This window comes from Phoenix dactylifera, chromosome 14 (genome assembly GCF_051530095.1).
Source record: "Phoenix dactylifera cultivar Ajwa chromosome 14, Ajwa_hap1_PhDact_Kaust_v1.1, whole genome shotgun sequence".
In the NCBI taxonomy this organism is placed as follows: Eukaryota; Viridiplantae; Streptophyta; class Magnoliopsida; order Arecales; family Arecaceae; genus Phoenix; species Phoenix dactylifera.
Genome location: NC_143203.1, coordinates 3,395,398 through 3,467,486, shown reverse-complemented (window position 1 = coordinate 3,467,486; position 72,089 = coordinate 3,395,398). Strand labels below are relative to the sequence as shown.

The 72,089-nt window shown below is 41.2% G+C and overlaps 2 protein-coding genes across 6 annotated transcripts; one reads left to right on the top strand and one right to left on the bottom strand.

The window, feature by feature from the left end:
- Positions 1-32,683: 32,683 nt before the first annotated feature.
- Positions 32,684-36,704, top strand: LOC149751298 (transcription factor PHYTOCHROME INTERACTING FACTOR-LIKE 15-like). Its single transcript, XM_089927319.1, has 7 exons — positions 32,684-33,659; positions 33,837-34,983; positions 35,070-35,171; positions 35,276-35,341; positions 35,444-35,509; positions 35,606-36,109; positions 36,270-36,704. Exons 1-7 carry the CDS (start codon positions 33,565-33,567, stop codon positions 36,288-36,290), a joined length of 2,001 nt encoding a protein of 666 aa, XP_089783445.1. The 5' UTR covers positions 32,684-33,564; the 3' UTR covers positions 36,291-36,704.
- Positions 36,705-45,766: 9,062 nt separating this feature from the next.
- On the bottom strand, positions 45,767-50,699 carry LOC149751297 (uncharacterized). Of its 5 annotated transcripts, none has more exons than XM_089927231.1 (3): positions 50,466-50,672; positions 46,769-48,443; positions 45,767-46,696 (listed from the first exon to the last, which is right to left on the bottom strand). In XM_089927231.1, the coding sequence occupies exons 2-3, from the start codon at positions 47,607-47,609 to the stop codon at positions 46,215-46,217; spliced, it is 1,323 nt and encodes a 440-aa protein (XP_089783357.1). In that variant the 5' UTR covers positions 47,610-48,443; positions 50,466-50,672; the 3' UTR covers positions 45,767-46,214. The 5 variants fall into 5 exon arrangements, with proteins under 5 accessions (XP_089783357.1, XP_089783358.1, XP_089783355.1 ...); XM_089927232.1 differs by having other exon boundaries at positions 46,769-48,424; positions 50,466-50,659; XM_089927229.1 differs by having other exon boundaries at positions 45,767-48,418; positions 50,466-50,699.
- Positions 50,700-72,089: the final 21,390 nt, after the last annotated feature.

The window sequence follows — 72,089 nt, the reverse complement described above, 5'->3', positions numbered from 1 at the left end:
TTGTTCTGATTCAGAAAATTTTTGAAATCCACCTGATCCTGTTCCGGCGTATGCGATGCACCGGGCCTGGCATGCGGATTCCGCTGCGATCGTCGCGCCGCTGCAGGGGAACACCAACAGTGGTATCAGAGCCATGGTTTTGGGGATCCAATTAAGATAATAGTTAATTGATTATGAATTAGTTCTGATTTTTTAATTATTATGCATGCTGAAAAATTCTGCATGCTAAAATTTTGTGATGCTGAAATTTTCAGCAAGCTGATTTTGTTAGATCGATCATGCGATGTTAGTTTTAAAATTATGATGTGATTATGATGTTTAAAATTAAGGTATTGCATGATCTGGATCTCAGATGGTTGCATAATAAAATTAAAATCAGATTAGATAAAATCATGCATAAGATGCATGTGGTGATGATCATAGGATTCAAATCCTTTTGGTATCAAATGTAAAGACCTGCGATGTGATCTGTAATGTCATGTAATATTTTCAGATGCTTGCATGCATCTTATTTGATGTTTTGAGGGGCCTGTGTGCCTCCTAAAAGGGACGTAATTTATTTCTATATCTGGTTGTATTTCTGTGATGTAATGTACGTCAACGATCAGTCGAAGATAGTACATGAGATGAACGGCGATCTGAGCGGTTGATGGCGATTGGATCAAGAGTTGATCAAGGATCGAATCAAGGAGGCTTAGGACCAATTCAAGAGTTGAAGACCAGCTGATCGACTGACGTGCATGTGCTTGTAATATGACCTAATTAGAATCCATGATCATCACCTATTTAAAATTCAGCTTTTATTTATTGCTGCGATTTTAATTGCCTGCGATGTACCGTTTGCATGTGATGCGAATGTATGCGGGGTAGATAGATTTACATATGATGCAAACTAGTAGAGCAATCCCAATGAGACCTAAACTAAAACCTCCTCAATCAGTCAAGAGTGAACCAACATGAGCGAGTCATATTAGATTAATTGATCTAATTGGTGTCTAGGAAAGCATGAAAGGTGGTTACTTAACTAAGACCTTACTCTCTGAGTAAGGGGAGCCTCCTACCTGCTTATCTGGCCAATTGTTCGATTACCTCTTATGAAGAGCTCAAGGTTGCAAATACTAAGACATGATTAACCAATATTAAGTCCATAGGTCTTCCACCGTAGTAGAGCTGCTAAGGTCTTTTTGGTGTTGACTTGTCTCGGCTGGACACAGTGGGCAAGTTGCATCAAGGGGCTGGACCTCTCTATAGACATGAGATGTTGTAGGGTTAAAGATGGGGTTGGGCACCAATAACTGTTAGGTGAGGGCCCATTGACAACTTTATTTCTATGGTTATACGGTGGGTCTGACTTAACTAAGGAATGGGACCAATAACTATTAGGTGAGGTCTTCATAACTTAGAGACCAAGTAGCACTGCAACATGCTTGAGAAGCATTGTACAAGAGTTGTACACTCATCCATTTATGTGTCACCAATAACTGTTAGGTGAGATGGCATGCAAATCAGTGGGACCACAGTACCCACTAGAAACCCTAGTCGCGTAGAATTTCCGTTTTTCTACCAGGGAAGTGTGAGGAATTCGAGAAAATAGTGGGAGGTACATTTGTTCTAAAAGATCCTAGAACAAGTTAGGATCAAGTACAAAAATCTAACTAGAATCTTTACTCTCTGCAGATCACAATGTCAGCCTCAAACCCTTTGACCCGTATTCTTGAGACCAACCGACTAACCAGTACCAATTACAAAGACTGGCTTAGAAATCTCAAAATTGTTCTGAGTTGCGAGAAAATAGGCTATGTGCTCGACAATGATATCCCCACATTACCATCATGTCCGACCGCTGATCAGCGTGCGATGCATGAAAAGTGGACAGACGATGACATAAGGGTCAAGTGCTACATCATGGCATCCATGTCCAATGAACTCCAATGTTAGCATGAGAATATGAAGACTGCTAGGGACATACTGGCACACCTGCAAGAGTTGTATGGTGAGCAGAGTCGCACAGCTCATATTGAAGTGTCCAAGAGGCTCTTCAAGGCAAAGATGCACGAGGGGCAGTCTGTCCATGATCATGGTCTGACTATGATCAAGGACCTAGAGGAGCTTGAGAAGCTCGGTATGAACATGCACAAAGAATTGCAAGTAGATCTGATCCTGCAATCCCTTCCTGATTCATTTGGACAATTTATAGTAAACTACCACATGAATAAGATTGAATGCACTAAGACTGAACTATTAAACATGTTGGTAACTACTGAGGGAGCCTTGAAAGGTTGAAGGGGCAATGCCCTTGCTGCTGAGTTGATTTCTGGTTCCAAGAGAAAGTCTACTTGGAAGAAAAAGAAGCCTGCGAAGAAGCAGAAGAAAGACAAGAAGCTAAAGAAGGAAGTTCAAAAGAAAAAGACTAATGATAAAGGAAAATATTTCCACTGCAATGTCGATGGCCACTGGAAGAGAAATTATCCTTTATACCTCGAGAGTCTGAAGAACAAGAAGGCAGACACACTTTCAGAAGGTATGTTAGACTTGCTCGTGATTGAAACTAACCTTACGGTTTCCTCTACTTCTAGTTGGGTTATACATTCTGGTTCTAGTGCTCACTTGTGCACTACTATGCAGGATCTAAAGGAAAGTAGAAGACTGGCGGAAGGTGTGGTAACCCTTCGGGTTGGCAACAGGGCAAAAATTGCTGCTGTGACTGTGGGCACCTACCCTCTGCGACTACCGTCTAATTTTAGTTTATTACTTAGAGACTGTTATTATATACCTGCTGCTAGCAGAAATTTGATTTCTGTTTCATGTCTAGCACAGGAAGATCATGTTCTTATATTTGACAAAGACTGTTGTTCTATTTATTTTAGAAATAAAATAGTCGCACGTGGTTTCATGATTGACAGTTTCTATCATTTGCATATGGATGTATCTGTAAATGTGTCTGAGCAAGAAGTGAGTACCAAAGGATCCAAGAGATCCAAGGATGAGATAAACCAAAAGTATTTGTGGCACCTCAGGCTTGGCCATATTGGAGAGGACAGAATGAACAAAATGGATAAAGATGGGCTTCTCGGCTCATTGACTTTCAAGTCATATCTAGTTTGCGAGTCCTGTCTTCAAGGAAAAATGGCTATATTGCCCTTTGTAGGATATGGAGAGAGGACCACTGAAATACTTATTCTGGTACATACAGATGTGTGTGGCTCATTCGATGTGCTAGCTAGGGGTCGTTATTCGTACTTCATTACCTTTACCGATGATTATTCACGGTATGGGTATGTGTATCTTATGAGACACAAATCTGAATCTTTTGAAAAGTTCAAAGAGTTCAGAAATGAAGTAGAAAAATAAACTGAAAACCCCTTAAGGCTCTTCGATCAGATCGAGGAGGAGAATACCTTAGTGAGAAATTCCGGAACTATCTCAAGGAGAATGGCATAGTCTCACAATGGACTCCTCCGGGTACACCTCAACTCAACGGGGTGTCAGAGAGGAGAAATCAGACTCTATTGGATATGGTCCGGTCCATGATGAGTTTCACTGATTTACCCATGTTTCTTTGGGGAAATGCCTTACTTACCGCAATTTATCCACTGTATAGAGTTCCCAGTAAATCCGTTGCTACCACACCGTATGAGATATGGCATGGTAAGAAACCAAATTTTGGTCATCTCAAGATTTGGAGATGTTCGGCCCACATCAAGCGACTATAGGCGGACAAGCTAGAGGCTAGGACCATAAGTGCTCATTTTATAGGATATCCTAAAGAGTCATTAGGATATAATTTTTACATCTCAGAGGATCACAATGTGTTTGTGAGCCGACATGACATCTTCTTGGAAAAACAGTTTATCCTTGATAGAGGCAATGGGAGGAAAATTTAGCTTGAAGAGAAAGTCTCTGAAAAGCAACGAGTCATGGATCCAATAGAACCCAATCATACAGAGCCGGTACACGTTGTTCCTCCTCCACCTCGCAGATCTAGTAGGGTCTCCCATCCTTCCGATAGATACTTAGGTATGCTTGAAGAGGATACTAAGGAAATGTTCCTCATGAGAGATAGGGAACACATACAGGATCCCAAAACCTACGATGAGGCAATATCAGATATCGATTCCGAGAAATGGTTGGAAGCTATGAAGTCAGAGTTAGACTCCATGCATTCCAACCAAGTCTGGACCTTAGTGGATCCACCAGAAGGTATTGTGCCTATTGGATGCAAATGGATCTACAAAAGGAAGATAGGTTCGGATGGAAAGGTAGAGACATATAAGGCAAGGCTAGTAGCGAAAGGGTATAGTCAGCGCGAAGGCATTGACTAGCAGGAGACCTTTTCACCTGTAGCCATGCTGAAATCCATCCGAACATTGCTTGCCATTGCAGCATTTCATGATTATGAAATTTCGCAGATGGATGTGAAAACTGCTTTTCTGAATGGATATCTTGATGAAGATATTTATATGGAGCAGCCTTTGGGTTTCACTTCCAATGATGGAGATCACAAAGTCTGCAAACTGCAAAGGTCCATTTATGGACTAAAGCAAGCATCTCGGAGTTGGAACACTCGTTTCAATGATACGATCAAAACTTTTGATTTCATCAAAAATGAAGAGGAACCGAGTGTTTACAAGAAGGTTAGTGGAAGTGCTGTCGTATTTCTCGTACTGTACGTGGACGACATCCTCCTAATAGGAAATGATATTCCCATGCTAACCTTGATCAAGGTCTGGTTGTCACCTTGGGGAAGCATCCTATATTTTGGGGATAAAGGTCTATAGAGATAGATCTAAAAGGATGCTTGGCCTATCACAGAAGATGTACATAGAGAAAGTGCTGAAAAGGTTCAGCATGGAAAACTCTAAAAGGGGTCTCTTACTCCTTAGGCATGGAATTCATCTCTCCAAGAAGATGTGCCCCAACACATCTGAAGAGATTCAACGCATGAGCAAGATCCCTTATGCATCGGCAATAGGGAGCCTTATGTATGCCATACTGTGTACACGACCTGATATAGCCCTTGCTGTGAGTGTCACTAGTAGATATCAGTCGAATCCAGGTGAAAAGCACTGGACAGCTACGAAGAATATTCTTAAGTACTTAAGAAGAACTAAAGATTTATTCTTGGTCTTTGGAGGAACATCAGAGTTAAAGGTAGAAGGGTACACAGATTCAGACTTAATGACTGATATCGATGATAGAAAGTCTACATCTGGATATGTATTCTTGTACAATGGTGGTACGGTGAATTGAAAAAGTTCTAAACAACCGATCATTGCTGATTCTACTATGGAAGCTGAATATATCGCCGCCTTTGAAGTTGCTAAGGAAGACTTCTAGTTCAAAAAATTCATTGCGGAATTGGATGTAATGTCATCAGATGCCATAACACTCTACTGCGATAATAATGGCGCCATAGCTCTTGCTAAGAAGCCAAGGTCTCATAAGAAGTCAAAGCATATAGAGCGGCGCTTTCACCTCATACGCGACTATGTTGAGAAGAAATATGACGAGGTGCAGAGAGTAGACTCCGCGGATAACGTGGTGGACCTGTTCACTAAGCAGCTGAGTCAGCAAAACACTGAAGCCCACCTTGAGAAGATGGGACTTAGATATATGACTGATTGGCTTTAGTGCAAGTGGGAGATTGTTAGATGTATGCCCTGGAAGCCAATCTGGCTGACACATTATTCATTCTGGGATATAATTTAGTACTTAACTTTATTATTATTGAATAAATAAAAGGCATCTTTTTTATTCACATTGTTTATGTGTCTCTGAATCGTCCAAAAAATTAATAAGATGATGATGCATATTCTCAAGAGTTGAGTATTTGAGCCATGTATCATTGGTGATTAATTTCTAAATGCTCCTGATCAATGGATCATCACGAGGACGGTGATCGATCCAATGAGATCAGTGCACACATTACTTTCCTTGAGGATGGACGAGACTTGAGTCCACGGTTTGGAGACACTGAAGTAATAGTGCAGGTGCTTGTTAGAGAACAAGAGTACTGAGCGTGACCAAGACAAGAAGTCATTTGGATGTCTATCCACTCGTCAGTGACTTGCTTGATGTTGCAGTAGTGTGACTGGTCCTTTGACCTGCGGTGCTTCGGCTACTCACAATGAGGTTACTGTGGTTTGACTGCACGTATACATGGTCTCTAGACATATGGATCTATGCAGTGAAGATTGGCTGTAATAGGTTCACTGTAGGAGTAGGGTATGCACCTATATGGTATCTATCGACCTTGATAGATAAGGAGAGATCCTATGTGATTTATAAGACTGAGTTCGTAAGACCTCGGCCGGGGCAGTATACACAGTGGAGAAAGAGTTTTTCACTCTCGAACTTAAGTCGAATAAATATTGATATATGACAGACGATGGGATTTGACGAGTTGTCCACGACCTCTGTCCTGTAGGGATCCACGATAGAAGGACTGTATCATACGATAACTGCACCTAGAGGTTCATTATTCTATTCTACTGGGTTGCCACTACATACTGCTAGGTGTCACTTGTGGATGTTGGGACTCACGGGCATTTACCTGATGATCGGTAAACCCTGACGAGTAGAACTGAAAGTGTTTCAGTCCACTGAAAGGTGTTTCAGTCCACTGAAAGGTGTTTTAGTCTCTTATGGGAAAAAAAGTATACTTATCTCTTTTGAGGGATCAAAATCAACAGTACTCCTCCGTGATATTGAGATGGAGATCTCAATATGTCTTATTACTAGTTAGATTAGAACCTACAAGGTCACACACATTAGGGGTTCTGATTATTAGGATTGTCGAATTATGATTTGGAATCACAATGTCAATAAGATTGATGTTTGAAATAACCCACTAAGAGTTAGTGAGTTAAATAGAAGAATTAAATAATTATAATTAAGTCTTTTATTGCTGATTAATTGAGTCAAATTATGTTGGGTCTGATCCAAAGAAATTTGACTCAAATCCTAGTCAAGAGTTGGCTAGATCGAGTCCCTGAAAACCCTGCCTAATTCAGCCTTTTTTCCTTGTATAGAGTCTCCCTCTTGATGCCTTATTTTGAGGAGTCAAAATAAGCAAGAGGGGGCAGCCAAGAGGGCAAGGAGGGGCGTGGCCCCCTCTCCTTCTTTGCTCGGAGCCGGCGCCCCTTGATTCTTTCCAAGAATCAAGGGGCCCACCAATAAAGGAATGAAGCCAAGAAACCTATTAGGAATAGGACTCCTGGTGCCTAGGCTTTTAAACCCTATAAAAAAGGGAGCCCCACGCCCCAAGCTTTTCATGAGTTCTTCTCCCAGGCGTGGGGCAGCAAGGATAATTTTTTTGGGTTTTTTTAATCAGCAAAGAAAAGGGAGAGAAGGGAATCCAAAATAGCAAAATAGTTTCTTCTTCCCTTGAAGGCTGCACAAGGTGGGATCCTTGTGATTTCTTCTTCCTTCTTCTTCGACATCCAAGAGAGGCTTTTGCAAGGAGCTAGAACCCCAGTGAAGCCCCATCTCTGATCTTCAGTAACCTCGTGTGGATACTTGTAGAGGCCGGACGTTTGTGCGGCTACAAGGAACCAAACCACGATCATCGGTTGAGGTGTTCTTCTACCCGCACAAAGGTGAAAATGAGATCTTCATTTGAACTTTTATATTTCTGATTTGCTGGTATTTTAACAATTCATAATTAATTATTAGATCTTAGTTTAGTCTCCATATGAATTCAAAAGGATTCTGATTCGTTCTGATTCAGAAAATTTTTGAAATCCACCCGATCTTGTTCCGGCGTATGCGATGCACCGGGCCCGGCATGCGGATTCCGCCGCGATCGTCGTGCCGCTGCGGGGGAACACCAACACATGAAAGGATGGGATTGTCCCATCCTTCATGCGGGCCACTCAAGGGAGAAAAGGAGGGGCGTCCGCCCCTCCTCCTTGTCACATGCCCAGAGAAAGAAGGGGGCATCCCCTTTCTTTCCTACTTTGGTCCCACACGCCATATGGAGGGGCATCCGCCCCTCCTCCCTCTTTCACGTGGATTGCCACATGGCGCAAGGTGAGTCCTTAGATTCTCTCCAATCCTTTTTAAGTAAGGGGTGTGATAGAATTAAGTAAGGGGTATGGTAGAATTTGGAGGGATGAATCAAGAAGTGATTTCTCATTGAAATTATTCCTTGTTTAGCTAGGCATGGGATGCCTATAAAAGGAGGGGTGGCATGGTGCATTAAGAACCATTGGAGCTCTCTTGAATCAGCCGCCCACCTCCTTCCTCCTTCTCCTTACAGGCGTGAGCCAGAAATAAGAGCTGCGCCCTCTTCTTCTTCTTCCTCCTTCTTCTTCCTCTCAAAGTAGTCAAAAGGTTGATTGAAGAGAGAGAAAATCAGCCATCAAAGGTGATCTCTACAGGGGAGCTAGCACCCCGATGAGATCTTGGAGCGATCTGTACCTCGTGTGGATACCTATAAAGGCTGAACGTTTGTGCGGCTTCAAGCGAAACAAATCCAACGATCATCAGATAGCGGTGAAGATCTACCCACTCAAAGATAAAAATATGATCTTTATAATTCTGAATAGTAGATCTGAAATTAATCAAGTTAGTAATTTTAATCTTTTTTTTAGATTTCATAATCTTCTGAGTTAGAGAACTCAAGAAAATTTTTGAAATCTATGTTTTCTAGGACATTCATGAGATGAACGACCCTGCGCGTATTTTTCCGCTGCGATTGTCATAATGCGTGCGGGGGTAACCTGACACATACATGGCTTGTTGGTGGGATAATTGAAACTACTTCCTAATCAGCCGCATGGGAAAAAATTCAAATTCAAATTCAAACTTCTCCCATGCGAGGCACATGTTGAAAATCAAATAGAAAAGGTGAGCATGAAATAAGTTCCTAATCAGCCGCATGGAAAAAATATCAAATTCAAAATCAAACTTCTTCCATGCCAAAACCGCATTTGAGTCCGCCACATCCTAAAGTTTTGACCATTAAACTTTTCAGTTTAGCACTAAGATTTTTAGATGTGCGGAAAGCTGTTGATTTGTAGCTTAATTAATACAGTTTTGATACCTGTGAAAATAAAAAGGTTTATGTCAAATTATTGCACTGATATCTAATTTGAACTTTGTGGAGTGATTGATTAAAACCCCATTTGATTTTGATGAGCTCAAAGCAATTGAGTATATCTTGTGATTACTAATGAATTCAATTGAGTGTTTCAGTGAAAATCCTGTCCAAGTGTTTCTAGACTTGGTTCATAGTATTTTGGATAAGTTAAGAAGTCTGCATGAACCAATGTCTGAGACTCGAGTCGACTCCCGAGTATCACGAGTCGACTCCAAGCGTATCAAGGTCACTGGCACGAGCTCGAGTCGACTCCTGATCAGTACGAGTCGACTCCGACTGAAAACAGACAGAAGGACAGAAGAGCAGTTTTTCAGGTCTGAGATTCGAGTCGACTCCAGTGGAATGCGAGTCGACTCCCAGCGGTACACACAGAAAAAGTCAGAAAGCGTTTTATGGACTCTGAGATTCGAGTCGACTCCAGTGGAACGCGAGTCGACTCCCAGCGGTACACAAAGAAAAAGTCAGAGAGCGTTTTATGAACTCTGAGATTCGAGTCGACTCCCGCAGTACGCGAGTCGACTCCGAGACTGTGCGACCATCGACAGACAGAAGACCATGTTACTGCCTCTGAGATTCGAGTCGACTCCCAGACAGCTCGAGTCGACTCCAAGACAAGCTTCACGTCAAAAGGCAGAAGACCAACTTTCGGAAACTGAGAGCCGAGTCGACTCCAAGGAAGTTCGAGTCGACTCCAAGACTGGATGAGCCAAAAGACAGAGAATCGGGAGTTCGGGCTCTGAGATTCGAGTCGACTCCCAGGATAGTCGAGTCGACTCGAGTGGACAAAATTCAAATTTGGATCCACGGGCTACAGAGGATGAGCCGACTCCAAAATTGCCAGGTCAGCGCCAGAAGTTGGCGAGTCGACTCCGGGTCAAGACGAGTCGACTCCCAGTCAAGACGGCAACTTTAATTCAAACTGGGAACAGTTGCCGAGTCGACTCCGGAAAAGCTCGAGTCGACTCCTGCTACAGCCGAGTCGACTCCTGATCGCGCGAGTCGACTCCAACCCACCAACGGTCACATTGTCAGGCTGCGCAGAGTGTGCAGAACGGCCAGAAAAAGCAGAGTAACGGCTAGTTTCCGTGGGGGTTGGCTTAAATAGCCACAGAAGACTGTAGCAAGGTAGAGAACACATATTCCACTCCTAGCATTCAAGTCTTCAAGCTCTCTAAGTGCTCTTCAACGAGAAAAAGGGAAGATCTACATTTACTGCTCCACCAACATCTTCCCAGCATTCAAAGCTTCCTCCTCCTGCTTTCAAGTCGATCACTCTTCCAAGAGGAGACCGGAGTTCCAGAAGCCACACCTCTTCACCATCTTAAAAGCGTTTGAGGGCTTCTAACTCCTTTACGATTATATTGTTTTAAATCTGCTTTTTGAGAAGCTATCTTCTGTTTTCTTCTATCTCGTGTATTTACTTGATTCAATCGGGAGATTGAATCAAGGGGATTAAGGTTGGTTGGTGAGCCGGTTTAAAACCAACGAGTGTAAGGGTTTGATTGTGAGCCCGGGAAAACAATCGGGGTTGGTTCTAGTCGGTGAGCCTGGGAAAACCGACCGAGTTCGTTGTGAGCTCGTAAAACAACAAGTTCGGTTGTGAGCTTGCAAAACAACCGGCTGTAATCCAAGGGGGTTATAGTGAAATTCCCAAGTGAGACTTGGGGAGTGGACGTAGGAGCAAGGGTTAGCTCCGAACCACTATAAAACTTTGTGTTTGTAGTGCATTGTCTCTCATCTTCTTCCCCACACATTACTCACAGTACTTAGCTTTAATTAAATAATTGGATATAGTATTTAGTTAATCATCCACAAAGTTTTAATTAGCAAAGTTAATTTAAAAACCCAATTCACCCCCCCTCTTGGGTTGTCTATCTGGGCAACAAGTGGTATCAGAGCCAAAAACTCTTCCACTCAAGAGTTAAAAGATCAAAATGACAACCCCATTTGGATCTTCTCACATTGAGGGTCAGTCCACCCAAAGACCCCCTTTCTTCAATGGATCTGACTACTCATACTGGAAGGCTAGGATGAGAATATTCATCCAAGCCCAAGACTATGAGATGTGGTCCATTGTAGTAAATGGGCCATACATCCCATCCATATACGTAGATGGTGTTAAGGTACCTAAACTTGAAATGGACTGGGATGAACATGACATGAGGAAGGCACAATTAAACTCTAAAGCAATGAATGTCTTCTATTGTGCCTTAGACCGTAATGAATTCAATAGGGTCTCTACTTGCAATTCTGCAAAAGAGATTTGGGACAGACTTGAAGTGACCCATGAGGGCACGAATCAAGTGAAAGAGTCCAAAATAAATATTTTGGTTCATAAATATGAACTATTTAAAATGGACTCTAACGAAACAATTACATGCATGTTCACTAGGTTTACTGATATTGTCAATGGCCTAAAAAGCCTTGGCAAGAACTATACTAACAGTGAACTTGTCAGGAAAATCCTTCGGTGTCTACCAAGGTCGTGGGAAGCTAAAGTGACGGCAATCCAAGAAGCTAAAGACTTGAACAAGCTTCCACTTGAAGAGCTCCTTGGATCCCTTATGACGCATGAGCTTACCATGAAACAACACAACGAGGAAGAGTCCTCCCATAAGAAAAAGGTAATAGCTTTAAAATCTACTTCTTCTAACAAGGACTTGTCTTGCAGCAGCAGCAGTGAAGAAGAAGAAGATGAGGAAGATGGTGGTGAGGCTCTTCTTGTGCGCAAGTTCAAGAAATTCATCAACCACAAGAAGTCCTATCATCAAAGGAGAGGCCCCTCAAATTCCTACCGCAAGGACAAAGGTAAGGAAAGGGAAAGTGAGGGGACCGGCTGCTATGAGTGCAAAAAGCCGGGACACATCCGAGCTGAGTGTCCCTTACTAAAGAAGAGCAGCAAGTACAAGAAGAAGAAGAAAGCCCTTGTCACCACCCTATCGGACTCCGACGCATCATCTTCATCATCGGATGAAGAACAAGAAGAGAAGGCCAATTTTTGTTTCATGGCCAACGAAAATGAGGTAACTTCCGATACGCACTATGATTTTTCATTTGATGAACTTTATGATGCATTTAATGAATTAATGGTAGAATATAAGGCTATAAATCTTAAGAATAAAGAACTGAAAATAACTAATCAATCATACCTACATAAATACGATAAATTAGTTAAGGATAAGGATTTAATCACCAAAGAAAATATAGAACTTAAAACAAGCAACCAACTTTTAACTCAAAAGACCAACACCTTAACTAAAGAAAATGAAAAACTAACTAAGGAATTTTCAGAACTTAAAAAATATAAACAAACCTTAGATAAGGATCTTACTAAAGAACTTAATGATCTAAAAGCCGAAAATCAGACACTAACTAAAGAACTTAACAAATACAAACCCTTAGTTGAAAGATTTACCTATAGTTCTGAAAAATTAAACATGATACTAAATAGTCAACGTGCAGTGTTTAATAAAGCCGGTTTAGGATATAAACCAAGAAATAAGCAAAAACTTCTTAGTAACTTCTTTGTTAAAGCTGGGGAAACAAAAACTAAGAAAATAACCTGCTTTTGTTGTGGTACAGTAGGCCATAAAGCAAATGTATGTAATTTTAGGAAAAGTAAAACTAAAAGAAAAATTAAAAGGGTATGGGTTCCAAAAGGAACCAACTTGACTAACCATGAAGGACCCAAGAAAACTTGGGTACCTAAGATGACATGATTTGCTTGTGTAGGAGTGTCTTGCAGCCAAGGTCAACAAAAATTGCTGGTATTTGGATAGTGGCTGCTCAAGGCACATGACGGGTGATAAAGACCAATTTTTCACCCTTGAAGCTAAGAAGGGAGGTGCTGTGACGTTTGGAGACAACAACCAAGGTCACATCATTGGTATTGGTAAAGTTCAAATCACCCCTTCTACTTTTATAGATAATGTTAGATATGTTGATGATCTTAAGCATAACTTGTTAAGTATTAGTCAATTATGTGACAAAGGATATGATGTTATGTTTAAACCATCACTGTGCATTATAACGAATACTAATGATAATAGTTTAGTTTTTAAAGGGATGAGACGTGGAAATGTATATGTGGTAGATCTAGAAGACCTTACAAAACATAACCAATGTTTAGTTGTTAATGAAACTAAAGAAAATGATGCTAGTTGGTTATGGCACCGTAAGTTAGGTCATGCAAGCATGGACACAATAACTAAACTAGTTAAAAGAGACTCCGTGATAGGTTTGCCAAAATTAAAATTTGAAAAGAACAAAATATGTGAAGCATGTCAATTTGGCAAACAATCTAGAAACTCTTTTAAATCTATAAAATGTGTCTCTACTTCTAGGCCTCTAGAATTACTACACATGGACCTATTTGGTCCAACTAGAACAACAAGCCTAGGTGGAAATAAATATGGTCTAGTTATAGTAGATGATTACTCTAGGTACACATGGGTCATGTTTCTAGCGCATAAGGATCAAGCATTTTCTATGTTTAAGAAGTTCCATAAGGAAGTAACAAATGCTAGAGAGTCCTCAGTTATAGCTATTAGAAGTGACCATGGTACCGAATTCGAAAATCAATTATTTGATGAATTTTGTAGTAAAAAGGGGATAACCCATAATTTCTCAGCACCTAGGACACCACAACAAAATGGAGTTGTGGAAAGGAAAAATAGAACCCTAGAGGAAATGGCTAGAACGATGTTATGTGAAAGTAACCTCCCTAAGTACTTTTGGGGAGAAGCCATTAATACTTCTTGCCATGTATTAAATAGAGTTCTATTAAGACCCATCATAAAGAAAACACCATATGAACTGTGGAAAAATAGAAAACCAAAGGTTAACTATTTTCATGTTTTCGGATGTAGGTGTTTTGTACATAATAATGGGAAAGATAATCTAGGAAAATTTGATCCAAAATCTGATGAAGGAATATTCCTAGGTTATTCTACAACTAGTAAAGCCTATAGAATCTTTAATAAAAGAACCCTAGTTATAGAAGAATCTATACATGTTGTTTTTGATGACTCTAGTGACATCTCATCTAGTAAGAAGGTTAATTTTGATGATGATATTGAAATACTTGAAGAAAAGATAGATGAGATGGGATTACAAGATGATAATCAAAAGTTGATTGAAGGAGAATCATCAAACCAAGAGCCTATAGTGGATCATGGGCTAACTAAAGCTTGGAGGTATGCTCATGGGCATCCTAAGGAACTAATTCTAGATGATCCATCCCAACCCGTTAGGACTAGAGCATCCCTTAGAAATTTGAATAACCATCTAGCTTTTGTTTCACACTTTGAGCCCAAACATATAGAAGAAGCCGAAAATGATGTAAATTGGATAAATGCAATGCAAGAAGAACTAAACCAATTTACTAGAAATAAAGTGTGGGATCTAGTAGAGAGACCTTCTGAATATCCAATTATAGGTACAAAATGGATATATAAAAATAAGCTAGATGAAAATGGAATTGTTATAAGGAATAAGGCTAGACTAGTAGCAAAGGATTATAATCAAGAAGAAGGTATAGACTTTGATGAAACCTTTGCTCCCGTAGCTAGACTTGAGGCTATTAGACTATTATTAGCATATGCATGCTCTAAGGACTTCAAGCTATATCAAATGGATGTAAAAAGTGCTTTTCTAAATGGGTTTATTAATGAGGAGGTATATGTGGAACAACCTCCTGGTTTTGAAAATCATCAATACCCCAATCATGTGTATAAACTGAACAAAGCACTTTATGGTCTAAAACAAGCACCTAGAGCATGGTATGAGAGACTTAGTAAATTTCTATTAGAACATGGATTCTCTAGGGGAAATATAGATACAACATTATTTCTGAAAAAGAAAAATAAGGATGTTATTAGTACAGATTTATGTTGATGATATCATTTTCGGTGCTACTAACAATCGCCTCTGCGAGGAATTTGCTGATTTGATGCAGAGTGAGTTTGAGATGAGCATGATGGGAGAGCTGAACTACTTCCTCGGGCTTCAAATCAAACAATCTGAAGGAGGCATCTTCATCAATCAAGCCAAATATATCAAGGAGATGCTCAAGAAGTTCGATATGGAGGGAAACAAGTCAATCAGCACCCCCATGAGCTCATCATGTAAGTTAGACCAAGATGAATCAGGTAAATCTGTAGATCAAAAACTTTATAGAGGTATGATAGGTTCTTTACTGTATCTTACTGCAAGTAGGCCTGATATTATGTTTAGTGTGTGCATGTGTGCTAGATATCAGGCTAATCCTAAAGAATCACACCTAGCTGCAGTTAAGAGAATCTTTAAATACTTAATAGGAACTAAGAACATAGGGCTGTGGTACTCTAAAGAATCTAGCCTAAATTTAATAGGGTACACAGATTCAGACTTCGCTGGATGTAAGCTTGATAGAAAAAGTACCAGCGGGTCTTGTCAATTTCTAGGAGAAAACCTAATCTCATGGTTTAGCAAGAAACAAAACTCGGTTGCATTATCCACTGCAGAAGCTGAATATGTTGCAGCCGGGAGTTGTTGTGCTCAAATCTTGTGGATTAAACAACAATTAGAAGATTATGGCATTAAACAAGATAAAATCCCCATTAATTGTGATAATACAAGTGCCATAAACCTAACTAAAAATCCAATTCAACACTCAAGAACTAAACACATTAAGATAAGACATCACTTCATAAGAGATCATGTATTGAATGGTGATGTGACTCTCCAATTTGTTTGTACTGATGATCAATTAGCAGATATTTTCACAAAACCCCTAAGTGAAGAGAGGTTCAGTGTACTTAGGAGGGGATTAGGAGTGATTGACCCATCCTAGTGGGAATTTCCACTAGATTAATTGATTTTGATGGTTAAAATGAGGTTAAAATAGAGTTTCTATTCAATGATCATCAAATCAGATCCCAACTAGGTGATTTTCCCTCATTTGGCACGGTTATAGCATGATTTTTAAGTGCGTGCCAAGGTTAGAGACGACTCGAGTAAGTTTCAGAGCCGGCTCCTAACGGGGAGTCGACTCGCGCATTTGGGGGAGTCGACTCGCAAAGTTGGCAGCTGAGGGGGAGTCGACTCGCACATTGTCGGGAGTCGACTCGAAGTCTACAGGCGCATAAGGAGAGTCGACTCGCGCATTTTCTGGAGTCGACTCGAGGTCGAGTCGACTCGCGACTCAGGGGAGTCGACTCGCAGTCGGGATCCGACTTTTTAACCCTAGGTTTGTCGTTTCGCAAACACTTTTTCTCAAGCCGCCACTGTTCACAAAGCCCTAGAGCCGACTCCTAGGTCATCCTCGATCGTCTCCAAGCCCTTTTCCCGTCGATTCTTCGCCGGACATTGAGTTTCCGTCCGTTCCTAGGTCTTTTCAGGTCAGTCCCGAGCTTCCTCTATCGATCCTTCTTCGTTCTCTAGGTTTTCATCTCGTTTAGGTCAAGATGCCTCGCAAGGGAGTTGTTAGAAAGAGGTCCCGTCCCGTGGCCGGTCCCGAGCGGCGCTCCAAGGCACGGCACGATCCCGCGAGGCAACCTCCTCCGGATCGTTTCCCGCCTAGGGTGGTTCATGTTAGGCCGTTGGCCGGGAAGGCCGTCACCTCCGGGAGGTATGTCACTTTCGACTATCTCTCCCAGGAAGGATTCACCATAGGCGATAGGCTTAGAGCCCAGGGTCTAGAGTACTTCCTCACCTTGGACCTTCCCACCTATCCTGGCCTAGTTCAAGAGTTCTACAGTACCGTCCATCGGAGAGATGGAGGTATTGAGGGCACGGTATTAGGTGTCCCATTGCGTGTCACAGAGGACCTCATTGCCCATATCCTCCACCTTCCATTAGTAGGGGTGGCTCCTGCACATCCTGAGGATAGATTTGAGGCCCTTACGATCGTCTTAGGGCATCCACCTCAGTCTCCCCTAGATGAGGTATCTGCTAGCTCACTTCCTATTGAAGTGAGAATCCTTTTGAGCATTTTGTCCAGGTCCATCTTCCCTAAGACAGGGAGATTTGATTTTGTGAATGAGAGGGACCTAGCTATTATGTCTTACATTCTTCAGGACACCCCGGTCAACTTCCCCAAGCTCATTTATAGGTATATGTGTGAGCCCCTGGATAGACCTAGGCTCTCCCTCCCATACGGAATGATATTCACTCTTCTCTTTAGGCAGTACGAAATTTCCATTCCTGAGAAGGAACCCTCTCGTGCCTTGCGATGGACTGATCGCTTGGGTACGGGGACCATGCACAGGATGGGATTTCGGAAGAGAGAAGGGATCTGGGTTAGGAAGTCCACTCTCACCGCTCAGACCACCAGACCATCACCCAGTCCTGAGCCAGATTCTGACTACCCAGAGTTCCCAGACCATCCAGACCTTCCATCCACTCCTCCTGCTCCTACCACCTCTGCCGGACCTTCCTCCTCAGCTCCACCATCTATGGAGGTCCGTATTGATCCAGAGCAGCTCCGGGAGCTGCGGCAGGAGATCGTCCGAGATTTGAGGGACGAGCTGCTCCGGGAGCTCCGAGGTTCCGTGCCAGCTCCCACTCCTGCACCCACTCCATCCTCAGCATTGGTCCCATCTTTGACAGCCGTGACAGACATGACGGCTGAGGTGCGGCAGGAGATCTACAACATTAGGACCCTGGTGCAGGCCCAGTTCCACAGCATGAGCGAGGTCACGAGCACCACGAGGAGGATGCGGGATGACATCCGCCGTGACATGCACACCACCACCGAGGGGGCCGAGCGCTTGTCGAATGTGCTCATCGACAAGCTGGATGCACTTCAGACCTCGGTGACTGGGCTTCAGACGTCGGTGACTGAGCTCTCCACTACACATAGCAGAGCCACCACGTCTATTATCACGCAGCTGGGCCATGTTACAGAGGCAGTCGCCCTCCTCATGGAGCAGAGCCGATTGAGAGGAGGAGTCACATCCTCGAGAGGAGGAGCTACATCCTCCAGAGGAGGAGATGTATCCTCGAGAGGGGGAGCTACATCCTCCAGAGGAGGAGATGTATCCTCGAGAGGGGGAGGCACATCCTCGAGGAGGTCATAGATGATTTTGAGTTGTGTTTTGTCTTTTTTTGTATTGTTCTTGCTTTACCTATTGTATGCTCAAATGTATTCACCTTCATATCAATACAATGAGTAGACATCTTATCTTCATTTCTGTGCCATTTGATGATTGACTGTGCCATTTGTGCCATTGATTGTGTGTGATTACCTCCTTTTTGGTATGATGACAAAAAGGGGGAGAAATGTGTAAGTATAAAATATGTAAAAGGGGAGAAATATTAAAAAATATGTAAAAGAAATCAATGGAAATAAATAAAACGATAAACTCTTAAAAACACACATAAATTTGTTCTAAGTGGATTCGGTACCTCGAGGCTCATTATCTCTCTTTTGGGGCTCCTAATGGAGTAATCTCCAGAATCTATTCAAGGGATATTCGGAGATTAGCTGAATCCTACTCAAGAACAAATTGACAGATTTTCCCTCTAAAGATAAAATTCAGTTCAAAAAAAAAACTTCAAAGCATGAAGAGGAAATTCAGAAAATCAAAATATAGTTGAATGCATATGTTGAGGGGGAGAATCTGAATTTTAATCAAGCTAAAACATTAATGACATATAAGCCAAACAATTGATTGCATAATATGAAGGCTTATATAATTCCAAATGAAAGGGGGAGCTTTAACTCCGAAATTTAATGTTTCACTCCCTTCAAACTTGGATAAATTAAATTATCAGACATTTGAATTCATTTATGGATTTTACTTCATTGTTTTATGAGCAATTCATTTTACATATACTCAAAGTTTTGTCATCATCAAAAAGGGGGAGATTGTGGAGTGATTGATTAAAACCCCATTTGATTTTGATGAGCTCAAAGCAATTGAGTATATCTTGTGATTACTAATGAATTCAATTGAGTGTTTCAGTGAAAATCCTGTCCAAGTGTTTCTAGACTTGGTTCATAGTATTTTGGATAAGTTAAGAAGTCTGCATGAACCAATGTCTGAGACTCGAGTCGACTCCCGAGTATCACGAGTCGACTCCAAGCGTATCAAGGTCACTGGCACGAGCTCGAGTCGACTCCTGATCAGTACGAGTCGACTCCGACTGAAAACAGACAGAAGGACAGAAGAGCAGTTTTTCAAGTCTGAGATTCGAGTCGACTCCAGTGGAATGCGAGTCGACTCCCAGCGGTACACACAGAAAAAGTCAGAGAGCGTTTTATGGACTCTGAGATTCGAGTCGACTCCAGTGGAACGCGAGTCGACTCCCAGCGGTACACAAAGAAAAAGTCAGAGAGCGTTTTATGAACTCTGAGATTCGAGTCGACTCCCGCAGTACGCGAGTCGACTTCGAGACTGTGCGACCATCGACAGACAGAAGACCATGTTACTGCCTCTGAGATTCGAGTCGACTCCCAGACAGCTCGAGTCGACTCCAAGACAAGCTTCACGTCAAAAGGCAGAAGACCAACTTTCGGAAACTGAGAGCCGAGTCGACTCCAAGGAAGTTCGAGTCGACTCCAAGACTGGATGAGCCAAAAGACAGAGAATCGGGAGTTCGGGCTCTGAGATTCGAGTCGACTCCCAGGATAGTCGAGTCGACTCGAGTGGACAAAATTCAAATTTGGATCCACGGGCTACAGAGGATGAGCCGACTCCAAAATTGCCAGGTCAGCGCCAGAAGTTGGCGAGTCGACTCCGGGTCAAGACGAGTTGACTCCCAGTCAAGACGGCAACTTTAATTCAAACTGGGAACAGTTGCCGAGTCGACTCCGGAAAAGCTCGAGTCGACTCCTGCTACAGCCGAGTCGACTCCTGATCGCGCGAGTCGACTCTAACCCACCAACGGTCACATTGTCAGGCTGCGCAGAGTGTGCAGAACGGCCAGAAAAAGCAGAGTAACGGCTAGTTTCCGTGGGGGTTGGCTTAAATAGCCACAGAAGACTGTAGCAAGGTAGAGAACACATATTCCACTCCTAGCATTCAAGTCTTCAAGCTCTCTAAGTGCTCTTCAACGAGAAAAAGGGAAGATCTGCATTTACTGCTCCACCAACATCTTCCCAGCATTCAAAGCTTCCTCCTCCTGCTTTCAAGTCGATCACTCTTCCAAGAGGAGACCGGAGTTCCAGAAGCCACACCTCTTCACCATCTTAAAAGCGTTTGAGGGCTTCTAACTCCTTTACGATTATATTGTTTTAAATCTGCTTTTTGAGAAGCTATCTTCTGTTTTCTTCTATCTCGTGTATTTACTTGATTCAATCGGGGGATTGAATCAAGGGGATTAAGGTTGGTTGGTGAGCCGGTTTAAAACCAACGAGTGTAAGGGTTTGATTGTGAGCCCGGAAAAACAATCGGGGTTGGTTCTAGTCGGTGAGCCTGGGAAAACCGACCGAGTTCGTTGTGAGCTCGTAAAACAACAAGTTCGGTTGTGAGCTTGCAAAACAACCGGCTGTAATCCAAGGGGGTTATAGTGAAATTCCCAAGTGAGACTTGGGGAGTGGACGTAGGAGCAAGGGTTAGCTCCGAACCACTATAAAACTTTGTGTTTGTAGTGCATTGTCTCTCATCTTCTTCCCCACACATTACTCACAGTACTTAGCTTTAATTAAATAACTGGATATAGTATTTAGTTAATCATCCACAAAGTTTTAATTAGCTAAGTTAATTTAAAAACCCAATTCACCCCCCCTCTTGGGTTGTCTATCTGGGCAACAAACTTTAGATGTCAAGTTGAAAAATCCAAACAATAACAACCAGATCAGCTCCAGATTGGTGTTGGAGCACTTGGCTCACTTAAATACTAGCATTTCTTAGGCACGTAGGTCTTTTGGACAAGCTTTTCTTAGACACCGTTATTCAATGGATAATTTTTCTAAATATCGTTCCATTTCATTCTAAGTGTAATATTAAGCTAGCTCCTATGAATTAACCAATTTTTGAATTTTCATTTGAATGGAATCTAGAAATTACTTTGGGAGGAGTCCAAATGGAGGTATTAATAAACCTCTTGGAGGTTAGGTAATCTAATATTTTGTTTCAAAAATTAAGCACTAAAGTGAAGCTAGCATAAATGGGTAATAGCTAAAAATAACAATTTGCAATTATGCAGCAAAATATATAATAAACATTGCAATTTAAAATCTAAATGCACAAATATAATTGATAAATTAATAATTAAATATTTTTAATATTCAAAAATAGTAAATAAGAAAAATAAACTAGCAAATAATTAACTTGACAATAGAATAATAAAATAAAGAAAGAGAGAGAAGATGGCCTGTGGATCGAAGCATGCTAACGCGTTGTCCCAGAAAAATTTATGCCCCCCATGCACGGATCTGCTGGCACAGATCTTTTAGAGATACGACGACCTACTACAGAACAATGTCTTTTTCGTCAGTGCGCCTTCAGGAAAGAAAGAGGAGGACGTTCACGCTTGCAGATAGCTCAAAAGAAACTTAGAAAAATTATGAGGAAAAGAAAAAAAAAATTAGTGATTCCTAGAGCCCTTTTTATATAGGCTCTTAGAATAGGAAGAACAAAAAATTTTCATTGTATTTGAAATGATCCCTAGAGCCCTTTATATAGGCTCAGGCACATCAAAAGAAGCAGACTCTCCTCCCGTGGATTGATGACGTGTCTTCTTGTGCTTCTTTGATCCTGCGACTTGTTGCATCTTGGCCGCCCATGCTTTCTTCCTTCTTTGGGAGGCCTTTCCATGCTTGTTCTTGCATGTGGATGCATGATACTTGTCATGGCCTGCTTTCTTTGGGGATCTTTCTATGTTTGCTCTCTTGCTTGTGCACGGATGCTTGCCACTTGGCCATTGGCCAAGTTAAATATTTGGTTTTAAAATTTTGAAATATTTGATTTAATTCAACACTAATTAGTTGCTAGGAACCTAATTAATTGGATAAGATTTATAGGTAAGGATGTAATCTAATGATGCGAGAGGGCTTATGGGCGAACACCATCACCCCTTTTATAGGGTAGTTCTGAAAAGTAATAGGTCTCCTAATCCATTCTTAGGGTTTATACATGAATGGCAAAAATGAAAGAACAATGGAAGAAAAGAAGAGAGGAAGAAGAAGGGGAACGGAGGAACGATGCAGGCACTTGGTGCTCCTTGGGAGCTCCTTTGTTTTTTGTCAAGTGGATAGTGGAGGATTAGAACTTCTGGATGGTACAGTGGAAGAACAAAAGAGGAGAAAGCTAAAGAACTGAGAGAGGTCAGTTTCCTTAAGGTTTTTCCAATAATAGCTTCATTCAAAGGAATTTCTTCTATTTTCTATGGATTTTCTTCATAGAATTTTGGGAGAGTGAGGAGGTATTTAATTATAGGGAGTGGGTGAGGGGTTTTATAGCTAAGATTTAGGGAGGAGTGAGAGTGCCTTAAATCTGGGGATTAGGAGAGAGGAATTAGGTGGCTTATTCTTACTGGCTAATTAGTTTGAGGGGAGATTCATGATGTAGCATCAATGAAGGGTTGAGATGATAAGAGAGTATACTTTGTTAGAGTGTATTTTTTGGAGGACTTAGACTGCATAGAGGGAGGAGGGATTGATTTGAGGGCTATAATTCAATATAAAAGGATTCAAAGATAATGATGAATTTGAAGTACTAAGGTCTATTTGCTAAGGGGTATGAAGAGAGGAGTGAAGAGATGGCGGATGACGATTTGAGAATCGTGGGCTTGCTTAGATTATGTTTCTTTAAAGGGATAGGATTGTGTAGAGAGAGGTTGATTTGATGTTTATGATTCAATCTATAGGGATCTAAGGGATATGATGAATTTGAAGTGGCAAAGTCCTATTGACTAAAGGGTATGAAGATATTATTGAAAAGGTGGATGGTGGAGATTTAAGAAGAGTCTATTTGTTTGACTATGTTCTTTGGAAGGCTATAATTAGAGAGAAAAAAAAAGGATTAGAATTAGAGGATAGAATTTGATCTGAGGTTGAGCAAAGGATCAAGTTGGAGGAATTTGATTAGATTTTTCATCATCGTAAGGATAGGTATTGTAAAGGGCAACTAGATGGCTATGGTGTTGTAGAAGAGGAAGGGATGCCATTGATATAAATATCATTGTATTTAGGAGAATTATTTATGGTTATTTTAGGCCTTTAGGAATGATATGAGTGCCAAAATTGATTCACTAAGATTAAGCTACTGCTTATCAAGGATTTGGCATCCAAATAGATAAGGTTGATTATGAGAAAATCTTGGGTTTGTATTGGGTTTGTCATTTAATAGTAGAGCTATGATTAGATATGAGGGAGTGAACATATGAGAATTTTGTAAGGATGGATATATGACAAAGATAATAACTTAGTACCCAAAATTGATGGAGTAAGATAATAACTTAAAAGTCGAAGCTTTAATATTCTTGAGCTCCATCTAGAGAATACATCAAGTAGTGGAGGAATGGCCCGATACAAGTGTACATGATACCGACAGGCTGAATGAATCAAACATTAGCTAGGATATGCTAAATAGCTGCTAAAGGCATTCAGGGAGGAGGTACGGGCGGCTCTCTGGTCATTAGGCGAGGACAGAGCCCCGGGCCCGGATGGATTGCCCATATTTTTCTTTAGAAGATACTGGCACATAGTCAGACAAGAGGTGGTTGCGGCGGTCCAGCAGTTTTTTATGTCTACAACGATGCCCGAGGAGTGGAGGAGGACCTTCATCACATTGATTTCGAAGAGACAGGATCTCGTTGAGTCGAACCACTATAAACCGATTAGTTTGTACACCACCTTGTATAAGGTGGTAGCGAGGGTCTTGGTCTAGAGGATGAGGGGTATTCTACCCAGACTCATTTTTCCTGAGCAGAAGGCTTTTCTTGGGGGGTGATCCATCTCTGACAACGTTCTCATTGCTCATGAGTTCATGGCTGACCTCCAGAAAGCACCTAAGTGTAGGTGCTTGATGGGTGTCAAACTCAATATGGAGCGGGCATACCACAGGATGAGATGGGAGTTTGTGCGGCGATGCTTGGAGGGGTTTGGGTTTCACCCATAGTGGATCAGATGGGTGCTCGGGTGTATACTATCCCCGTCCTTTACCTTACTGGTCAACGGCTCACCATCGAGCTTCTTAGAGTCGTCGGTGGGGTTGAGACAGGGCTGCCTTTGTCACCACTGTTGTTCATCCTATGTGCAGATTCTCTATCCCAAGTGCTCAGACAGGCAGTTGAGGAGCAAGAGATGGAGGTCTATGGTCGGCGGTCGGGACGACCAGGATTTCATATCTGTTATTCATTGATGACTGTAAACTTTTGGCTTTCACGATGAGTGGATCAACTCGGGTTATTAGCAGAATCTTGGGGGTATACTGTGGAACGTCAGGTCAGCAGGTCAACCTAACCAAGTCTGCCATTTGTTTCAGCCCGAAGACTGACCACAGGGTGAAGCATTCTATCATGAGTATTCTGGAGATCGGCGAGCAGCAAGGGACCCTTACATATCTCGGGGTTCCTATTACAGGACGTCACCTATGCAGGAGGGAGTGCACATCTATGGAGCTAGGCATCAGACGTAGATTGGAGAGCTAGCAGGTGGGTGCATTGTCAATGATGGGGCGAGTCACTCTGGTATGGTCATTATTGATCTCCATCCCTATTTACTTGCTCTCCAATACCCAAGTTCCTCTTGCAGCGATCCGAGGGTTGGAGAGGATGTTTTGTAGCTTCATTTGGGGATGGTGGAGAGGTAAAGAGAGCGTTCACCTTATGGCATGGGAGACTATTTGCCAGCCGACCAGCAGGGGAGGGCTTAGTATCCATTCTCTGATTGAGCGTAGGGAGTTATTGACGATCAGGATGGCAGCCAGGTTTCTTCTAGAGCATGAGAGCCTTTGGGGCTCGTTGTTGAGGGCGAAGTACGGGGATCTAGCCCCCCACTTCGCCCTTCGTGCTGGCCGAGGAGCATTTTTTATTTGGAGAGAGATCTGCGCCTGCATCCCGGGAGTGATACCGGAGATCAGGTGAGAGATTGGGGATGGTCGAACGATCAGCATTTTGGAGGACAGGTGGCTATCTGAGGTAGCATTACAGGGCTGGCCCACCGTGATTGACCATGGCTGGTTGGAGGGATGCAGAGTGTGTGCCCTGTTTGCCCGGGGGAGCGGAGGTGGGACGAGAGCCTCGTCTGGTAGGTATTCGGGGAGCACCTTACTGAGCGTGTTCTAGCTCTCTCGATCTCAGAATGGGAGGCAGCGGATAGGAGGGTGTGGAGACGGACTGAGAGGACGACTGTAAGTGCTCGGAACCTCTCGCGAGTAGGTAGAGGGCCCTCGGTGCGAAAGATGGATTGCCGCTGGATATGGATGATGCACATTCACCCCTAAGTAGCCTTGTTCCTATGGAAGGTGGCTTGGGGGTGTTTACCTACCAGTAAAATTTTGGTGAGGCAGAGAGTGAGGATCCCTGCCGGATGTGGAGCTTGTCAAGAGACGGAGGAGTCCATTTACCATGTTCTTTTTGGATGCTCGAGAGTCAGTCAGATATGGAGATGTCCCTCAGATCAGCCTAACTAGGGGCAGATGTGGGCGTCCACCGAGGAGTTCCTACGGCATTTGGAGGCCTCAACTCGGGATCCGAACGGGAGGAGAGGGGGACTCATGATGCCTACTTGGCCAATCATTGCTGGCTGGATAGGAGTATACGAATTTTCGACAGCAACAGCCCCTACCCGAGGGTTGTGGCGAACCGAGCTCTACGGCATGCGATGGAGATCCCCGACACCATTGAGGCTTCACCTACTGGGTTGGTCAGGGATATCTAGGGGCTCCATTCTGTTCTTGCAGCGTCCAAAACAATATTGGTATCCTCGGTGCCCCTACCTCCCTAGCTTTCTCAAGGTGAACTTCGATGGGAGCGTACTAGAGGAAGGGAGCTGTGGAAGTGTGGGATTTGTCATCAGAAATCACGATGCTAGACTCTTGGTGGCAGGTGGGTGGAGGATTTTTGACTCATCAGTAGTGACTACTGAGCTTCGGGCGGCCTGGGAGGCTGTCTCCTATGCGATGCGAGTACTAGGTGCGGGTCGCATCTTCCTCGAGGGTGATTCGACCACGGTGATTGAGTAGATCCGGAGATGGGGGTGCTTAGTCGAGGACCGACCGCTGCTCCACGATATTCACAGAGCACTGAAGGAGACTGACTCCTACCAGGCCATGCACGTACATAGGAAGGTGAATAGTATTGTAGACTGGGTTGCTTCCTTCGCGGTTCATCACTTGGAAGATTTTTTTTGGCTAGACCACGGGACTGTGCCTATGCCTTTGCGCAGTATTTTGTTTTTTGAATTTGTTGGCTGTTTTCACACTCGTCAGGTATGAGCTGCCGATGTACCAAAAAAAAAGGCATATACCTGGCAAAATTTATTAAGTCTAAGGTTGAGCAGGTATAATAACCTGTGAAGATTTGCCCATTGGCCTATTAGAGGGATTGTGATATGGTGCGGAGCATAGAAGATATCCGAATGCGGAAAGCGGGGAGCAATTTGAATCTAGCTACTCGAATCATCAAAGAGGTTGAGGTCAGGTGTGGACAAGTCTCGATGCTAGAATTAGACGATTATTTGATTGTTTAAGATGTATGGTCCAAATACTAAAATATAACTCTGATAGAGGATCTTTGGCCAATCAGATATCTATTATTTCATTTATCTTTACTTATCTTTGCATGCACCCTTTATTTACCTTGCTTTCTCCTAATTTAACTTAGATTTGTAACCTTAACTAATATCTTCTTCTCCTCCGAGAAGGCAATGCCTTAGTAGTGTAAGTCCTTAAAGCTCAAGGTTTTAGGACCTTATTACTATCCTTAATCTCTTTCTAGTTTTATAGACCAATGGCATGCCCACACAACCGTACGACCCCACCAAAGATGCTTGTGCTCTTCTGCCCAATGGAAAGAAATGCCAACATGTATTTTCTAGCACATTTGATGGAATAGTAGGAGTAGGTTTTGAGATGCCACCACAAAGGAGAAACAACACTTGGCCATCAAGACTATCAAGAAATCTACTACACCATGTCGTCGAAGAACCTCAAAGTTCTCAAATTGGGCCTAATGGACAAGCTCCTCTGGATATGCAAGGAATTGAAGTTCTCGAGGATCAAACTAGCTCTACTTCTCCTCAAGATCTTGGTTTCAAAAGCAATGTTTCTTAGTCGAAAATGATTCATCTGTCAGCCGATTCTTAGCAAGACATAATCTCATAGTTCAAGTTCTATGTGGACAAGAGCAAGTGAGGCTTACTAGAAGTCATTGTTAGTCAAGTGGCTATTGTGTTAAGTCAATTTGTGGAGCAACAAGAGACATCCTTAGCCTTGATGGTAAAGAAGATCAAGAGGGGCCGATCATACCCCTATGGTGGATAAATCGGCCTACCAATCTCTATAGTGTGGAAATGTCAAGATCCTCAAGAAGCCTAACTTTGAAAAACTCATAGCCTAGCAAGGTCAAATATTTTGTTGGGATGTTCTTAGGATTTATAGACCGAGGCGAAAGGTCAGACAGAACAAGTAGTCACTGGTGCTTCAGTTGATATTAGGTTGCTATTCAAGCCCAACTTGGGCTTAGGCCATCCTAGTCTATGGATGGCCATTAGGAGAAATGTTGAGTAGGTCATCCTCTAGTGATAATGGGTAGCCGGGTAGGGGGTAGCAATACTGTTACCCTATTATGCAACCTACCCTTATCACCAAGGCTGGGAAGCAACCATCCCAAGGGGTGTCACCATTCTCTCTTTGACTATTATGGACGTTAAATTCATATGCCAAGGGGCAACCTGATATTGGTATTCTTCAGAAAGGGTTTTGTTTAGCTTGGAAGTCGGTTATTCGGTCCATCAAGAATCCTCACATTGATAATGGATGAAATTAATTTTTTATTTTAAGGATGTCCGTGGATGACTAGGACAAGGGTCTTATGATCAATATAGTAGTAGAATTACGAATAAAGTACACAAAAATAATAATTGGCTATCAAACAGAAATGATTTTCATTTTTAATCATATCTTGTATTCAGCTAGAAGGCTAATACATCGGTCTAACATAAAATCTAGAGCTTTTACAAGGGAGATTATAGACTTCTAGCCATTCCCTTGATCTGCTTCCATAAGTATTGGAGTTTCTTGGACTTCTCATCAGGCTTGTCTACTCTGGAAAGAAGTTCAGGAAGCTTTGAGGTGCAGTCGTAGAGTCGAGCTCAAGCTTCATCTAGAGCCTTAAATTTCTCTTTGCTATTCCTCTCCTACTCAACTTGTGTTTCTTCCAAAGCTTTCAATTTGTCACAGGATTCGGTCAATCAAGTTTCCAAGGAGGTAATCATGTGCTCCATTGATCAAAAGTCCTCTTGGAGGTCATCATAGGCATTCATAATTCATTCTAGCTCATTTTGAAGGATGGCTACTTCAAATTCAAGCTCCACCTTTCATGAAATCACTCGCTCAATGTCTTCAATCAATGAATCTAGATATTGGTAGGTCTGGGTGAAGCATGAAAGTCTATCTTTCAAATTGGTAGAGTTTGAGGCTTGACCAATTGGAAGATCAACAGTGTGTAGTAGGGCGTCAATCATGCTCTAGATTTCAGGCATCCTCTAACGATCGACAAGGACATTGAGATCAAGATCGATGGCACTTTGAGTTACCCTCAAGCCTTCAAGACTTTAGTTGAAGGGCTAGATGAGACAAGGATGCTAATTAAGGATGATCTAGACAAATGCATAGCTAACCTAGCCTTCATTTGGGCCAGCGAACTAAGGACGGAGCAATCATGATCATTACTGATCTACGAGTAAAGAAGCAAAGTGACTACTTAATTTAACCTCTTGGCTAATGGTTGAGGAGTTCAAAACTGATAGCTTAGAACTAGACTCTTGAATAGGGTTTGCATCAAGATCTAAAACTAGGAGGGGCTCTATAGCATTGATCGGACTAGCTTCAACTGCGACTTCCAGGCCTCGAGGGGATTGTTGTTCTAAATGAGGCTGTTGAGACAACTCAGCTTGCATCAATGGATCAGTTGAATGGATTGGATTTTCAAGGGGCTCTATCGGTTGGTCTCGAAGTTGGGAGAGCTTTTGGTGGGATTTGGTCAGGAGTGAAGCAGTGGTATTGGTCGAGTCATCAACTCTGGGCAAAGAGCCTCTTTCAGACCCCTCAATATCCTCCTGGATTACTAAAGAGTTAGAGGGCACTTTTCCACTAGGGCTACTAGTCCACCTCCATTTTCTTTGAGGGTTTGGTAGAGTAATTCGCCTTGGTTTATGAACCATAGCCTTCGTCCATTTACGGGCCAACTACTCGATCATAAGTTGAGTAAGCCAAATAGGAATGGCCTCTAGATGAGTGAAATGAACAAGAGGGGGCTCGAACAAAGTTGAAGGATCCATGGCTCCTAAAGTGTTCAGTTGTGCATATTTTGTTTTTCTTCAACCCCATGCACATACTGAGCTAGAACCTTGTACACGATTGTGTTCTTTCCTTGGGTATGAAATTGAATGCAAAAGGTACAAATGTAGGGATCCCATTTTATATAGGCTTCATATCTCTCCCCATATTCTTTTCTAGGAACATAAAATGTTCTCCACCATATTAAAGTTTCACACTCCTACATTTCATCTTTGATTTTTTCCTAATCCTTCTGTTGAGTTGTTTCTAGAAGATTTTTGCTGATGATTCTTCTAATGAGTTCATTCATGACACTCCTATGGCTTCTCCTAAGGTGTCAGCTCCATCGGATAATCCTAACATTGATCCTTTCTCCTCTATTGAGTCATCTTCACCATCTTCTTCTCTTTCATTATTTCGATGCTCTACTCGGTTAAGAGAACTATCTGCTCGTCTTTGGGATAATTATTATTTTTTCACCCTTATTTTCTTACATAAGCCTCTGTCCCGTCATGAGGCTAGCACTAATCCTGTCTGGTAGCAAGTAACGGCAGAAGAATTGTAGGCCTTGGATGAAACACATAAATGGAATCTAGTTGATCTACCCCTAGTAAGGTTGATATATGTTGCAAATGGGTTTATGAAATCAAGACATGGTTAGATGGGTCAGTGGAGCAGTATAAAATCCATCTTGTGAAAAAAGGCATTACACAAGAATATGGTATTGACTATGAGGAGACTTTTGCATAAATCGTTTGTTTAGCTTTTCTTCAAAGCTTGCAAGTAGTAATGGGTGTATGAATTATATCAAATGGATGTGAAAAATGCCTTTCTAAATCATAATCTTACTAAAAAGGTACACATGCAGACTCCTAGTCTTGATCATCTTCAAAGAAAGTCTGCCAACTACAGAGAGTTTTATATAGTCTTAAGCAAGTTCCATAAGCATAGTTTGCTAAGTTTAGTTAGTTAGTTTGGTTTCGCTTTCAATATATATAATGTTGCACTTTTTGTTTGCCGAACAACTTTGGGGACTATTTTTTTGCTGCTATATATGGATGATATGATTATTACAAGTGATAATCTTGCTCGTATTTTTAACCTTAAATAGATTTTTAGTTAGCATTTTGAACTAACAAACTTGGCCCTCATAGTTATTTTCTTGGTCTTGAGGTCTCCTTTGACTCTGATGAATATTATCTTTCCTAGACTAAGTATGCTTTTAATTTGATATCTAGAGTTGTTTTGACTGATAATAAAACTGCTCCTAATCCTCTTGAGTATAATATTAAATTCTCTCCTCCTAATTGCACATCACTCAATGAGGCTCCTCTATATCGAAATTTAGTTGGGAGTTTATTTTATTTAATTGTCATCCATCCTGATATTGCACAAGCTGTTCATCTGGTTAGTCAATTTTTATCAGCTCCATGCACCACCCACTATGCAACTATGCTCCGCATTCTCCGTTGCATTAAGAATACATTTTTTTACGGTCTCCAATTTTCTGCATGCTCATCTTATAACTTATATGCCTACTTGGATGTTGTGATCTCGCTAGTAGATATTCCACTATTAGCTACGATCTTTTTTGGAATATTCTCTTATATTCTGACAAAATAAAAAGCAAATGGTTAATGCCAAATCTAACACTCAAGCTAAGTATTGTATCATTACAGATATTACTCAGGAGCTTATTTGATTATGTTGGTTGCTAGAAGATATGAGAGTTAAATATTCAGATGCCACCATTTTTTCATTATGATAATTGGGGTGCTATCAAATTTGCTCATAGTGTTTTGTGTGGGGGTGGGCATGAGGATGTGGATCATTTATTTTTTGAGTGCCCATTCTCTCAGCGCATCTGGTCCGTTCTTTGTGCCAAGTGTAATATTCCGTGGGCCTCGCGTAGATGGATGGATACGATCTCTTGGCTTTCTCACATGGATGGTCGTTCACTCTTGGGTCGAACTGCAAAGCTTATGGTGGCAGCTGCGGTCTACTACATTTGGAGGGAACGTAATGCCCGTTTGCATGGCGATGGCCCTACACATGAGTGTGTTCTTCTGAGAGAGATTACTTTTTGTATTGTGACTCGGATTAACCTCACACGGGGTGTGATTCCATCTCCTGCTAATAGATGGCTTCACAGTTCGTGGGGATTCTCTGATGATATCTTTTGATACTCTTATCATTTTGTTCTTACAAGCTTTGTAGTTAGTTGTTGTGGCTAGAGGGGTATGCCCTCCTAGCCTTTGATTTCTGGGGTATGCCCCTGTGCATTTGTACGTCATTTCTTCAATTTGAATATATACACACTTACCTTTATCCAAAAAAAAAAAAAATTGCTCATAACGATATTTTTCATGAGTACACTAAATATATCGAAAACGATTGTTATTTTGTACACAAACATATTGTTCGTGGTAGAATTTCTCTCTTTTCAGTTACCTCAGTTGATTATTTTCACTAAAGCACATCTACCGGGATGCCTTCGGGATCCCCCAAACTCAAGCTAAGTTTTACTTTACGACCTTAACTTTGAGGAAGCATGTTAAGTATATTGACCATCTTACTATTATGCTAGTCCAAATACTTTCTTTGATACAATTTTTTTATTAGCACATATTGAGGTACATATTGTTGAAACATGGATACAAGATATAAAGAATGAACATATTCTCTCTCCCTTTAATGTAACTCTATCATTAGCTGCCAAACTTCCAGAATACCTGCTAGATTTGTGTGAATGGCGTCTTAATTAAAGCTGCACAACCAAACTTACTTCTTTCCAGCAATGTAGCCCCTGAGGGAAGGTGAGGGGAATTAAAATAAGCCTTATCTTAACTGGAGTCAATCCCTTCCTAACCCACAATCACAGATATATAAAAGTACCGCCACACACCATATCAACTATAGGCGATAACCTGGTACACGGAGTACAACTGTTTTTTTTTTTAACCATAAACCAGCAGTTGTTTATTTGCATCTATGAGTGGAGCCTCCCCTGTGATAACTGCACTTTACCGAGCTCTGCCTCTCTCACTAAAATCTTTGCCTGGAGACAGACAGAAGTGGAGTACTGTACTTATCGATATTTTTCGTTTTACTAGTGAGTTTATAATTGTCGAATGCACGGAATAAAGACCGTGAACCTCATCTTTTATTTCAGCAAGTTTCAGTCACAAGGAACAAATTTAGGCCATTGTTCCCTTGACCAATCATCCCTGCTAAGAGAAAAAGGGTAGGAAAGCTGAGATCTTTAACCATAGCGTCCGCTTTCCCTACCCCGGCTACTGGTATTTGAATCCGTGGATTAGCCAAGGCCTGTGAGAAAAATTTTGTATCTTTTTTACTGAGTTTGCGTGGAGACCAATCTGGTTCCAATTAAAGAGGAATTTCTGCTGATAAAAAGCAGTGAAAGCATCAGAGTGTGGAACAGGGGAGATGAGTACTCTGTTCCTTCTGTGTTTCTTTTGGTGATTTCGGTGGTGGGATTGAGAGATTCCTGGAGCGGAAGAGCTGGATTTAGACTTTCGTTTTTTTTTAGTTAATGAGCTTTTGGCTTTATTGGTGTCTGAGAGATATGGATTCGATCGTGGTTTAGAAGTCTTCTGCAGGAATTTGATTCCCTATTGGAACGTTACAACACAGAAAAAAAAAAAAAAGAGAGAGGAGGGATTTTGATGGATTTGGGAGATTTCACAAGGTTGGAGAAGATCTAAACTTCCAACTTCGTGTTTAATTACTGTTCAAGTGAGAAGGATTGGATCGTTTTACAGAGAAAGATTGGATCTTGGTTGGAAATATTCGACACCGGTTAGAGTAGGCGCTGATAAGCTCAACTGATGTTCGCTGGTTTGCAGCTTCTCATTGCTACTAGATTGGGTCCAACAACTGGTGAGGAGAATGTAAACAACTTCTTTGGGTAATCCAAGGAGTGAGCCTTAGAAAACAGCAAATGGAAGGGCCAACTGAATCCCATTCTATCTCTGGAGTCTAACTGAAAAAAAGTCATCAGCTTCAGCTATCATGCCTCTCTCCGAGTACCATCGGCTGACGGCAAGGGATAAGCCGGAAGCCACACAATCAAGAGGGAACAACTGCTCATCTGATCTATTCTCCATGTAAGTTGGCTTGTCATATTCTCTGATTCAATTACACTATTTGTTCGATCCTATCAGTTTCTATCCATTTTGGCCGCTTTTGAAATGTCATATAATTCTTCATATGATAGCCTAGTTTTAGTTTCATTGATTTCTATACTTGTTCTGAAAAATTATGTTCATGATTTGTGAATCAAGGCCTGATCATGAATTTGCTGAGCTACTGTGGGAGAACGGCCACGTTGTGATGCAGAGCCATTCCAGCGGGCCTAGGAAGAGCTCCTTCCCCACTAGTTTTTCTCCCCATGCTACCGGAGTCGAAGAGAAGGATCGAAGAGATGCCATCGGTCCGAAGGCTTCGAGGTTTTATGCAATGGACCCAATGGTTAGTGACTTCTCGCCATCGGGACCTTCTGCCCACATTGGTGTCAATGCTCAAGATGATGATATGGTCCCATGGATCAATGACCCTACCGAGGAACCTCTCGCAGATGATACTCCCCAGAACGATTACTGCTTGGAGTTCTTGAATGAATTCATGGGGGCCACTCTGAATCCTCATTCTACCTGCAGCAAACCCATGCCGTCCGACAGAAGCTGTGGCTTAGGCCAACATGCTTCAAAAGCACTTACAGAGAGTAAAAGTTCAGAGCCTCGTAGAGTTAGGACTAGCCAATTGTTTCAATTGTCGCAGCATTGCCAGAGTTCAGCTCCAAGTTCCAAATCAGGAGTGATAGACAAAGGGATCGGTGATGCTGCTAAAACCCATTTGCAGACCAAAAATCCTGCAGGTCCGAAGCCACTGCAGCTGAATGGTAGTAGCATGCTGAATTTCTCCCATTTTTCAAGACCCGCTATGCCTGCGAAGGCCAATCTCCATGGTGCTGACAGACCTAGAAGCAATGAGAAGGTGTCCCCTCCCTCGAATAGCAATCTTGTGGAGTCGACATTGATCGAGTCCATGAGCGGTTTTAAGAGTGCTACTGGGGTTGGAGGCAGATCAACTTCAGGTCCTCCCAAGATGGAGGTGCAGTCCTCTGCTCAGCCTCCCCAAGAGGTGATCTCTGTCGAGCATTCGGAGTCTATTTGGCAACAAGATGCTTCAACGAAAAATAGTACACATATCCTAACTAATAATTGTAGTAAACCGCCTGATCAGCTCGCAAGCTCGAGTGTCATGGCAAGTGTGGCCTTAAGAAGGCAAGAAACTGAAAAGGCTCCTGCAGCAGTTGTTGCTTCTTCTTCTGTGTCTTCCGCTAATAGTGCAGGAGCAGCGTCCAATGATCCAAAACAACGAGAAAAGAGGAAAAGCCTCGAAGGAGACGAATCGGGGTACCAGAGTGATGTAAGTTGGATATAAGAGAATCCTATGAAATTTCTCGCATATGAGCTTATTTTGATAAATTCTTTGTATTGATTGTTTATATGTAGGATTTTGAAGATGTGTCGGTGGAGTTAGAAAAACCTGCAACGGGGCGAGGGATAAGTGCAAAGAGAAGTCGCGCTGCAGAAATACATAATTTATCAGAAAGAGTGAGTGCACAAGACAACTTGTGCTCTCAGATTCTAATTGTTATCTTTTGATTTCAATTGTTAATTCAAATGTGGTGTGTAAAATTTCTGTTTTGTATTAACAGAGGCGAAGGGACAGGATTAACGAGAAAATGCGTGCACTACAGGAGCTTATACCCAACTGCAACAAGGTGATACATTTTTTCATTTAGCTAATAATGAACAGTTTTATCAGTAAAGTATCTGACATGAATGAATTTGCCTGTCTCATTTGGAATCACACAAATTTGAAGGCGGACAAAGCTTCGATGCTTGAAGAGGCCATCGAGTATCTTAAGACGCTTCAGATGCAAGTTCAGGTAAATGCTTTTTGGTCATCAAGGTTCTGCTTCTTAGTTTTTTTCTCAATGTGATCCCATTGCTGAAAATTTTCTTTTCTTCTTTTTTCAACACAGATCATGTCCATGAATAGTGGTCTATGCAGGCCTCCAATGTTGCTACCTCCTGGTATGCAGCATATGCATGCACCAGCCATGGCTCGTTTTTTGCCAATGGGCGTAGGGATGGGAATGGGTATGGGATTTGGCTATGGGATGGGAATGTATGACATGAATTGCTCCCCAAGTTGCTCAATGATCCCTGCACCGCCCTTTCATGGACCTCAGTTCCCCTGGCCCTCAATTCCAGGGCCTCTGGGCTTGCATGGCATGCCTGGATCTGTCAAACATCAGATGTTTGGAGTCCCAGAGCGGGGTATCCCTTCATCGATGCCTCGGTCATCCTCATCGGGACTTTCTGTTAAGGCAAACTCAGTACCTGAGATTACAACACCAATGACTTGTGCAATTCCGGCTTCAGAAGCAGCTCCTGCTTCAATTTCTGAGGATCAGCAGCACCAAAACATAGATACATTACAAAGATCAAACATCGACAACTCACAGATGCAGAATCCTAATCAGGTCTGCAGTTTTATCATCGACCCATGTTTTCTCAAAGTGAATGTACTTACTGCTATCTTTAATAGTTCAGTGCCTTGGGTTCACATGACAAGTGATTCCATGTATCCTTGTCGAATTGGTCACACCATCACAATAAACTGATCTCCTTTCTTGCTGTCAGGAAGTGAAGGAACCATTTTAGCAACTATTTTGGTGAAGATGAGTAACAAATTCGTTGCATACCAGGAAAAATGGATTGCTCAACTTTATCACTGAAAGTGGGATTAAACAAGGAGTGAGTGCAGAAATGTTCAGGTTTTGGTCAGCACTTTAATCAAGTACAAGATCCTGAATTTTCTAGTCATACAGACTACGGTTGACAAATTTGTGGCACTGCCTGATTGAGATGAGAAGCACGCAAAATTTCTCTAAAGGCACAACTTCTGAAGTCATCCACCATGTGAAAATTCTTGTTTTGATACAAAGACACTTCAAAATACCTAGAGAAGGTGTTTATGGCTCTGTAAGCATTTCTGACTTGATGTAACTATGAATAATCTTCATCAAATTCTTTTTTTTATTTATTATTTATTTAGAGCACTGCTACTTCATGCAAGCTTTCTCGAAATTCCTTTGGGTTAGTGAATCTGTGAATAACAAGGCAGTGATTGCACTTATCCGGATAAATATCATCAGCAGCAGAACTATATCTTAGCTGCTTTTAGTAGTTAAAATGACAATAATTTATAAGTTATGCCAGTCATTATGTGTATGTTCCATGCCATCACTAGTTGCAATGTATCTACCGCTGAAAAATGCATCGATGCAGATCAATTTTTGATTTCTTCTTGATTCATGGTTATAAAGTTTCACCCTAGGTGTGCCATGCAGAAAAAAAAATAGCAATTTCAGTTTCATGCAACCCTGATTCCTGAGGTTGAAGTGTTGAGGGTGATGGGAGAAAATTAGGAGAGGTCGAATGAGAACTATTGAGGGAAATACGAGTCCCCCCAAAGCACGTGAACACGTCGCCAGCGCGTGATCGGAAGCACCCCACCTCGGACGCCCGACCTGGCGCCCGACCTCGGACGACCGACCCGGCGACCGACCTCGGACGACCGACCTGGCGACCGACCTCGGACGACCAACATGGCACCCGACTTCGGACAACCGACCTGATGCCCGACCAGGCGCCCGACTTAGGAGCTCTCGACCTCGAAACGCCCGACCTAGGAGCTCCCGACCTCAGAAGCTTGACCTCGCCATCCACTCGCCGCGATCACATCCTTCTGTGGCTCGACCAGAGACCATCCCCTGCCACAGCCGTCAACAATTAATGCGCATGGTCTCTGCAGACCTCCGGCTTACTCAACAATTAATACGCATGGTCTCTGCAGACCTCCGGCTTACTCAACAATTAATGCGCATGGTCTCTGCTGTCTACGGATCTCAAGCCCTCCACGGCAAATTAGCTCGGCTGCCTCTGATCAGCCGTGACAACTCCTTGGCCCCGGCCTAACTTCCTACGGCAAGACATTAATGCACACGATCCTGCATTGATTCAGCCGACATGCTCAATCATACAGTAAACTCCGCCCCGTCACATCATAGGTAATCCAATGCCCCTCTATAAAAGAAGAACCCTCCCACCTTAGAGGGGGCTGGACACTAAAACTCTGGACATATTTTCCTCCATATATCTTTGCCCCCTCTGACTTAGGCATCGGAGGGCCGGCGCCGGAAACCCCGGCCACTGGCTTTTTTTGCCGGCCCTACGGAGGACGCCGTCCGCCGACGGATCGCCGCCCGCCAGTTCTCGCCGGAGCTCCACCCTCTCAGCCGACGGCCGCCCCCGGGTCCAATTTCCAGCAACAATTTGCACTAGAGGAAGGGCCCGAGTCGTGGCCATGAAGTTGAGAAGTAAAGGAGCCTCCAATGCTTCCCGGTGTCTTCCACCAAGTCCTGGACACTCCGTCCAGAACTCGCCGCCTCCAGCCGACCTGGTTTCCCAAGTCCAACCGAAACAGTTCAACATCCTGGTGCAGCAGGTCCAGGCTTTGGCCGCCGCCGTCCAAGGCCTGCGGCGTGAGGAAGCCTCACCTATGCTACCTCCACAGGCCCAGGTCCAACCAGTGCTTCCTCCAAATGGACCGATCCCCCAGGGCCAAAATCTTCATGGCTCCTTCAGGGCTAATAATGAAGAACGAGCGTCCCCCCGGAGAGAACTGCCGGGGAGAAGCCTGGACAGAAGGCCGCAGCCTTCGGAGGCTGAGTCAGCTCCGGATCGCCACGAGTCAGAGTAGACTATTGCGACAATCCCCCAGGCTGGGGAGCTCGACAAGAAGGTTCGAGAAACTGGAGCGCCAGATTGAAGCGCTTCATAGCAGGAAGGCGAGGCGCGAGGGTGACTTTGAGTTCACCACCAAGTCCCTCTTTTCCTGCCAGATCGAGGGCGAGCCGGTCCCACCGAGGTTCAAAATGCCCCAAATGGGGCCCTACAACGGAACTGCCGACCCCCTCGACCACTTGGAGAGTTACTGAGCCCTCATGGCACTCTAAGGGTCCTCAGAGGCCGTGCTCTGCAAGTTCTTCCCAGCTACCCTTCGGGGAACCGCTTGGCTTTGGTTCTCTGGATTGAAGCCGAGCTCGGTATCTTCTTTCGAGCAGCTCGGCAGGCAGTTCGCCACCAACTTCGCTGCCAGCCGGCGCCGACGGCGAACATCGGATTCCCTTCTGGATGTCAAGCAGAGGGAAGGAGAATCCCTCAGAGAATACCTCGACCGCTTTACCGCTGCAACCTTGAAATTCGCGAGCTCGACCAATCAATAGCCATGTCGGCATTAAAGACTGGGGCTCGCTCCTACAGATTCCTCTTCTCCATCGAGAAGAGCTTCCCCGTTGACTTCACCGAAATGCTGGCCCGAGCTCGGAAATATGCGAAGGCCGAGGAGGCTATCGCCTCTAGGCGGGGCGCGACCGAGCCAGCCTCAAAGAAGCCAAGGAAGCGCCGCGAGGAGCGCGGCCGCCCGAGAAACCGATCTCCCCGCCGGGATAGGAACCTGCCTCAGCTGAGGAGCCCGCCTCGACAGCAGGGGCGGCTTCGACCAAGGTCCCCGGCTCGACCGAGGTCCTTGTCATGACCTCGAATCCACTTGGGGAGGTACGAGAACTACACTCCCATCAACGCACCTCGGACCGAGATCCTAATGGAGATCGAAGGTCGAACTTCTTCCGGCCCCCGCCCCCAATGCGGAATGTAGGAGTCCCGCGCAACCCTAGGAAGTATTGCCGCTTCCACCGGGACCACGGCCATGACACGGAGGATTGTTTCCAGCTCCGAGACGAGATCGAGGCACTTATCCGCCGCGGGGTACTTAATCAGTTTATGAGGAACCGACGTGAGGAAAGGAGGCCAGTGGAAAATGCCGTGATGCCCGAAAATTCAAATGACAACGGGCCCATCGCCGGCACCATCAATGTCATTGGAGGAGGAAGCTCGGCTGAAGAGCCAGCCGAAGAAGGGGTTCCCCCAAAGTGCCTGTGCACTTCTGAAGCCATCTCGTTCTCGGACGAGAACTTGGAAGGAGTTGAAACCCCTCACGATGACGCTGTGGTCATCTCTATGATTGTAAATAAATTTGATGTAAAGCGCGTCTTGGTTGATAATGGAAGCTCGGCAAATGTTTTGTACTACCATGCCTATCAAAAAATGGGGTTGACAGAAAACCAGGTTCGGAGAATAAACGCTCCACTAGTCGGATTTACCGGGGACTCGGTCCCGGTTGAGGGCGAGATCAGTTTTCTTGTCACAGTTGGGCTCGCCCCCCGAGAAAGCACCGTGAGGACGGACTTCCTTGTAGTCCGCCTGCCTTCAGCCCAGGACGCCCCCACCTCGGGTCAAATCCCCACGACGCCTCGGACGCAAGAAAGAAAAATTTTCCCTTCCACTCGTGGATCGAGGATGGGGCACCTCGGAAGAGTGACATACCTCCCCGAAAGGCGAAGTATATCCACTCTCCGTCCGCCGGGTTCGTCTTCAACAAGAAACACCGGCGGAAGACGCTCATCAAAATCGGGATCCCATGCGCAAGGCAAAGGGACAAAAATCCGATAATAGTCCTCCACGAGTTCGGAGCGAGCTGTGCTGGGACGAGTTGGTACTCCACCAGCAATTCATCCACGAACTCGTGGAGGGGAAACCGCAGGCCGGCCCAGAGTGTCTCAACATGCACTCCAATCCGACCTGGAGGTGGTCGCGTCACCCTATCCTCCGGCCCCGCAGGTTCGAGATGAAACCCGGGCCGAAAAAAGAACCGGGTATAAACCAGCTCCAGTTCCTCTCCCAACAGGTTGGACCCGACTTCGTTCGGACCAGAACTCATTTTAGAAAGAAGAAAAAGAAGAGAAAAAGGGAAGAAAAAGACGAGGAAGAAACAAAGAAGAGGAAAGAGAACCCCTAACCAATGTGGGGAGGTGACCTACGAGGGGGATCACCGGGAATCGCTCTGGGGCACCGCCGGGGGGGCTCTGACACAGCTGAGAAAGAAGAACGGGAGAATAGAAACGGCAAAAGAGAGAGAAGCAGCCAAGCGAGGCCTTTTTAGGGCCAGATTGAGGGGTTTATATAGACCCTTCCGACGGCCCAGATCGGCAGGGCTAGAACCCGCCTCCCGTCCGGATTGCGCCACGTGTCGGCCTCGAAAGCCGAAGTAGCGCATTTATTCTGGACGGGTGCCTCGAATATGGAATCGAGGCGCTATCCCGTCGGATCTCGGAGCCCCATCATAAGCTCACTACACGAAACGGCCTCGAAGGACGAAAGGGCATCGCCCCCTCTCCCCTCATTAAAAGCACCCCGAAGCGCGTGGAGCGCCAACATAATTTAAGTCTCCCTGGCCCCCACCACTGCAATAAAAGCAACTACTTCCCACGTCCGAGCTCGCGAGCAGCTCGAACTCGAAAGTCAGGGGGTAGTGTTGAGGGAAATACGACTCCCCCCAAAGCACGTGAACGCGTCGTCAACGCGTGATCGGAAGCACCCCACCTCGGACGCCCGACCAAGCGCCCGACCTCGGACGACCGACCTCGGACGACAAACATGGCACCCGACTTCGGACGACCGACCTGACGCCCGACCAGGCGCCCGACTTAGAAGCTCTCGACCTCGAAACGCCCGACCTGGGAACTTCCGACCTCAGAAGCTTGACCTCGCCATCCACTCGCCGCGATCACATCCTTCTGCGGCTCGACCAGAGACCATCCCCTGCCACTGCTTACTCAACAATTAATGCGCATGGTCTCTGCAGACCTCCGGCTTACTCAACAATTAATGCGCATGGTCTTTGCAGACCTCCGGCTTACTCAACAATTAATGCGCATGGTCTCTGCAGACCTCCGGCTTACTCAACAATTAATGCGCATGGCTCCTGTTGTCTACGGATCTCAAGCCCTTCACGGCAAATTAGCTCGGCTGCCTCTGATCAGCCGTGACAACTCCTGGCCCCGGCCTAACCTCCTACGATAAGACATTAATGCACACGATCCTGCATTGATTCAGCCGACATGCTCAATCATACGGTAAACTCTACCCCGTCACATCACAGGTAATCCAATGCCCCTCTATAAAAGGAGAACCCTCCCACCTTAGAGGGGGCTGGATACTGAAACTCTGGACATATTTTCCTCCATATATCTTTGCCCCCTCTAACTTAGGCATCGGAGGGCCGGCGCCGGAAACCCCGGCCACCGGCTTTTTTTGCAGGCCCTACGGAGGACGCCGCCCGCTGACGGATCGCGGCCCGTCAGTTCTCACTGGAGCTCCACCCTCTCAGCCGACGGCCGTCTCCGGGTCCAATTTCCAGCAACAAGAACCAATTTAAAGATCGATTCCATTTTGAAGGATAGATAAGATAAGATCCACCGGTAACATTGGAGCCGTGAACCTAGCCACAAATAAATAGGATAAGGCTTATTGCTTATGTCCATTTTTTCCCCTTCAGAATGGATAAGTGCGGTGTAACTAGATTGCTGGTGTTGACTTTCACTTCTAGGAGGCTGGTAGGTAAGCATCGGAAAATGCTGTTAATGTTTATTTATTTTTTTTAAAAAAGTAACTATATCTGTCTGGCATCATTTTTATTTCTTTTTTTTATTTTTAAAAATAAAACTACATAAACTCAGATAAAAATATATTTGGTACTATTATTTTGATTTTTTTTATTGAAAAGTTACTTCATTATTTTAAAAAAAATAAAAGTAAGAATTTACAAAATAAAAGACACTTACTTTTACCATCATTAACAACATGATCCCCATCATCGCTAAGGCCACTATCACTGTTACCGCCGCCGCTGCTATACCGCTGTTGCCACTGTCGCTGCGTCAACATCTCCACCATCGTCACCACCACTGCTACTATTATGTCATTCTAATTTCCACTATACCACGACTATCATTGTTTGTCATTTCCTCTGGATCTTTGGTGCTTTCTCTCCGCCATCACCTATTGTTGCTGTCATCGTCATCATTGCAATCACCTCCGCTGCACCTTATCACCCTCGGCACCACCTCGTTCCTTTGGTTGTCGTTGGACTTTGAGATGATCTTTCAAGCATACCATTCCCAACTTTAAGCATCTAGCAGGAACATGAAGTCCAGCGAGAAGGATATTGTTAACAATAATACTTGTCCTGTGTCTTCTTACCCCTGCCTTCTTGAATAATTCTGGTAATCATCAGTCCATTTGCACCCACTTTGCCCGACCTGTCAGCTGCTGCTTTTCGATCTCTCACCCATCAAGTAGGGTCAAGGATGCCTTCGATGCCTCTAACGGGTGCCATATATTTGCCTTGTCATGTTAGGTAATTAGGTCATCCTATAGTTTAAGCCAATTATCACAAATCAAGGCTAACAAGATCTAGAGAGATGTGCCAATGAAAAACCTATGTTGCCCTAGTGATTGGAGTTATAATCATACAATTATTTGCTTCTCCATTGGGAATTGCATAGAGACTCAGTTCTCTCCACGAGAGGTGACGGATGACACACTGTTGTGGCAGGGATGCGGATGAAGAACTTGGATGAATGCACGGAGAGAACACAGATTCAAGTTCATCTAATTAAGAAAAAAAATTTCTTTCTTAATTAATGTAAGTTGTAAAAATTCAGGACCTCACCCAAAATGGCTAGTTCAAAGATATTATTTAGGCTCCTTGATCTTGTATAAGTACCCAAAATCTACCTAGCGAATAATCGAGTGGGACTAAACACACGCCCGCACGGATACTCACATACTTCCATCGTTTAAACCCTAACGTCTTCGTCAGGCTAAGGGTTCAAATTTATTCAAATCTAAACACAAACATCACGATCGGCCCGTGGTCAGCCTCAATGGATTCGTGCTGCACTATTTCTTAGTCCACATAGGTTACGAACCGAGTACGCTCTGATACCATTTGTAATAATCTAAGACCTAATCCAAAATGGCTAGCCGGAAGATATTATTTAGGTTTCTTAATTTCGTATAAGTACCTAAGATCTATCCAGCGAATAACTAATGTGAGACTAAACACAAGCTTGCACGGGTCCTCACATAAGTGTGATCCTTTCTGCAAATGATAAGAGAGGCTATCCTCTTCTTAAAATGAAACTATATTGGCCTTAGATGTTAGTCTACTTGATAATAATTACATGTTGATACTTTACACCTAACTTTGTCTCTACCTGTTGCACAAAAGTAATTTTGTCATCTCTTCAGAATTTGCTAATGACTTTCCTTAAATATACTTTGAGCTACTTTGCCTCCTACAACATTTCCTTTTAGATTCTTTCATTTATTTTTATAAAACCAAATAGCCCAAATAAAGCTAGTTGAATTTTATCTTCCATCTCAGAAAAAAAGGGAAGAGGAAAAAGACTTTAGAAACAAAACCAATATCGGAGCACGAGATAATATGCTATGTGGTAAATGTGTTATTCGGAGTAGGTGCATGATCCAACTAAGAACTATTCCAAGGTAAAGAGCAGATGTCAAGATGACCTTGGTTACAATAAGCTTAGAATCTTACTGTAATGGTTGGCAAAGCATTAGGTTCATCTTTACGGGCATTAGTGAAAGGAATATATAGGTGGTGCCCAATCAATCTTTTTTGAGATCTGTCCTAGCTTTTTTGAAACCAATAATAAATCAATCTTTCAAATCGCCGGTGCCCGTAATGAAGTCTAGTTCATCCATCATCAACAATTGAATAAGCTCGGGTTGGTTGCTTAGCCGCATAAGAAAGAAATTGCTAAATTACTTCAAAATTGCTACCTCTCAAAACACAATCAGACATTCGCATTAGATGCCTTAAATTAATAAATTCCATGCAGCATAACAAAAATTAATAAAATTTATCTCAGCCTGTGGCACCTCACTCCTCAGTGGTGAGGACCCGAATTTAACTAGAAATGGTGGCACTCTACACGGTCAACAATAGACAATAGATTAAATCAGAATAGGAAATTCATCATATTTCTTGCTCATCAATTGAAGAAATCTCTAAAACATTCTTTGCTTACAGTAATACAGGAATTTTGCAGATATCTTATGGCTGGTGTAGGTGCAGCTAGGTTTGTAAGCATACCTCGATCAAACTTTTAACATCCACACATAGGTAGTGAACACTCACTTCCAATTGTTCTGCAATCAATGGTCAGCATGAAGTCTTGTGTTTAGTGTCCTCAATCCACTAAAGTAAATTCTATCGTAAGATAAATTCCTCATCATATATTCTTCCTAAAGTTGACCTCGTCTCTGCTTTAGCCACTCAAGCTCTTTTTGGGTACAACAGCATCTCACACTAAATGTAAATGAGTACAGCCAAGAAAATTAGAAAAAATTATGCACCTCACACTAACTTCAAGCTCTTCTCTCTCCTCCATATGCAGAAATTATGCATCTCTCTTGGCCCTATTGAGTCAACGATCCTCCGTTTCAAGAATTAATGTATCTCAAAAAATATAAGCTTCATTTTTATCAACTTGCATATATCTGAAAGAATATTAGAGCATCTCCCTATACTTTTTATCATTAAAAAAATAAAAAAATAGAATTCACAAACAAGCCTTGTAATCATGTTCTTGTCTAATTTATTGCACTTCAGTTTTCTTTTTTCTGATTTATACTTGGAGATATTTTGGCTCATCGGTATAAAGCAAAGTGCCGAGAACAAGGAATGAAATTCACTCTATTGAAATAGTTATTAGGGGATGAGAGAAAATACCATTATCTGATACCACTTGCAGATGGAAATTGGTGATCACTTGCACCCTTTGTTGGACTACATGCCTATCTTTTGTCTGACAAATTACTTAAGGATTACACAGATCTGTAAAGGTAATGCTGCATAAGATTCTGATGGATGCATGCTGAAACATGCATGCGATAATAACATGAAGGTGGATATACCGACATACTAGGTTAACATCAATTCATGAACATAATACAAAATTGTGCTACGAAATTGCTTTCATTCCTGAGTCAGTGGACTTGCACATATACATTTACTTATTTCTATTCTTTGACATGATCCTGGATTTAGGGAACCAACATGCTCATGATTACATCAAAGGAACACATCCTATCCCATTAGCATGATGTTAAATTCAGAGATCTTTAGCTATCACCACAATGCAGTAGCGTCACAATAACTTACAAAATATAGATCAAACAGATGTTGATTATTGTTTATGAGACAAAACAATACATCACATAATCAACAAAATGAATCTCAAAAGATATATAAACACTCAGAAAATATAACCAAGCAAAACACAAGCACTGCATCCAAAAATATAAACAATACAATGAGCTGATACCATACAATTCATCATTTCTATCATCAAGCTAAGAGGCATAGTTTCAGTAAATCCTTCCCTGCAAGTAGCATGGCCCCATCAGTTCGATCCTCCAAAATTAATTATTCATCTATTTACTCACATGTTTTCTCCGCCACTGGGCACCATGTGGGAGGCACACCACCACAGGCAAATTCAGTGGATGCAAGAATGGCCTTTAGAGCATATAAGATGCAAGAGCCTATGGCAAATGATGCGACCATTTTAAACTGAAAAACCTCCTGCTCTATCATTTCACTTTAATGTCATCTTTGATTCCTGCAGACATGGTCTTTGAACTAGGTGATTTGCCAAGGACTGCCTTCTTTGCCTTTACAATCGAATGCTTCACCTTGGATATTATGTTATTTGAATGACGTTGAGAAGCTTTAGGAACCTCTTGTTTGGGGGCCTCGTTCTCTTGCTTGGCAGAATCACCTTTGGAGGGTTCAACTAAGTTTCCGTCATCAGGTTTTCCAGTCTCTGCTATATCTTTTGCAAGATCCTTGCCCTTCTCAACCTCGTCTAAATCACCAACTCGTTCTGCAGCAGATGCAGCGAAAACATTCTTTTCCTCCACATCATGCTCTTTAAAAGTTTCGCCTAGAGTCTTCCTTGCGCTTTCCAAAACTTCACTCTTCTTTGCACTAATTGTTTCGGTGCTTTCAGGAGCTCTCTCTCCCTCGTCCTTCTCCCAAACCATTTCAGGACCACCAGATGTTTTCTCCTCCCCTGACAAGACTCCAGAAATGTTAGCAGAAACATTGGAATCTTTGGAAGTCTCAACTGAAGTTGGTTTTTTACCTTCTAGACTGTCATCCTTCTTCTCCTCGACCATTTCAGCAGCTATAGAAGTTTTCTCATCTTTGGATGAGACCTCAGCAATGCTAGCAGCAGCATCAAAACTTTTGGAGGTCTCAACTGATGTTGACTTGTCGCTCTCCAAACTCTCTTCCTTCTTTTCTGCCACAATTTCAGGACTTTCAGAGACCTCCTTTTCCTTGGATGAGAAGTCAGCAACTTCAGAGGCAGCATCAAAATCCTTGGAGGTCTCTACTAGAGATATCTTCTCATCTTTTAAACCCTCATCCTTTGTCTCCTCAAACATTGCAGAACCTTCAGAAGACTTCTCCTCCTGGGATGAAGCCTCTGCGATCACGGAAGCAGCATCAAGATCTTTGGTGATTTCCTCTTTACCTTGTAAGTCTTTGTCCTTATCCTCAACCATTTCAGCACCTTCAGAGACCCTCCTTTCCTCTGAAGAGAGTCCAGAAACTTCAATAGCAGCATTGAGATATTTGGAGGTCTCTACCAAATTTGCCTCATCACCTTCCAAGCTCTCATTCTTCTTCTCCTCAACCTTTTCAATAATTTCAGTAACCTTCTCTCCTTCATATGTAACTTCAGCAGCTTCACTAGCAGCATCAATTTTACTTTTCTCTCTTAGATTTGGTTCTTTATCTTCAATAATATTTTCCTGCTTCTGTTCTTCAACCTTAGCGTCTTGCTTCATGGAATCTTCAGTGATTTCGATAACTGAACTGGCATCAGCAGCCTCTACAAGTTCTATAACAGCAGAAGGAACTGGCTTGCCAGCATCAATTGCCACTGCTTTCTCCACCTCTTCAACTTCACCACTCCTCATTTCTTCTTTAGCAGATTCCTCAACGGCTTCATCAGCATTTGAATTTGTATGAGTCTTTTCTGGTGCAATAGTAGCCTCAAGAGCAGCAGCCCCTTTTCCGGCTTCTTGGAGCTTGGCAACATCTGTGACAACTACACCCAAATTTTCGAAAGCAATAGCCTCCTCAACCTTCTTGCTTTCATCTTGAGAAGCCTTTTCACCTTCCTGAGTCTCAAGGGCTTCGATGCATTTAGATGCAGGCTCTCTGGCAGTAGACAATATTGGTGGCTCCTTTTGATTGTTTTCTGCTTCTGAAATTGAAATTGGAACTGTGGAAGACTCTGTAACTTCTCCTGCATCTTCACTTTTTCGGTCCCTGATTCTGAAACTGCTTGCCCTTTTGATGCTTCTGATTCTGATTCTTGAATTGAAGATTCCTCAAAATCCTCCTTTGGTTTTTCAACTACTTCAGTTGGTGGTACAGGAGAATTAGATGCATCTGGTTGATTCATTAATTCTTCCCCAGTAACTTCAGCTGCTTGTTCTAAAGGAGCAGAGATTTCAGCTTCCTTTGTAGAATTGTCTACCTCTTCCACAACATGAACAATCAAATCATCTGAACCAGAAGCCTTATCATTATCTTCTTCTTCCTTTCTCACTTCATCTGTGGAATCACTCTTACCTTCTAGCTTTTCCTCCGATCCAGTTAAATCTATTTCATCATATGTTGAACTCTCCGCTTTGAACCTTGTTTCATCATCCTTACCTTCAATTTCCTTTGGTTGGAAAATATTCTCTCCGTTGGTATCTTTTATATTGTCGATCTCTTTCTTCTCCTCAACAATATGCCAAGTTCTATACCAGTTAGCTAGCAACCAATGATTATCCAAAAAAGATATTCTCTTATGCATCTAAATCAAGAATCTTGTATAGAATCAAAATAATTGATTATTATGGGAAAAAAGTATATCATAAATACATATTTTTCTTTTTCTTTACATTTCTCAGATTGGTGGTAAGTGAAGCAGATAAATGCTTATGCATGTTCACGAAATGATCAGAAATGTGAAAGCAAGTATCCTGTTGTTGGTTATGAAAATAACAATGTACTTGTATGTATAGCAAAAAGTTTTTTTATAAAATAAAAGAAAGAAAGCTGAACCAATAATTTCATGTGCACCAAAATTAAGGCTTTTTTAGATACAAATGCAACTAGAACTACTACATTGGAAGTTATCAATGATGGATAAAGAGACATCTCAAAATCTAACACAAACATGGAACAGTAAATTAGAACAAATTTATATGAGAACAACATACAGGAGGTAATACAACATTCAATCATCAAAAGGTTTTTGTCAGTTGGAAAGAAGTCAAGCTAGTCAAAAATTTAGCAGACTTAATTTTGTTTTCCTGAATTTATCATATACCTTCCATACTCTTGCTATGCCTAAGTGAACACATCTCACTACAAGATCACAAGGCTAATAATACATAACTGAGAATTTTCATTAAGTGTATCAACTAGACTCTTTCTTTCTTTTGAAGATTCTAAGACCAAACAGTAATGTTAAAACAATCATTCAACAAGATATTTTACAAGGATTTGATTTCCTTCCTAATCAGGTACACTAAAACAAGTTTATATGTGAAGTACATTATAAGATATTCAAATTAAATTCAGAACAGGTTGAACTAATTTTCCATGAGCACAAGATGTGTGACGAAATCTGACATTTATAGGTTGCATCCCACTTCTTGGTAAAAAAAAACAAAAAAACAAAAAAAAAATCCTACACCAGATGATCTGGTAGCTCTATATGGTCATTCTTATATCCGGAAGTGAAAGAAGACAGTACATGTCATGAATTTATAATTGTGAGTGACAGAACCAAAAGTAAGGTGTTTTAACTCTGAGAATTTCTTTTTCCATGACAAATCACATGACTTAAACATGATAGGGAAATGAAAACTAGCTATTTATTTAACATCCATTGGATGGAGCTACCAAATTCTCCCAAAGATTAATGAATCTTGACAATGGACAACTCAATCAGGGCCAAGAGAGCCAAGATCAACAAAGTTCTTAGTATCCATGATAATATGTATAGTCTTGGATCCATATCAGTTCTAAGGGGTATACTTACTGGCTAGTCTTGTGAATATAGAAGAAGAATCACCTAACAGCAAATCTTAAGAGCTAATGCTCTTCGTACTTAGAAAATACAGAGTCTTAATCGTTTTTCTTAACAAAATAAACTTATTTTCATGATTCATGAATACCAGAATTAGAGAAGGTCTCAGCCCACTAAAATCTTCAGTTTAATGCAAAACTCAAAGGACTTAAAAAAAAAAAACGAAAAAAAGCTTGATAAAGCTGGGGAGGAGGTCTTGATGCCTCCTTTCCAATTCTCAAAAAAAAAAAAAAAAAAAAAAAAAAAAATTCTCTCTCTTTTTTTTCTTTTTTTTTTTGACAAAATCTTCAGCACTGGCTTACAAAAACAAGAAAAATACAAATAGAAGAAGAAAATGATTGATCAAATCCTCCTATCAGTTCGCTTACACTTGATCCTTCCCACATGATGCATGAATGCTAGAACTGCTTCTGTTGCCTAAAACAATCTGTACCCACAATACCAAGTGGAAAAGGAACATGAAAAAGGTGTTATAATTGAAAATTTTCAGGTGTGTCTTGCTCCAAATTCCTCGTCCTAGCAGGGAGAGCACCAAAAAAATGAAATGAAAAGAAAAGAATGGGATATTTCCATTTTTTTAAGTTTCATCAGTACTTTTACAGGTGGTGGCAGCCAAGAAAGATAAACACCAGATAGAAAGGAAAATGGAATAAAGGAAGGAGAAAAAAGACAGGAAGAATACCCCATCAGTTGTTTGATCTGTTGGCAAAGCCTCAGAGGCCATGGATTCAGGATGAGCTACCCCAGGCGAGCCCTCTCCTTTAGCTTGGAGAAGAGGCGAGGTGGCAAAGAGGAGAAGAACCAGAGCTCGCAGCGGATGCAGCAATCCACAAGCTCGATCAGCAAGAGAACATGAGCTGGCATCAGCTCAGGCACACGAACACATGATACCACCAAAGAAGTAAAAATAAGGACCAGGCAAAAAAAAAATGAAGAGTTCACATGAACACCCTTTTTTTATTTTATTTATTTATTTATTTAATACCAGAGCAAACGTTTTGAGTACAAATCTTATTCCGTACTTTTTAACTTTATTATAAAAAAATTTCACATATTAAGCCAGAAAATTCGGCCCACATATATAAAAAAAAAATTTAAATATATAAATAAATGTATCTCAACCTACTAATTTAAATTTTTGAAGCAAGTGATGATTTCAACATGGTATCAGAACAGAAGTTCTGAGTTTGAATCCTATCTTCGTATTCTTTAATTTTATTATTAAAAAAATTTACATATTGGATCAAAAAATTCGATTTATATGTAAAAAAGAGTATAAATAAATTTAAATATATAAATAAATTTATTTTATTTAATAATCTTAAGCTTCTAGTAAAAGCGGCGATTTGAACACTTTTTAGGCAATCTGCACTCCCTCTGCGTCCTTTTCCTAAGGCACGTTGGGGAGAGAGAGAGAGAGAGATTGAAACAGAGGGAATGCACGTTGGGGGGGGAGAGAGAGAGAGAGAGAGAGAGAGAGATTGAAACAGAGGGAACGCACCAGGACCGCACGTTTCTTAAAATGGGGTGTAATTATAAATTCCCAAAAATAATATTAAAATACAAGCTTTCCTTTGGTTTTCACGACGTGAGACGGTCGTGGCATGACCACCTTACGGGCCATTTGCACTTTGAGTGAGGTGGGACACATGGCATATGGTGATTGGGCATGTGCTTGCACATATTGAGGTTTCTTGGGGGTTCTTTAAGTTGATCCCTTGGGGTTGCCGTGGGACATGTTCCTGGTCTTTGCAGAAGATGGAAGGAGCTTTCACTTTTTGATGGCCCCTTGGCACCATTTTTCCAATTCCTCCACTACTTTCAGACTCTTGCTGGTGTGTTGTGACAAACAAGCAATGTAGTCCTCTTGGGTACAATGCAAGTTTACCAACTCCTATGTGCTTTTGATTGCTTTTTGTGATGCAAGTTGAGGCCTTCAGTTGTCTCCTTTTTTTTTTTTTTATTATTATTATTTAAGAGAAAGAGAGGGAAACTGAATGCGGAGATTTTTAATTATCTCAAAATCTGTGACATATTTAGATGGAAGAACAAAAAAAATTTAGAAGATAGAAAGAAAGAAAATACAGCACAAATTTATCTGGGTTGGCTACAAGAGGATGGAAAAAAAAAAAATCACTATAATCGATGGAGTAAAAGAATAAAGTGACCTCTCAACAAAACTCTAATCCCAATACATCTATTTCATACTTCCCCAAGCCGACACAGGACACACTATATATATATATATATATATATATATACACACACAAACACACACACACACACAGGGTCTGTAATGCTGCCATGGATCTCACAAAAAATTGCTAATTATTTTTTATTTCAAAATATGTGGAACTGAATCATAAAGTGGGGCGGATCAAAAATGAAGGCACACTTAATAAATCAGAAGCCACAACTAAAGCTGAAATTCTTTTCCTCTTTTTCTTTTCTTTCTTTTTTTTTTTTTTTTTTTTTTTTTGCGCCGCAAGAGGAGGGAGGGGGGAGACAAATGTAACCGTAGCTGTTTTTTTTTTTTTTTTGGCAGAGATTTATATTGCATTAGACAATTCTTTTGTAATTCAACAAATTCGGGGCTTCTAGTGAAAATGTTCGAATCCACAGACTTACTATAACAGAAATAGCTTAAGTAATACGACTAGCTGCTTGAAATTAGCTAGTTAACATTTTGCATATTTGAAAGGAGTGAAAAAAATTGTCAAACATCCCTGTAAAGGCATGAAAACTTTTAGAAGTTGCCAAGTTTTTAATTCAGGGAGAGAAAAATCTCTGATCCTTTCCATAATTAAAACATATGCCCCTGTGCACTCCTGCTATGGTGTAGAAGCCTAAAGTTACAATAAAATGACAAGCTTAATGTTATATAGAAGCCTAAAGTTACAATAAAATAACAAGCTTAATGTTATAAAATGATTTTTTTAAAGTATTGGCAGATCAACATTGAAGATAACTCAAGCAGGCCTCCACCACCATCCATTGTTTTCCTGAGCCTTCATTGTCTTCGTTGTCAAGTCAGTGACTCGTGAGGTCATACCCTGGGACTAAACATTAGGAGTCGTCAATTTTTGGATCACTTTTGATATATAATCAAATAACAAAATGTATAGAAAAAATGTAAGGATATAGGGGAGGATGTCAGTTGTTTGAGGGTTGACAGGCAAGATGACTATAATGTCTTGGGGGAATATATTAAGATAATAAATTTGGTTAAGACACATCAAAATCCTGGATTAGAATTTACGCTAAAGCCTTTATTTATTTAGTACGGTATTAACTATAATAAATTTTGTTGCACATCAATAAATGATATTTTTTTTTTTGATAATAAAGGAGGCTGGTAAAGCATCCATCTGGCTTTTATTGAAGAGCAAAGGTGATTACAGCAGAAGAAAAGAAAGAGATACAGCAGCAAACAGAGATTAGATTAAAGTGTGACAATATAAAAGAAACAAAAGTAGTTGCAGAAATATAAAGCAGAAAAAAAATCAAAAAAACAAATGATGGAACTTCAGCTCATCAGAGAACCAGCTTGCTATCCCATATTGAGTAATCCATTTGCTTAAGTACTAGCAATTTAAAGCTCCATTTAACAGGATAGGCAATTTTCTTATTTTGTGCTAGATTTTGCGTGCTCATTAAGCAATATCAATAAATGATATCATTAGCTTAAGATGACAAAAGTTCACATGGAAGTTCTGTTCAACCCAACACAGCATGGTTAAGTAAGATGGGGTTAGCATTATTAATGAACTGTTCACTGTTGTCCAGCACAAATTGATGCAGGAGCAAGAGCCCGAGTCATCCTAGATATGCGTCGTATTTGGATCGTCGCTTGGATGTGCCCGAATTACAGTGGGTCCAATATTTTCGGCACCTAGTTACATTAGATCCTTAATTTAGGTTTGTAATTTGCTAATTTGTGTTTGATAATTGTGTCCATGTAATTGAATGCCAAGTGGCATCAAAGCGTCCACGTCATGTAAGCGAGAGATGAGGAATTGACTTGGTCAAATTTGAGTTGTTCTAGAAGTCCTAGTTTATTTGCAGTCCAAGAGTCCTAGATTGTTTAGAGTCTTGTTTATTGAGTACATGTGTTGTTTGAAAGAGTCCTAGCTTATTTGGACTCTTAGTCCATGTATTTTTAAAAAGTCCTAGTTATTTGGGAGTCTTAGTTGGTTTAGTAGATTTCGTCAGTTGATTTCATCAGCTGATTTCATCAGTTAACATCGTCAGCTGATTTCGTTAGTTGATTTGATTTAAAAGAGTTCATGTTTAATTGGACTCCTAAAATTTTGGTTGTAAGAGTCCATATTTTTTCAACTTCTTACTCTATATAAAGGGGAGGTTGAAGAATAAAATTAGAGAATTAATTTTGATTGTCAATTGCTCTTAAAATTGAGAGGCGTGAGGCTTCTTCTTCCTCCTTTGGTGAGACTCCAAATGTTTCTTCTTCCTAAGTGAGACGCCTTGAAACCCTTGGTGAGACGCCGAGGTTCTTCATCGGTAGAAGTTGGAAAGGTGAGACTCCTTCTCCTTCTTTATGCCAACCCTGGGTTCTTGAGCGAAGGTGAGACTCTTTCAATCAAGACGTAGTTATCTTCCTTACATTTTTTCTGCATCCATCATCACCCCGCCCTAACTCTAGCCCTAGTTCAACTATTCACCATTTTCTTAACTTGGCTACCATCCATAAAACCCAATCTCTTCATCATCATCATCTTCTTCTTCTTTCATCCTTCCATCAATCAAAACCTTAACCACCACTTGAAAAAAACAAAAAGAGAAAGTAAAGATCAGCCCTTCCGTCCAAGTCCATCACATAAACCCATCCCTGACTGCGTTACTTGGTATCAGAGTGGCCATCCCACCTCCGTTCTATGTCAATTGGTATTAAAGCGACCATCCCACCTCTGTTCTGCATCAATTGGCATCAAATCGATCCACATAAGTACAAGAAGAAGATGTTCCTACTATTATGATCCCTACTATAATGATTCCTACTATTATGATTGTTACTATGATAATCCCTACTATGACGATCAGTACTATCCCTACAACATCAAATGACAACAAGATGATTTGATGGATGAACTTCCAAATCAAATGGCTGCCCGAGCTTGAAAAATGGATATTGTGGAGGCAGAACTACGACGTCATAGTCATGTCAAACCACAAATTGGGTGACGACCTTCAGAACGTTGCAACAAAAATACTCCTCCTCAAGGTATTTTCCTATCCATAAAATCTAAAATTTCAGCAAATAAGGGTGTTAAAAGTATGCCCTAGAAGCCAACGTGGCTGACGCATATTTGTAATCCGGGGCATAAATTTGTAATTTGACACTTACTAATAAATAAGATTGGGCAATTTATTTTTCATTCATGTTTGTATGTGTCCATGAATCGTCCAAGAAATTAATAGATGATGACACATATTCTCAAGGAGTTGAGAATTTGAGGCATGTGTCATTAGGGATTAATTTCTAAATGGTCCTGATTGATGGATCCATCACGAGGGACGGTGATCGATCCGCTGAGATTAGTGCACAAATCACTTAGTTAGATGGATGAGTCTCGAGTCCACGGTGTAGAGACACTGGAGTGATTATGCAAGTACTTGTTAGAGAATAAGGTACTGAGCGTGACCAAAAATAGTAGTCGCATGGATGTCTATCCACTCGTCAGTAACTACTTATGCTGCAGCTGTATGACTGATCCTTTGACCTGCAATGCCTCAGCTATTCACTGTGAGGTTGCTGTAGTTTGACAAGCATGTGAACTTGGGCCCTAGCCATTCGGATCCTTGTAGTGCGGATTGGCTACAGTAGGTTCATTTTGGAATAGGGTTGCATCTAGATGGGATCTATCGATCTTGATAGATTAGGAGTGATCCTATATGATTTATGAGACTGAGTTCGATAAATTTCTGGCCAGGTATTTTGGAAAAAGAGTTTTCCATATCTCGAACTGGAAGTCGTATAAATTTGACATATAACGGACGATGGGGTTTGATGAGATATTCATAACCTCCGTCACATCGGGATCCATGATAGAGGGACTGTATCATATGCTAACTGCACCTAGAGGTTCAGACATTTCATTCTGCTGGGTTACCACCACATACTGCTAGGTGTCACTAGTGGATTGTGAGACTCGAAGGCATTCATTTGGTGATCAGTGAACTAATCTCAACGAATCGATCACCGTTTCTCGTGATGGATCCGTCGATCAGGAGCATAGAACCCATAGAACCTACGAGGTCACACACATAGAGGATTTAATTAGTCAGACTATCATAATTGTGATTTGGAATTACAATAGAAATCAATCATCAATATGATTGGTAATTGAATTAACCCACTAAGTGTTAGTGAGTTAATGGAAGAAGAATTAAGTGGAATTGATTGCAATTGGATTGTAATTGGGCCGATTTAATGAGCCAAATCAAATTGAGTTCGATCCAAATTAATTCGGATTCATAATTGGGTCAATTTGATTAAACCAAGGATTGTGCGGATTTTAAAGATCACATGTCATCGTAGGATGAATATGACTTAAGTCATGTTCACACTATGCGGACTTTAAAGTCCACATGGCGTCGTAGGATGCATGCTCCCAAATCAATTAATTCTCCTAATGAGATTAGAAATCTTAATGTGATTAGAAAATTAATCAATTGATTAAGTGGACACATGTCATGCATCTATGAGCACAAGAATTGGACACTTGGCATTAATCCAAGGATGGGTTATAGTTCCATACTCCTAATAAGATTAGGAGAAGCCCTAAACCCAATCTATAAAAGGGAAGCAAGGGAGACGTTATGAATTAATTCTCCTCTTCCTCCATGCCTCCTCTTTCTTTCTTCCTCCTTCCCATGGCAGAAAGAGGAGCCTTCATCCTCTTCCTCCACGGCAGCAAAGGAGTTCCCTTCTTCCTCTTCCAAGGCGTTGGAAGTTTGAGAAGAAAAGAAAGGAAGAAAGACCACATGGCAGCAAGGAAGAAGGAGTTCTTCCTCACGCCACATAGACTCCTTCTCCACGGCTGCAAGGGGTCTTCATCCTCCTCTACTTCCACGGTAGCAAGGCTAGGAAGATCCACGTGCAAGCTTCCTCCTTCCTCTTCCTCCATCGCAAGCAAGGTTGAAGAAGAAAGGGTTCTTCTTCAAGGAGGTAAGTTGCAGATTCTTATTCCAACTTATGATAGTCATGAGAGGTCTTTGCAAGGAGCTAGCACTCCAATAAGACCTATTCTCAAATGATTAGATCCTCGTGTGGATACTTATAGAGGCCGGACAATTGTGCGGCTCAAACAGAAACCTAGAATAGATCATCAGGCTGCGGTGTTCTACACCTGCAGAATTTTTGAAGATGAGATCTTCAAATCTAAAACTTCTGATTTTTGTTTCAGTTTTATAAATCTTAATCAACCCTCCTTAGATCTTAATCTTTCCTTCCTAATGAGTTCAAATATCTTCTGAATTTGGATCTAGAAAATTATTTGAATTCTACGATCCGAGGCGCGTCCGTCGGATGAACGATGTTCCGTTCAAATTCCACTGTGAACATCGCATCGAACAGGGCGTAACTAAGCAAAGGGTACATATCCGGAGCGAGGAACAATAAAATTCAACAAAAATATAATGAATCCCATGCTGCAAAGAAGAGACAAACCCGATTGCTCCAAGTGCGGTGGCCAAGGGCATCTCACTGATATTTGTCTCACTAAAGATTAGCAGAAATTCGAAAAAGATCTTGACGCTGATTCTGAAAATTCAGCATCACCGTTTGATGATGTCTCTGTCGCTGAGATCCTTTTGTTAGAAGTATGCCCTAGAAGCCAATCTGGCTGACACATTATTAATTCTAGGGACATAATTTTGTACTTGACTATTTATTATTGAATAAATAAAAGGCATCTTTTCATTCATATTATCTATGTGTCTATGAATCGTCCAAGAAATTAATAAGATGATGATGCATATTCTCAAGAGTTGAGAATTTGAGCCATGTATCATTGGTGATTAATTTCTAAATGCTCCTGATCAATGGATCATCACGAGGACGGTGATCGATCCGATCAGTGCACAGATCACTTTCCTTCTGGATGGACGAGACTTGAGTCCACAGTGTAGGGACACTGAAGTGATAGTGCAGGTGCTTGTTAGAGAACAAGGGTACTGAGCGTGACCAAGACAAGAAGTCACTTGGATGTCTATCCACTCGTCAGTGACTTGCTTGATGTTGCAGTAGTATGACTGGTCCTTTGACCTGCGGTGCTTCAGCTACTCACAGTGAGGTTATTGTAGTTTGACTACACGTATACATGGTCTTTAGTCATATGGGTCCTTGTAGTGTAGATTGGCTGCAGTAAGTTCACTGTAGGAGTAGGGTATGCACTTACATGGAATCTATCGACCTTGATAGAAGAGGAGTGATCCTATGTGATTTGTTAGACTGAGTTCTAAGACCTTGGCCAGGGCAGTAATATAAAGTGGAGAAAGAGTTTTCCACTAACGAACTCGAGTCGAATAAATCTTGACATATGACAGACGAAGGGGTTTGACGAGTTATCCATGACCTCCGTCCTGTAGGGATCCACGATAGTAGGACTGTATCACACGATAACTGCACCTAGAGGTTCATCATTCTATTCTACTGGGTAGCCACTACATGCTGCTAGGTGTCACTGGTGGATGGTGGGACTCACAGGGATTATCTCGATGATCGATAAACCCTAATGAGTAGAGTTGGAATCGTTCCAATCCATTGAAAGGAGTTTTCAATGATATTGTGATAGAGATCATAATATATCTCACTACCAGTCAGAGTAGAACCTATGGGGTCACACACACTAGAAGTATTGACCGATCCGATGGTTGAAAAGTGATTATGAATCACGAGTAATCAATTCGATTGATAAGAAGTTGAAGAAGGAAAGGGAATTAATTAATTGGACTTGAAACAAGAGTCCTACTTCGAGTAGGATTCCTAGAGTCCTAATTGGATTAGGACTGGAAATCCTAGTTGGAGTAGGACTGGGATTCCTACTTAGAATAGGATTCCTGCAATCCTAATGAGATTAGAAGTTTTGAATCAAAATTGGATTCCTACTTGAAGTAGGATTCCTAGAGTCCTAATCGGATTAGGACTTCGGATTCAAATAGAGTCCTAATTGGATTAGGACTAAAATTAAATATGTCCTAATTTGGATTAGGGTTTCTTAAGTCACAATTAATTATTAATCTAATGAATCAATAAGACTCCTAATTGGATTAGGATTGAAGAGTTCAACTGAGTCAAAATTGATTTAAGTTCTAATTGGATTAGGACTTACCTAGATTGGATCCAAATTGGTTCACCCTTGGGCTAAGCCTAATTGGATTAGGGCTCGACCACATTAGGGCATTCCAATCCCCACCTAATATGGATTAGGGTTTACCATGAGGAAGGGGATAAGCCCCTCCCCTTTTCACGTGGAGAAGGGAGAAGAGACGGCGCCCCCTCTTAGGAAAGACATCAAGAGCTCCTAAATGTTAGAAGCTCCACATGTCTAACAAAAGGGACTTGTGGGCGGCACCTAGGGCATAGAATAAGTGCTCTCTCCTCTCCTTGCTACCGCCACCCTCTCCCTTTCCCTTGGTTCAGCCGCCAACAAGAAGAAGAAAAGAAGAGAGCCTTGTCCGCCTCCTCTTCCTCCAATCCTTCTTCCAACGCAGGGAAACGAAAGGCTGTGTTCTTCTTCCTTGAGTTCATCCTTCTTCTTCCTCCTCCCAAGCACAATCAAGGGTTGATTGAAAGGGAGGAAATTAGCCATCAAAAGAAGTCTTTGCAAGGGAGCTAGCACCCCGGGAAGATAAGAGAGCTTTGATCGGATCACTGCTTCGTGTGGATACCCGTAGAGGCCGGACACTTGAACGGCTTCAAGCGAACCTTCATCCTAGACCACGAACTTCAGTTTGCGGTGATCATCTACCCGCACAAGGTGAAGATCTGATCTTCTAATGAATTTAAAAGTTTTTAATTCTTGCTTAACTACGAACGGTTCATGAAACAATGTTCATGCGATGAACGTCGATCCCGCTTATGCCGATTCCGCTGCCATCTAAATTTTTTTTGAAATATCAGCGGCATGGGCGGGTTCCCAACAGTGGTATCAGAGCCTAGGCTTCGTAGATTAAGGTAAGAATTAATTATCTAAAGGCTTATTAGATCTGAAAATTAAATGATCATGCATGCTGAAAATTTCTGCATGCAGATTTTTCAGGGGTGCTGATTTTTGCATGCTGATTTTTATGTGATAAAATGATGATTCTAATTGCGTTGTTAATGAGATTACAAAGTTTAGAATCATGATTAGCATGATCAGCAACCTATGTCATGATATAATCAGTTAGTTTTCAGATCTGAAAATTATAATTGTTGCATATGGTGATGATCATAGGATTCAAACCCTTTTGGTATCAAATGTAATGACCTGCGATGTGATCTGCAATGTCATGTAATTTTTCAGATGCTTGCATGCATCTTATTTGATGTTTTGAGAGGCCTGCGTGCCTCCTAAAAGGAGATGTAATTTATTTTTATTTTTATTTTACAATCTGGTTGTATTTGTGTGATGTGATGTACGTCAACGATCAAGTTGAAAACTAGGCATGAGATGAACAGGTGATCTAAGCGGTTGATGGCGATTGGATCAAGAGTTGATCAAGGATCGGATCAAGGAGGCTTGGAACCAATTCAAGAGTTGAAGACCAGTTGATCGATTGACGTGCATGTGCTTGTAATACGACCTAACTAGAATCCATGATCATCACCTATTTAAAGTTTAGCTTTAATTATTGCTGCGATTATAACTGCCTGCAATGTGCCGTTTGCATGTGATGTGAATGTGAGTCGGGTAGATAGGTTTACATGTGATGTAGCAAACCCAATTGAGACCTAAATCAAAACCTCCTCAATCAAGTCGAGAGTGAACCGACATGAGCAAGTCATATTAGATTAATTGATCTAATTGGTGTCTAGAAAAGCATGAAAGGTGGTTACTTAATTAGGACCTTACTCTCTAAGTAAGGGGAGCCTCCCACCTGCTTACCTGGCCAATTGTTCGATTACCTCTTATGAAGAGCTCAAGTTGCAAACACTAAGACCTGATTAACCAATATTAAGTCAATAGATCTTCCACTGTAGTAGAGCTGCTAAGGCCTTTCTGATGTTGATTTGTCTCGGCTGGACACAGTGGTCAAGTTGCATCGGGGGGCTGGACCTCTCTATAGACATGAGATGTTGTAGGGTAAAGGTGGGGTTGGACACCAATAACTGTTAGGTGAGGACCCAATGACGACTTTATTCCTACGGTTATACGGTGGGTCTGACTTAACTAAGAAATGGGACCAATAACTGTTAGATGAGGTTTTCATGGCTTAGAGACCAAGTTACACTGCAACATGCTTAAGAAGCATTGTACAAGAGTTGTACATTCATCAATCTATGTGTCACCAATAACTGTTAGGTGAGGTGGCATGTAAATCGGTGGGACCGCAGTACCCACTAGAAATCCTAGTCGTGTGAGATTTCCGTTTTCCTACCATGGGAGTATGAGAAATTCGAGAAAATAGTGGGAGTTACATTTATTCTAAAAGACCTTAGAACAGATTAGGATCAAGTACAAAAGTCTAACTAGAATCTTTACTCTCTGAGGATTATAAAGTCAGCTTCTAGACTCTTAACTCATATCCTATAGAACAACCGTTTGACCAAATCCAATTATAAAGATTGGCTCAGCAAATTTCAAAATTAGTTTTGAATTGTGAGAAATTCGGGTATATGCTAGACCATGGAATCCTCATGTTACCAATCCGTCCGATCACTGATCAGCGTAAGACGCTTGTTAAGTGGACGAACAATGACAATAAAGTTAGGTGCTGCACAATGGCATCCATGTCCAATGAATTACAATACTAGCATGAGAACATGAGACTGCCAGGGACATATTAAATCACCTGCAAGAGTTGTATGGTGATCAGAGTCGCGCAGCATGTTTTGAAGTGTCCAAGAGGCTATTTAAGACAAAGATGCGTGAGGGGCAGTCTGTCCACGATCATGGCTTGACCATGATAAAGGATTTGAAGAAGCTTGAGAAGCTCGGCATGACCATGCACAAGGAATTGCAAACGGATTTGATCCCACAATCCCTTCTAGCTTCATATGAATAGTTTATAGTAAATTACCATATGAACAAGATTGTATGCACCAAAATAGAATTGTTGAATAAATTGGTAACTAACTTAGGGACCTTGAAGAAGTTCAAGGGGCATCGTTTTCGCTGTCAAGTTGGTTTCTACTTTCAAGAGAGAGTCTATTTGGAAGAAGAAGAAGCCTGCGAAGAAGCAGAAGACTAAGAAAACACCAAGTTAAGAAGTTCCAAGGAAAAGGCCAATTGCAAGGAAAAGTGTTTTCATTGCATCATGGACGGCCATTGGAAGAGGAACTGTCCTACGTACATGGGAAGCATAAAGAACATGAAGGGTGATAAACCTTCAGAAGGTATGTCAGATATGCTCAGGATACTTAGGGACTGTTACCTATTGCTAGCAGAAATTTGATTTCTTTATTTTATTTAGCACAGAAAGATTTTTATTTAAAAAATAAATTGATTCAACATGGTTTTATGATTGACAGTCTCTATCACATACATATGGATGTATTTGTGAATATATCTGAGCAAACAGTGAATACCATAGGATCTAATAGATCCAAAAATGAGATAAATCTAAAGTATTTGTGGCACCTCAGGCTTGGCCATATAGGAGAAGACAGAATAAACAAATTGGAGAAACATGAGCTTTTGGGCTCATTGACTTTCGAGTCATATTTGATTTGTGAATTCTGCCTTCAAGAAAAGATTGCCAAGTTATCCTTTGTGGGACACAGAGAGGTCCACTGAAATACTTATCCTAGTACACACTGATGTGTGTGGCCCATTCGATGTACAGGCTAGGGGTTATAATTTTTTACTTCATTTACCGATGATTACTCACGGTATGGATATGTGTATGAGACACAAATATAAAACTTTTGAAAGGTTCAAAAAGCTTAGATATGAAGTAGAAAAATAAGCACAAAAACTCATTAAGGTTCTTCGATCAGATCGAGGAAGTGAATACCTTAATGGAGAGTTCCGTGATTATCTCAAGGAGAATGGTATAGTTTCATAATGGACTCCTCCTGGAACACCTCAGCTCAATGGAGTGTCAGAGAGGAGGAATCGGACTCTATTGATATGGTCCAGTCCATGATGAGCTTCACTGATTTACCCTTGTTTCCTTAGATAGATGCCCTATTTTCAGCTATTTACCTGTTGAATAGAGTTCCCTCTAAAGTCCATTCCTGCCGCACCATATGAGATATGACATGGTAAGAAACCAAGTCTTGGTCATCTCAAGATTTGGGGATGTCCGGCCCACGTCAAGAGACTACAGGCGGACAAACTAGAGGCTAGGACTATAAGTGCTCGTTTTATATGATATCCTAAAGAGTCATTAGGATACAATTTTTCCGTCTCAGAGGATCACAATGTGTTTGTGAGCCGTCATGCCATCTTCTTGGAAAAACAGTTTATCCTTGATAGAGGCAGTGGGAGGAAAATTGAGCTTGAAGAGAAAGTCTCTGAAAGGCAACGAGTCATGGATCCTATCGAACCCATTCATACAGAGCCAGTACACGATGTCCCTCGACCACCTCGTAGATCTAGTAGGGTCTCCCATCCTCCCGATAGATACTTAGGTATACTAGAAGAGGACACCGAGGAAATGTTCCTAGTGGGAGATAGGGATCACATACAGGATCCCAAAACCTACAACGAGGCGATATCTGATATCGATTCCGAGAAATGGCTGGAAGCCATGAAGTCAGAGTTAGACTCCAGGTATTCCAACCAAGTCTGGACCTTAGTAGACCCACCAGAAGGTATTGTACCTATTGGATGCAAATGGATCTACAAAAGGAAGATAGGTTCGGATGGAGAGGTAGAGACCTATAAGGCAAGGCTTGTGGCGAAAGGGTATAGTCAGCACGAAGGCATTGACTATCAGGAGACCTTTTCACCTGTAGCCATGCTAAAATCTATCCGAACATTGCTTGCCATTGCAGCATTTCATGATTATGAAATCTGGCAGATGAATGTGAAAACTGCTTTCCTGAATGGATATCTTGATGAAGATATCTATATGGAACAGCCTTTGGGTTTCACTTCCAGTGATGGAGATCACAAGGTCTGCAAGCTGCAAAGGTCCATCTATGGACTAAAGCAAGCGTCTTGGAGTTGGAACACTCGTTTCGATGACGCAATCAAAACGTTTGATTTCATCAAAAACGAAGAGGAACCGTGTGTTTACAAAAAGGTTAGTGGGAGCGCTGTCGTATTTCTCGTACTGTACGTGGATGACATCCTACTGATAGGGAATGATATTCCCATGCTAACCTCGGTCAAGGTCTGGTTGTCAAAAGAATTCTCCATGAAAGACCTTGGGGAAGCATCCTATATTTTGGGAATAAAGGTCTATAGAGATAGATCTAAAAGGATGCTTGGCCTTTCACAGAAGATGTACATAGAGGAGGTGCTGAAAAGGTTCAGCATGGAAAACTCCAAGAGTGGTCTCTTATCCCTTAGGCATGGAATTCATCTCTCCAAGAAGATGTGCCCCAGCACATCTGAAGAGATTCAACGCATGAGCAAGATTCTCTATGCATCGGCAATAGGAAGCCTCATGTATGCCATGCTATGTACACGACCTGATATAGCTCTTGCTGTGAGTGTCACAAGCAGATATCAGTCTAATCCAGGTGAAGAACACTGGACAGCTGTGAAGAATATTCTTAAGTACTTGAGAAGAACTAAAGATTTATTCTTGGTTTTTGGAGGATCATCGGAGTTAAAGGTAGAAGGATACACAGATTCAGACTTCATGACTGATGTCGATGATAGGAAGTCAACATCTGGATATGTGTTCTTGTGCAATGGTGGTTCAGTAAATTGGAAGAGTTCCAAACAACCGATCATTATAGATTCTACCTTAGAAGTTGAATGTTAAGCCGTCTCTAAGGGTGCAGTGGAAATCTTTTGGTTTAAAAGTTCATTGCAGAGTTAGGTGTAATGTCATCAGATATCATAACACTCTATGGCGATAACAAAGGCACCATAGCACTAGCTAAGGAGCCAAAGGTCTCACCAGAAATCGAAGCACATAGAGCGGCAGTTTAACCTAATAAGCGACTACCTCGAAAGAAAATAAGTAGAGGATCAGAGAGTAGACTCCACAGAAAATGTGGCGGACCGATTCACTAAGCAGCTAAGTCGGCAGAAAAACTAAAGCGCATCTTGAGAAGATGGGGCTTAGGTTTATGGCTGATTGGCTTTAGTGCAAGTGGGAGATTGTTAGAAGTATGCCCTAGAAGCCAATCTGGCTGACACATTATTAATTCTAGGGACATAATTTTGTACTTGACTATTTATTATTGAATAAATAAAAGGCATCTTTTCATTCATATTATCTATGTGTCTATGAATCGTCCAAGAAATTAATAAGATGATGATGCATATTCTCAAGAGTTGAGAATTTGAGCCATGTATCATTGGTGATTAATTTCTAAATGCTCCTGATCAATGAATCATCACGAGGACGGTGATCGATCCGATCAGTGCACAGATCACTTTCCTTCTGGATGGACGAGACTTGAGTCCACAGTGTAAGGACACTGAAGTGATAGTGCAGGTGCTTGTTAGAGAACAAGGGTACTGAGCGTGACCAAGACAAGAAGTCACTTGGATGTCTATCCACTCGTCAGTGACTTGCTTGATGTTGCAGTAGTATGACTGGTCCTTTGACCTGCGGTGCTTCAGCTACTCACAGTGAGGTTATTGTAGTTTGACTACACGTATACATGGTCTCTAGTCATATGGGTCCTTGTAGTGTAGATTGGCTGCAGTAAGTTCACTGTAGAAGTAGGGTATGCACTTACATGGAATCTATCGACCTTGATAGAAGAGGAGTGATCCTATGTGATTTGTTAGACTGAGTTCTAAGACCTTGGCCAGGGCAGTAATATAAAGTGGAGAAAGAGTTTTTGTTGCCCAGTAGATACAACCCAAGAGGAGGGGGGTGAATTGGGTCTTTTAAATCTTTTATACTACTTCTAAAACTTTTCAATTAATTATGCTAAGTTGTATAGATGCACAGTGGAATTTAAACTTAGCAACAGTTTGATTTATTGAATGAGACTTGATTAAGTAAATTGAATATGCTTGCAACTAAAGGATGCGCAGATAAGAGTTAAGCAAGCAATTTATCTAAGTAAGTAAGTGAGCAAGTTAGACAATGACAAAAAGCATCACAAACACAACAAACATATAGTGGTTCGGTGCACCCCAGCACCTACATCCACTCCCTAAGACCTCTTGGGAATTTCACTATAATCCTCCAGATTACAGCCGGTTGTTTTACAAGCTCACAACCCAACTTGTTGTTTTGCGAGATCACAACGAACTCGGTCGGTTTTCACAGGCTCACCGACTAGAACCAACTGATTGTTTTTCCGGGTTCACAATCAAACCCAGTTGGTTTTCCCAAAGGCTCACCAACCACAACCTTACAACGATTGTTTTTCGGATTCACAATCAACCCAGTTGGTTTTCCCAAAGGCTCACCAACCATAACCTTACAACGATTGTTTTCCGGGTTCACAATCAACCCAGTTGGTTTTCCCAAAGGCTCACCAACCACAACCTTACAATGTTGGTTTTTCCTTTGGCTCACCAACAAACTTTAACCCCTTGATTCAATCCCTTGATTGAGTCAAGTTACAAGATATTAGAACACGAATTTAAAACAAATCAAAGCTTCTTAAACAAGCAAATATAACAATATAAACAAATAGGTAAAGAGAAGCCCTCAAACAAGTTGTGTAGATGAGGAAACTCGGCTTCTTCTTTACTTGACCCTCTTCTGATTTTGCACGAGGTAGAGGATCACTGAGGCAGCACACAGTTGGAGAGAAAGCTTTGGGATTCACTCGGATGCTCTTCTTCTCTCTATTTTGCTTTGAATGGCCCTTTTGTGCTTTTGGGAGATTTTTCTTTGAGATCTCTTTCCTAAATGTTTTCTCCCACTTCCATCCTTTCTATCCTATCTCTCCTCTTGATTTTATAGCTTTAGATGTCGTGGAAATAGAAATCTAGCCGTTAGAGACAAAAATAGAGCCGTTGTGCACAGTCTGCAACTCCTGACAAAGTTTCCGTTGGGATCGGAGTCGACTCGCGCGATCTGGAGTCGACTCGCCTGTTGCAGGAGTCGGCTCGTGCTTTTCTGGAGACGACTCGGCCACTGTTCCAAATTTGAATTAATGTGCATGCCTTGTCCTAGAGTCGACTCGGACCAAACTGGAGTCGACTCGCCAATAGCTGGAGACGACTCGGGCACTTGGGGGTCGGCTCATTCTCAGGAATCCAGAGGACATATTTTCTGATTTTCTTCCTCGAGTCGACTCGGATTCTCTTGGAGTCGACTCGGCTCTCAGAGCCCGAAAACTAATCCTCTGTATTTTGGGGTCGCGCTGCCTTGGAGTCGACTCGAACTGTCTTGGAGTTGACTCGCCTCTCAGAGACGAAAATACCGTCTTCTGTCTTTGGGGTTGCGCTGCTTCGGAGTCGACTCGGACTTCGCGGGAGTCGACTCGGCTCTCAGTGTCTGAAATTGGCTCTCTGACTTTTTGCCTTGTATTTCTCTGGGAGTCGACTCTTACTTCCTTAGGAGTCGACCTGCCAACCATCGGAGTCGACTCGAGTTCTTCGGGAGTCGACTCGGCTCTCAGGGTCCAAAATATCTTCTCTATGTTTCTGCCTTGTTACTCCCTGGAGTCGACTCGTACTATCCAGGAGTCGACTCGAGGACTATTCTTTTGAATTTTCCTTTGAATTTGCTCTTCCAACTTGAGTCCTTTGAATTTGAAACTTGGGCCAATGAAGTGTAACTTTCTTCCAACTTTTCTTGAGAACTTTGGAGTTCTTCTTGTGTTCTTCCAACTTGCTATGTTCCTTGCAAAATAAATATCTTTCTCCTTGCAATACAAACATTAGTATTTATACTTCAAGGTTTTGTGATCATCAAAATCAATCTTTAAATCAATCTTTGGGTCATCAGTCTCCCCCTTTTTGATGATGACAAAACTTGGAGTATATGCAATATAAAATATATTGTGTTCTAGAAGTAGTGCATAGCTAAGTTGCATGAAGTAGAAAACATATATATTTAAAACATACTTCATGATAATGCTTTAGATTTAATCAGCTTAACATAATCAACATATCTAAATTTAAGCTGGTTTGTATTCAATTCAAAACATAAAGTATTGTGAACATATATTTAGATATTTCTCCCCCTTTTTGACAACATCAAAAAGATAGTGAAACATTAAGCACAAAGATAAGACTACTCAAATATTTCTTTTTCTTATTGTACTCTGATTTGCATGTCAAATTATTGCAGGGATATGAATCATATAACTCAAGGCAATAATATTAGAATAAGATTAATGAGCATAGATCAGAGCCAATTAAGATAATTTCAGAGCAGAACACATCGAATGTGATTCCAAAGATAGTTTTCAAATTAAGTGTAGGTGGAATCTTTCTCAAGTTAATTCAAGAAGTACCATGAATGATATTCAAAGAAAGCGCGAATGGAAATCTAACCTCTCTTCAATAATAAGTATGAAAGCTTGTTCATTTAAGATCTTTTGCCCAATATATTAAGTATTTTATCAACATGAGATCAATTTAATTAATTTTCAGAATATAAGATCAAAACTTATATACTTGAAAAACATATCATCATGTTGGATCATTAATTCTTAATGACTTCAAAGTTCTTTTATGATAATAAGAGCATTGGGGCACAAATACCAAAATATGCAATTTTTGATACATCTTAGAGCTCATTTAAAGACTTTCTTTTATTTCTTTAGAAAATAAGCACAATTTGATACATAAAAATATGAATTGGCACAAAATTTGAAGTTCTAAAGAGCAAGCCAATTAGGACTCATTAGTAAATTTCAAAATAGATTTTCTAAAAGATACTCAAGCAAATTCAACATATCATTCTCCTCCTTTTTCATTAAATTAGAGGCTCTTAAGATCAACTATTTGAATTGCAATTTGGTTCATGATATATTAACCAAATAACAAGCCTCAAGTTGTATCATAAAGTTTTTCAGATTAAATTTCAGATGATACATATTGGAGAGTATTAGGATCACTTTTCATTTCTCTCTCCTTTAGTTATGGATTTATGCGATTAAGTTTCATATGATCTTTCCTTCTGAAATTTTCTTTCTCCCCCTTAATTGATCATTCCATTTAAGAGTTTAGAATTTGAAGATAATGTTCAATAAAATTGTCAATCTCAAAACAAATATATTTTCTATAAGTATCAGCTTATTTTTATAAGACTCAATGTTTGAGATAAGACAACCTTTATAGACAACCTTTAAAGCAAGTCTTGCAATATAAGGAGGTTCATCAAAATCAATCCATAAAAATCAAGGTATGAGATACTGAATATCTAAAGCTCCCCCTCAAAAGATGCATGAACTCAATTTCTTAATCACAGTTTTTCAGCAATGTATACATGAAACACAATAAATCTTTTTAATATCAAAATAAAATCATATATTTAGAAATTTTTGTTTGCAATCAAGATCATCGAAAGACACATCATTAGGACCAATATTGGTACACTCTAAAGATAAGTAATGATATGTTTTGGATGCGTATCGGAGCAATCAACCAAGGCATCAAGATGTTAAGTAAATTAATTCTGTTTTTCTTACATTAAGATTTTATTTAGAAATCATATTAAGTTTAAGCTTTTATATAAAATCAGATTCTGAATTTCATAAAGATTTTCAATAGAGGCTTTCAAAGTCATAATTTGAGATATGTATCTTCCACACTGTAGCTCATCTTAAATCATTATGATTGAAAACACATATTTCAATAACATTAGAGCACTTTCAGAATCTTTATATTTAATATTGAGTTTCGATACATGATGGAGGATATTTTAACAAGTATTAGGACATTATGTATCAAAGTTAGGCAAGTAGAAAGATAGATCAAGATCAATTCATTTTGCCTAAATAGAAATATCCTTCTCTTCTTCTTTTTGCACATCTATTTAACTTTCAAAGATAAACGTGAATGACAAAACTGAAATTTCTTTTTTAATATTACTTAAAAAAATAGTACTTCAAATATTCAATCAAATTATCCAAGCATGGAGCATTACACAATATTGAGAGTCCGTAATTTAAAGCATCATGCCACATGCAAAACATATTACGTGTTAAGTCATGCATTAAAATATTAAGAATAAGCATGTCAAGGATCAAAATCAATTCTTTTTCAAATAAACTCCCCCTATTTAAATATAATCTTGCATTGATTTCATCCTTAAGGTGTGTTTCCAAGTGATTAAAGCTTGACTGATGCTTCTTATATACTTTCATTTACTTTGTCATTCATTTTTACTTTCTTATGCTCTATTCTCTATTTGCTCCCTATCCGGTGAAGTTGGAAGGGGCACGAGGTACTACCACTAGCCTCCCTCTTGTGCCGTCCCTAATATGCCCTACACCGAATAGTTGGGTCAAATAGTGCCGGGTATTACCACTAGCCTCCCCATTGGCACCATCCCTATGATGAGCAGTATAGAAAGGTTCAAATGTTCACTTCAAACTTTTCCTGTTTAAGTGTAATTAATTACAGATTTTATTCCTTCCAAAAGTGCTGAATATATTATGCTTATTTTTCTTTTCCTTAAGATTGGAGTATTTGCCTTTGCTTAGATTTTACATCTCTTGAATAATATCCATTTTCTTTTCTTTATCTCTCTCTCTTTTTGTTATTCTCAAGTAATTTACATGAAAGAGCAGAATAAAGAAATAATCTTATGTATCATATAGATGTATATCATGCAAACAATATTTTCATTGTGCTCAAGGATTCATAACTTTTCACAAGTTATTTTACATCAAAATTTTAAGCATATACTTGTGTATTTCATGGTTATGATATAGGCATAGGTGCATTTTAATTTGAGCAAACCATGAATCAATTTCTAAAAGCATAAGTCAATGAATACATATATATAGACATGATATCAAGGAATTAATAATTAAAGATTTTAACCATGCCATACTAAGATTTAAGTTATTGACTTTGCTCAATTAATTTATGAGAGAGGTATCTAGAATTACCAATCCATTCTGCATTCTTCAGTCAAATACCTACTAGATTTCTTATGTATGAACTTTTGGCTGAAGAAGGTCCTCTCTCTTGTTTGCATGAGAATGTTTATTGTATCTTACGTGGAGATATCCTTCAAGTTGAAATCTCTCATTTTCTTGCTCAAGGATCCTGCATTATTAACAAAATTCTTTTCTTTCTTAAAAGAAAGTCATTAGTTTCTTCAAGATATAAAACATTCATATAGCATATTTCTTAACTAGGTAACTCAACCTAAGATATGATAATCATTGAATGTTGAGTCACTTTACTCAAGAGATTGCCTAAATATAAGCAAACATATGTCACTTGAACTAAAAAGATAGTTTCATTAACCAAGACTGTTCAAGGACAAGCATGTGAAGCAATAGGAAGATTCATCAAGGTCAAATTAATTTCTTATTTTCAACATCAATTTAGCTTAGATTCTATTTGCTTAAGATAATTATCAATAAGGCATGCTAGCTAAGTTTTGATCAAATTGCCTTAAACAATTATTTCTATCAAAATTCAGATTATGATTCATTTGTTATCAATAAATTATGATTCATTAGAGTTAGATTGAAGTCTTGCACAAAGGCACATAATGATCACATAATCTGGTCTATTAGGTATATGATAAAATAATTATTCTATCATGCTTTTGATGCTTGTTCCAAATCACAAATTGCTTTATCATATTTGTAATGAATGTTTTCAAATAAGGTGGTTATTTTACATAGATCTTTTTTTTTTTTAATGAAATAACCACATAGAAGTGTATTCTACACATTCATTTGACAGAATATAAAGCTCATAAGCAAGCAAATGATAATGGTGATCTTTACTTCTAATCATGCAAGAATTTCATCAAGATCTATTTCATCTTTTCTTGATTTAGTCTTTTAGTAGTTATCAATTTTTCTTCATTAAGTGCATTTCTGAAGAACTCAATTTGGTTCTAATCA

Coding starts and splice junctions, on each gene's coding strand:
- LOC149751298 (XM_089927319.1), top strand. CDS start 33,565: ATGCCTCTCTCCGAGTACCATCGGCTGACGGCAAGGGATAAGCCGGAA. Junction 35,172..35,275: donor TACATAATTTATCAGAAAGA/GTGAGTGCACAA, acceptor TTGTATTAACAG/AGGCGAAGGGACAGGATTAA. Junction 35,510..35,605: donor CGCTTCAGATGCAAGTTCAG/GTAAATGCTTTT, acceptor TTTTCAACACAG/ATCATGTCCATGAATAGTGG.
- LOC149751297 (XM_089927229.1), bottom strand. CDS start 47,609: ATGAGGAGTGGTGAAGTTGAAGAGGTGGAGAAAGCAGTGGCAATTGAT.